The sequence below is a fragment of the Cetorhinus maximus genome, chromosome 18 (genome assembly GCF_964194155.1).
Source record: "Cetorhinus maximus chromosome 18, sCetMax3.hap1.1, whole genome shotgun sequence".
NCBI classification, from domain to species: Eukaryota; Metazoa; Chordata; class Chondrichthyes; order Lamniformes; family Cetorhinidae; genus Cetorhinus; species Cetorhinus maximus.
In genome coordinates, this window is record NC_135896.1 from 1113798 (window position 1) to 1185689 (window position 71892).

Below are 71892 nucleotides of genomic sequence, written 5' to 3' on the forward strand. Positions count from 1 at the left end.
GTACAGTCCGTCTACACACTCCCCTTTATCCACTGGGTATGTTACTCCTTCAAAAAACTCCAGTAAGTTGGTTAAACACAACTTTCCTTTCACAAAACCATGCTGACTCTTTCCAATTGCCTTGAACTCTTCTAAGTGCCCAGCTATAACCTCTTTAATGATCGATTCTAATAACTTCCCCACGACAGACGTCAAGCTAACTGGTCTATAGTTTCCTGTTTTCTGACTCCCTCCCTTCTTGAATAGAGGGGTTATATTTGCTACTTTCCAGTCTGATGGAACCTTTCCAGTATCTAGGGAATTTTGGAAAATTAACACCAACGCATCTACTGCCTCATTAGCCACTTCTTTTAAGACCCTAGGATGTAATCCATCGGGACCCGGAGAATTGTCAGCCTGCAGCTCCATCAATTTGCTCAGTACCATTTCCCTAGTGATTTCAATTTCACCAAGTTCCTCTCTCCCTTTCACCTCCTGATTTGCAACTATTACTGGAATGTATTTTGTATCCTCTATAGTGAAGACAGAAGCAAAATATTTGTTCATTTCTTCCACCATTTCCTTATTATCTACTATTAACTCCCCACTGTCACTCTCTAGAGGACCAACGTTCACTCTACTTACTCTTTTCCTGTTTAAATACCTGTAGAAACTCTTGCTATCTGTTTTTACATTTCTAGCTAGCTTCCTCTCATACTCTAATTTATTTCCCCTGATTAACCTTTTAGCCATTTTCTGCTGTTCTTTATATTCTGACCAATCAGCTGTCCTGCCACTCATATTTGAGGAGTTGTATGCTTTTTCCTTAAGTTTGATGCTTTCCTTAACTTCTTTAGTTAACCACGGATGGTGGTTCCTCCCCTTAGAATTTTTCTTTATAATATGAATATACTTATTCTGAATACTCTGAAATATCCCCTTAAATATCCACCACTGCTTCTCTATTGATCTATCCTCTAGCCTAGTTTCCCAGTTCATTTCAGCTAGCTCAGCTTTCATCCCCACACAGTTGCCCTTATTTAAGTTTAAGATACTTGTCTTAGACCCACTCTTCTCCCTTTCATACTGGATGTAAAATTCAATCATATTGTGGGCTGCTACCTAGGGGTGCCTTTACTCTGAAGTCAATAATTAATCCTGTCATATTACACAATACCAAGTCTAATATAACCAGCTCTCTGGTTGGTTCCAGAACACGCTGCTCTAAGAAACTATCTCAAAAGCATTCTAAGAACTCCTCATCCAGGATACTACTGCCAATCTGATTTTTCCAGTTTATGTGTAGATTAAAATCACCCATGATTATTGCTGTTCCTTTATCACAAGCACACAATATTTTCTCTTGAATACTTTGTCCTACACTGTGGCTACTGTTAGGGGCCTGTAGACCACTCCCACTAATTACTATTTCCCCAACTATTCCTCATCTCCACCCAAACTGATTCTACATCCTGATCTCCTGAACCAAGGTCATCTCTAACTATTGCACCAATGCCCTCTTTGATTAACAGTGCTACCCCTCCACCTTTACCTAGCTTCCTATTCTTCTTGAATGTCATGTACCCTCAATATTCAGGATCCAGTCTTTGTCGTCCTGCAGCCATGTCTCTGTAATTGCTATCAGATCATATTTATTTACTTCAATGTGGGCCATCAATTCATTTACTTTGTTATGAATGCTATGTGCATTCAGATAGAGAGCCTTCAGTTTAGTCTTTTTGTTACCTTTGTAACATCTAGTCTTGATTTTGATGTATCCTTAGTTTTTTTCTCTCTGTCCGTTCCTGCCATTCTCTGACCCTCATTTCTCACATTACTATTTTACTCTCCTGTCTTGACTCTACACCTTGAATCGCTACCCAAGCTTGATCCCTCACCCTTCTTGTTTAGTTTAAAGCCCTCTCTACTTCCCTAGTTGTGCGATTTGCGAGGACACGCGCCCCAGCACAGTTCAGGTGTAGACTGCCCCAAAGGTACAGCCCCCACTTTCCCCAGAACTGGTGCCAGTGCCCCACAAACCGGAACCCACTTTTCCCACACCAGTCTTTGAGCCACGCATTCACCTCTCTAAAGTTATTTGCCCTATGTCAATTTGCACGTAGCTCAGGTAATAATCCAGAGATTATTACATTTGAGGTTCTGCTTCTTAATTTGGTACCTAGCTCCTCATACTGACTTTGCAGAACCTCTTTCCTAGTTCCACCTATGTCATTGGTACCTACATGGACCACGACAACTGGATCCTCCCCCTCCCACTGCAAGTTCCTTCCAGACCTGAGCAGATGTCCCGAACCCTGGCGCCAGACAGGCAACACAGCCATCTGGACTCTCGCATTTTGCTGCAGAGAACAGTGTCAATCCCCTTCACTATACTATCCCCTACAACCACTACATTTCTTTTTGCTGCCTCTGCTTGAACAGCTTCCTGTACCACAGTGCCATGACCAATCAGCTCATCCACCTTGCAGACCTCACTTTCATCCACACAGGTTGTGAGCACCTGAAACCTGTTTGACAATTGCAAAGCCTGAGGCTCCTCCACTACTGTCTGCTCGTCCCATTGCCTGCCTCACTGACAGTCACAATCTCCTGTCCCTCACTGCTGACCAAAACAGATGACCCTCTTCTAAGAGGTGTGGCTGTCTGCTGGAACAAAGTATCCAGGTATTTCTCCCCTTCCCATATGTTGCGCAGTGTCTGCATTTCAGCTTTCAGATCAATAATCCTGATCCGGAATTCCTGAAGCTGCTTCCACTTCCTGCAGACGTGTTTGTCCTGGATCGCCTGATGTCCAAAAGCTCCCACATCTCACATTCCTGTAAAAAGTTAAAGTCATGGCCCATATTTGGGCAGAAAAGACCATGTGTATATTACACTGTGTGACTGTTAAAAATATATGTCACCAGGAAATGCCTCAGCTGGAACTCTGCTGAAATAGTGTCATTAATATTCAACTGCTTTCTATGATTAAAGAGCATCGAGCTCCCACTGAAGGATTGCACAGGATCCTAATCAGGAACTTTCAATACTCTCGACATTACTACACCAGCACTGAGCGAGACAGCTCCTCACTACAAAACCCCAGAAACAGAACCAGTCTGAGAGGGAAAAAAGAGGCTGCAACTGCCTGTTGGCTATCTGTTATTCTATACATAAACCCCCCGAACCCCTCGATTAGATTCCAGTCTATAACTCACTCCCGGGTATCTGTTATTCTATATATAAACCCCCCAAACTCCTCGATTAGATTCCAGTCTGTAACTCACTCCCGGGTATCTGTTATTCTATATATAAACCCCCAAACCCCTCGATTAGATTCCAGTCTGTAACTCACTCCCGGGTATCTGTTATTCTATATATAAACCCCCCAAATCCCTCGATTAGATTCCAGTCTGTAACTCACTCCCGGGTATCTGTTATTCTATATATAAACCCCCGAACCTCTCGATTAGATTCCAGTCTGTAACTCACTCCCGGGTATCTGTTATTCTATATATAAACCCCCCCAAACCCCTCGATTAGATTCCAGTCTGTAACTCACTCCTGGGCATCTGTTATTCTATATATAAACCACCCAAATCCCTAGACTACATTCCAGTCTGTAACTCACTCCCGGGTATCTGTTATTCTATATATAAACCACCCCAAACCCCTCGATTAGATTCCAGTCTGTAGCTCACTCCCGGGTATCTGTTATTCTATATATAAATCCCCCCCAAACCCCTTGATTAGATTCCAGTCTGTAACTCACTCCCGGGTATCTGTTATTCTATATATAAACCCCCAAACCCCTTGATTAGATTCCAGTCTGTAACTCACTCCCGGGTATCTGTTACTCTATATATAAACCCCCCCAAACCCCTCGATTAGATTCCAGTCTGTAAGTCACTCCCGGGTATCTGTTATTCTATATATAAACCACCCCGAACCCCTCGATTAGATTCCAGTCTGTAACTCACTCCCGGGTATCTGTTATTCTATATATAAATCCCCCCCAAACCCCTCGATTAGATTCCAGTCTGTAACTCACTCATGGTATCTGTTATTCTATATATAAACCACCCTGAGCCCCTCGATTAGATTCCAGTCTGTAACCCACTCCCGGGTATCTGTTATTCTATATATAAACCCCCCCGAACCCCTCGATTAGATTCCAGTCTGTAACTCACTCCCGGGTATCTGTTATTCTATATATAAACCACCCTAACCCCTCAATTAGATTCCAGCCTGTAACTCACTCCCAGGTATCTGTTATTCTATATATAAACCCCCCCGAACCCCTCGATTAGATTCCAGTCTGTAACTCACTCCCAGGTATCTGTTATTCTATATATAAACCCCCCCGAACCCCTCGATTAGATTCCAGTCTGTAACTCACTCCCAGGTATCTGTTATTCTATATATTAACCACCCCGAACCCCTCGATTAGATTCCAGTCTGTAACTCACTCCCGGGTATCTGTTATTCTATATATAAACCACCCTAACCCCTCAATTAGATTCCAGCCTGTAACTCACTCCCAGGTATCTGTTATTCTATATATAAACCCCCCCGAACCCCTCGATTAGATTCCAGTCTGTAACTCACTCCCAGGTATCTGTTATTCTATATATAAACCCCCCCGAACCCCTCGATTAGATTCCAGTCTGTAACTCACTCCCAGGTATCTGTTATTCTATATATTAACCACCCCGAACCCCTCGATTAGATTCCAGTCTGTAACTCACTCCCGGGTATCTGTTATTCTATATATTAACCACCCCGAACCCCTCGATTAGATTCCAGTCTGTAACTCACTCCAGGGTATCTGTTATTCTATATATAAACCACCTGAACCCCTCGATTAGATTCCACTCACAGATATTTCTTCCTGTAAGCTGTTGAGTAACAGTTTTGAATGTTGTATTCAATGGACTGACATTGTTAATATTCTCAGTTATTCCTGCACAATAAACACAGAGTTATATTCATTCCTTTGAGTACCTGATAAATTAATCTTTCCAATTTTAATACTGAGGTTTGTGGAATTTGACAGTAAGGGAATGTTGATTCAAACTGGAAACTAGCAGATCTATGGTTTGATTGCTGTTTATCTCTTTGGGGTCTGTAGAGAGCCACCAGCCTGTTGATAAGAACTGAAATTACAGCATTAAACAGATATCTCAGATTGAGAAGAAACTGATGATGCTGATTAACTTCATAACAGCAAGTGTGGCCTGCAGTGAGTAACAGAGAGTGACCCACCCCGAGTGACCCTCCCCAAGTGACCCACCCTGAGTGACCCTCCCCGTCACAGTGACCCACCCTGAGTGACCCTCCCCGTCACAGTGACCCACCCTGAGTGACCCTCCCCGTCTTAGTGACCCTCCCCGAGTGACCCTCCCCGTCACAGTGACCCTCCCCGAGTGACCCTCCCCGTCACAGTGACCCACCCTGAGTGACCCTCCCCGTCTTAGTGACCCTCCCCGAGTGACCCTCCCCGTCACAGTGACCCTCCTCGAGTGCCCCTCCTCGAGTGACCCTCCCCGAGTGACCCTCCTCAAGTGACCTTCCCCGAGTGACCCTCCTCGAGTGACCTTCCTCGAGTGACCCTCCCCGAGTGACCCTCCCCGAGTGACCCTCTTCGAGTGACCCTCCCCATCACAGTGACCCTCCTCGAGTGACCCTCCCCATCAGTGACCTTCCCCCATTCAGCAAGTGTCCCTCCCCATCACAGTGACCCTCCTCTGGCACTGAATGACCATCTGTCATCCACAAACAACTGTCTGTCATCTACAAGCGACCATCACAATCACACCGCCCATCCCATTACCAAGTCCTGTTCCCCATTCACAGAGTGCCACTCCCCCATCCCCGAGTGCCCCTCCCCCACCCCGGAGTGCCCCTCCACCATCGCCGAGTGCCCCTCCCCCATCCCCGAGTGCCCCTCCCCCAACCCCGAATGCCCCTCCCCATCCCCGAGTGCCCCTCCCCCAACCCCGAGTGCTCCTCCCCATTACCGAATGCCCCTCCCCATCCCCGAGTGCCCCTCCCCCATCCCTGAGTGCCCCTCCCCCACCCCCGAGTGCCCCTCCCCCACCCTGAGTGCCCCGCCCCCATCCCCAAGTGCCCCTCCCCCATCCCCGAGTGCCCCTCCCCCATTACCGAGTGCCCCTCCCCCACCCCCGAGTGCCCCTCCCCATTACCGAGTGCCCCTCCCCCATTACCGAGTGCCCCTCCCCCATTACCGAGTGCCCCTCCCCCATTACCGAGTGCCCCTCCCCATTACCGAGTGCCCCTCCTCCATTACCGAGTGCCCCTCCCCCATCCCCGAGTGCCCCTCCCCCATCCCTGAGTGCCCCTCCCCCACCCCCGAGTGCCCCTCCCCCATCCCCGAGTGCCCCTTCCTCATTACCGAGTGACTCTCCCTCTTACAGAGACCCCCATCCTATCACTGACATCTCTCCCATCCTAGAATGCGCCCACCCCCAATCTCCCCTCTATCACCCCCCACTAATTACAGAGAACTAAAACCTGCATTTCTATAGCAACATTCACAAACTCAGAACATCCTTAAATATCGCAAATCAATGAAGATCTTTTTGAAGTGAAATCACTCTTTGTAATGTAGAGAACCAGGTGTCACTTTACACACAGATAGATCCGACAAACAGAACGGACCAGGTCACCAGTGTGTGATTCAGGGATAAATATTCTATGGTACACAACCCGCCTGGTCTCCAAAATAGTGTCATGAGTTTTTTACACCCACCTGAGAGGAAAAGATGGCACCTCCAACAGTGCAGCACTCCCGCAGTACTGACCCTCCAACAGTGCAGCACTCCCTCAGTACTGACCCTCCGACAGTGTGGCGCTCCCTCAGTACTGACCCTCCGACAGTGCAGCACTCCCTCAGTACTGACCCTCTGACAGTGCGGCACTCCCTCAGTACTGACCCTCCAACAGTGCAGCACTCCCTCAGTACTGACCCTCTGACAGTGCAGCACTCCCTCAGTACTGACCCTCTGACAGTGCAGCACTCCCTCAGCATTGACCCTCTGACAGTGCAACACTCCCTCAGTACTGACCCTCCGACAGTGCAGCACTCCCTCAGTACTGACCCTCTGACAGTGCAGCACTCCCTCAGTACTGACCCTCTGACAGTGCAGCACTCCCTCAGCATTGACCCTCTGACAGTGCAGCACTCCCTCAGTACTGATCCTCTGACAGTGCAGCACTCCCTCAGTACTGACCCTCCGACAGTGCAGCACTTCCTCAGTACTGACCTTCCGACAGTGCAGCACTCCCTCAGTACTGACCCTCCGACAGTGCAGCACTCCCTCAGTACTGACCTTCCAACAGTGCAGCACCATCTCAGTACTGACCCTCCGACAGTGCAGCACTCCCTCAGTACTGACCCTCCGACAGTGCAGCACTCATCAATGCTGTCCCTCTGACAGTGCAGCACTCCCTCTGTATTCACCCTTCAACCGTGCAGTATTCCCTCACTGCTGACCCTCCGACAGTGCGGCACTCCCTCAGTACTGACCCTCCGATAATGCGGCGCTCCCTCAGTACTGACCCTCCGATAATGCGGCGCTCCCTCAGTACTGACCCTCCGATAATGCGGCACTCCCTCAGTACTGCACTGGGAGCATGTGTTCAAATCTTTGGATTCAGTCTCGAACACACAACCATGTGAGTCGGAGGTTTGAGCCCCGGTTGATATGGAAAACTCCTGTTCAGCCTGTGCCCCTCTGGACGCTAAAGGGATGCTTACAGATAAGGGGTTAATATTGAAGTCACTTTACACCATCAACAAGATACACTCTTCAGTCTGCATCAGACTGTCGTTATTCCTGTATTGTAATCTGACCTCTTATTGTGAATGGTCTTTGGGAAACACTGGCACCTTCCGCACAGCAATATGGGAATCTCTTCTGATAGATTCTCCCAACCTTGATTTCTGCTTCAGGGTGAAATGCAGAGTAGAGGAGAGCCAGTTATTCAGAGAGGGATGCAGAGAGGCGAGAGGGATGCAGAGAGAAGACAGCGAGATATAGGGACGGAGGGCAAGGAATAGCAAAAGAAAGCACAAAGAAAATCAGGGAGAGGTGGGGAAAAGAGAGAGATGGAGAGAGAGAGACAGGGAGAGAGACAGGGAGAGGGAGATGTAGAGAAGCTGAGAGAGAAGGATAGAAAGTAATGGAGATGGAGAGAGGGAGAAATAGAGAAAGACAGAGGGATATAAAGCAACAGTGAGGGAAAAAGAGAAATAGAGTTGGAGAGAGTGAGACGGAGGGATAGAAAGAGGGAGATATAAAGAAACAGAGAGAGGGACGGAGAGAAATTGAGAAAATAAAGTCGAGAAACATTGAGGTTGCAGGACAGGGAGAGGTAGGGGTGAAGATGACACGGATGTCCTGTTCTGACACGGATATTTCTAATTCATTGTTGGAAAAAAAGTAAATGTGTGGCATAAATTCTGCTCTAATTCCAAATAATTCTGGTTTATATGGAAGAGCAGTTTTCAATCAGTGAGATAATCAAAATGATATATTGCAAGATAATTGGTCCAAGCATTCGATGTAAATATTGTATCGTTCTATTAATCTCAGAGAATGAGCTGTCAAGGTGTCACTCATTTATCAATCTGCATTAAGGATAAAAAGTGAGCGTTTGTAAATGCAGAATGCCAAGTAGCAGAGCCAATGGTCACCTTAACAAACCCTCAGCAATGTAAATAAACAGCTCATTAGGATACACTGAGGCCTAGCACTTTAATGATATTAGCCAACTGACAGATTAATACAGCAAGCTTGTTGGATTCGTTTAAGAAGTTAATAGGGACATGATTATATCAGGGAGTGAAACCAAGTACTGACCCCATGTTATACAAGCAGAGATAGCTGAACGGAGAAGCAAATAAGTGAGAGAGAGTTATAACATGAGAGACAGAAAAAGACAGAGAGAGACAGGCAGAAAGAAAGACAGAGAGAGATTGAAATACAGAGAGAGGCAGAGAGAAAGACAGACAGAAAGTGAGAGAGACAGACAGAAAGTGAGACAGACAGAAAGAGAGAGTCAGAAAGATAGAAACAGCGATAGACAGAGAGAGATAGAGAGATGGAATGAGAGAGAGAGAGAAAGAGAGAGAGAAAGTCAGAGACAGGAAGAGAGAGAGAGACACAGCAAGGGACAGAAAGAGAGAGAAAGAGTGACAGAGCGGGTGAGAGGTACAGTGAGATCACAGAGAGAGAGGTAGAATGAGAGAGAAAGATTTACAGGTTGTGCTGAAGTTACTGCAGAGAGAGAGAGTTATTGTTGGACAGCCTCCTTTCAGAATGTATATCAGCAGCAGAGACAGAGAAACATATCGGCAAGTTAAAACATGCAATTTCATAATAATTACTTAAACAGCAAGATTTTTTTATTCATTCTTGGGATGTGGGTGTCGTTGGCTAGGCCAGCATTTGTTGCCCATCCCTAATTGCCCTTGTTCAGAGGGCATTTAAGAGTCAACCACGTTGCTGTGGGTCTGGAGTCACATGTAGGCCAGACCGGGTAAGAATGACAGATTTCCTTCCCTAAAGGGCATCAGTGAACCAGATGGGTTTTTACAACAATTGACAATGGTTTCATTGTCATTTTTATTCAATTCAAATTCCACCATCTGCAGCGGCACAATCTGTGCCCTGGGTCTCTGGGTTACCAGCCCAGTGACAATACCACCTTGCCACCCACCTCCCCTTAAAATACTTAACAGTAAAACTGGATTTTACCAACAATTTAAAAATGGTATCTTATTAATAATAAACTGAAACAAACATTTAAAACATCAAACTCAATAATAAACAGATAGGGAATTTTCTCCCTTAGAAGGAACTTTACTCTGTATCTTATCCATACTGAGGTGGATGTGAGCATTACAGGGACAGGGAGGGAGAGAGTGTTGGGGAGGGAGTGCACAGTGAGGAGGGAGGGAGGGAGAAAGGGAGGGAGGGAGAGAGGGAGGGAGGGAGAGAGGGAGGGAGAGAGGGAGGGAGGGAGAGAGGGAGGGAGAGAGGGAGGGAGGAAGTGCACGGTGAGGAGAGAGGGAGGGAGGGAGGGAGTGCACAGTGAGGAGGGAGGGAGTGCACAGTGAGGAGGGAGGGAGGGAGAGAGGGAGGGAGGGAGAGAGAGAGGGAGGGAGAGAGAGAGGGAGGGAGAGAGGGAGGGAGGGAGGGAGAAAGGGAGGGGGTGAACAGTGAGGAGGGAGCGAGGGAGAGAGGGAGGGAGGGAGGAGAGAGGGAGGGGGGAGAGAGGGAGGGAGGGAGAGAGGGAGGGAGGGAGAGAGTGAGGAGGTGCTTGGTGCTGTGCAGATGACCCTCTGTGAGGACATGTACATTGTGATTGTGTGGGCCTCCCACTTGCTCTTAGAGAGTTAATACTCTCTGAATAATCCTCCACACTGAAAATTCCTCCACTCTCCATAACCCGGAGAGAGGTTAAAGCTGGTGCAAGGTACAGATCAAAACTTAAGGAGCAGGCTTGTGGAGTGACTCCATACCAATCAGCACTTGCTCCACATGTATTTGCTCCCTACATGATCCAGATGCCTTATCTAGTAATGAAATGAATGCCTCTTGGTTTAAAGACCTGGTGTGTTCCTTTCAGTGTATGAAGCATAAATAACGAGGGCCTGAAAGATCATTTCATCAGCTTCCTCAGGAGTAGAGTGGCTGGAACAATAAACTGGGGCTGTTTGGAGACATCGCTGAGGAGTCTCCCCAGCCTCAAGTCATACAGATGGTGGGTGAAAGATTTCACCTGCAATGTCTCTTTATGCAAATCACCTTGACGTCAGGCTTCTCATGTGCCTGTAGGCCGCAGCCTGCTCCATGCCCTCACTTTGTTCTGTTCTATCACAAAAAGCTGTGTCACTCTTTTTCTGCCGTTATATCCTTGCATTTTCCCAAGGCCATCCCACTGGCTGACAGTCTTGGAGGGGATGTGATGAAAGGACTGTTTTCAGGCAAGGCAGGCTGAACAGAGGCCTGTGTTAGGCCCCAGTTAGAACAAGTTTGCGCACAGTCTCTTGTCACAGGGAGGCCATGGCTGTTATCAGTCATTTCTATCGCACTGTGAGATATCCAAGCAGAACAAACTCAAATCAAAACAAAACCCCCAGCGCATTAAACATCCCAGCAGCTTGGAAATCTCCCACTCCCACTCCCCCCCTCCTAATTTTCATACCTCATTGTTCAAAGATCCCTCTGACACCACCCCCCCCACCAAAACATCCCGCTCCCCAAGTTACCATCTCAGCCCTGAGGGCAGGTATTGCAAAATATTCAGCTATGGAGGCATCGCAGACTCCCATCTACAGGCAGCTCCTCATGGGTGAGCTCAGTCAACCTGGTCTCAAAGGCTGTGGGTTTTTGACTTGGGGTCAGGGTTCATAAGATCATATGAAATAGGAGGAGGCCATTTGACCCCTCGAGCCTGCTCCGCCAATCAGATGGATCATGGCTGATCTGACCGTGTCCTTATAGCCACTTTCTTGCCTTCTTCCCATAACCCTTGACTCCCTTGTCGATGAAAAATCTGTCTAACTCAGCCTTGAATATAATTCAGTGACCCAGCCTCCACTGCTCTCTGGGGAAGAGAATTCCAAAGATTAATGGCCCTCTGAGAGAGGAAAATCCTCATCTTGCTTTTAAAGGGGAGACCCCTTACTTTGAAACGGTGCCCCCTAGTTCTAGATTCCCCGATGAGGGGAAACATCCCCTCAGCATCAACCCTGTCAAAGCCCCTCAGGGGATCTTTCATGTTTCAGTAAGATCACCTTTTATTCTTCTGAATTTCGATAAGGCCCAGGCTATTCAGCCTTTCCTCATAGATAACTGCTTCATCCCAGAGGGCAGTCCAGCGCCGTGGCTTCTCTCTCAACTGCAATTCCTGGTTGAACAGCTTTGTCCCCAGGATTGAGAATAAATTCGACTGGATATCAATGGGGAGCTCATGTCCCTCAGCCAACTTTCCTCCCTTCCTCATCAAGGGTCAGTGAGAATCGGCACCTTCAGGAGAGGAGGGGACCCCTACCCCAGTGAGAGTCAGCACCTTCAGGAGAGGAGGGGACCTGTACCCCAGTGAGAGTCAGCACCTTCAGGAGAGGAGGGGACCTGTACCCCAGTGAGAGTCAGCACCTTCAGGAGAGGAGGGGACCTGTACCCCAGTGAGAGTCAGCACCTTCAGGAGAGGAGGGGACCTGTACCCCAGTGAGAGTCAGCACCTTCAGGAGAGGAGGGGACCTGTACCCCAGTGAGAGTCAGCACCTTCAGGAGAGGAGGGGACCTGTACCCCAGTGAGAGTCAGCACCTTCAGGAGAGGAGGGGACCTGTACCCCAGTGAGAGTCAGCACCTTCAGGAGAGGAGGGGGACCCGTACCCCAGTGAGAGTCAGCACCTTCAGGAGAGGAGGGGACCTGTACCCCAGTGAGAGTCAGCACCTTCAGGAGAGGAGGGGACCCTGTACCCCAGTGAGAGTCAGCACCTTCAGGAGAGGATGGGACCTGTACCCCAGTGAGAGTCAGCACCTTCAGGAGAGGAGGGGACCCCTACCCCAGTGAGAGTCAGCACCTTCAGGAGAGGAGGGGACCCTGTACCCCAGTGAGAGTCAGCACCTTCAGGAGAGGAGGGGACCTGTACCCCAGTGAGAGTCAGCACCTTCAGGAGAGGTAGGGGACCCCGTACCCCAGTGAGAGTCAGCACCTTCAGGAGAGGAGGGGACCTGTACCCCAGTGAGAGTCAGCACCTTCAGGAGAGGAGGGGACCCCGTACCCCAGTGAGAGTCAGCACCTTCAGGAGAGGAGGGGACCTGTACCCCAGTGAGAGTCAGCACCTTCAGGAGAGGAGGGGACCTGTACCCCAGTGAGAGTCAGCACCTTCAGGAGAGGAGGGGACCCCTACCCCAGTGAGAGTCAGCACCTTCAGGAGAGGAGGGGACCCTGTACCCCAGTGAGAGTCAGCACCTTCAGGAAAGGAGGGGACCCCTACCTCAGTGAGAGTCAGCACCTTCAGGAGAGGAGGGGACCTGTACCCCAGTGAGAGTCAGCACCTTCAGGAGAGGAGGGGGTCCCGTACCCCAGTGAGAGTCAGCACCTTCAGGAGAGGAGGGGGACCTGTACCCCAGTGAGAGTCAGCAACTTCAGGAGAGGAGGGGACCTGTACCCCAGTGAGAGTCAGCACCTTCAGGAGAGGAGGGGGTCCCGTACCCCAGTGAGAGTCAGCACCTTCAGGAGAGGAGGGGATCTGTACCCCAGTGAGAGTCAGCACCTTCAGGAGAGGAGGGGACCTGTAGCCCAGTGAGAGTCAGTATCTTCTGGTCAGGAATGTACATTGTTTGAAAAAAAGCAGTAAATTCTGGACATAGTCAGTTGATCTGACAGTGTCTGTCGAGAGGGTGACTGAGTTAACTTTTCAGACTGATGACCATTAATCAGAACTCTTTCTATTTCAGATTTACAGCATCTGTGGTATTTTGCTTTTGTATTAATGTACATTGTGAAGTGTGTAGAACAATGTCCTTGTATTCAGAGAGTTAATATTCTCTGAATAATTCTCCTCACAGAAACCACTTCATGAAGGATTAAGACTGAGTGACTAATTCTCCTCGCTGGTGAGCTGTGCAGCAGACCTAACAAATCGCATCATTTCTTGTCTAAAATGCATCAGTGCTTCAGTGGGATGAAAGACTCAATCGCAGGTTGGCTGCAGATTGTGAGTGAAAGGCTTGTCATGTTTAGCAGGGAGATGTACAGTCACTAGCAGAGACACAAGGCCATTGCACTGCCTCTCATCACTCATTTCCAGGCCACTGTACTCCCAACACACACACTCTTAAAGGGAAATTGGATTTGATGGAAAAACATTGTTAACCTTTCCAACATGGGTCAGGCCTTCAGAATAAATTAGTCCTGAAGGGCAGAGGGCCCACATCCCGAAATCTCAGAGCTCAGGTTGAGTGACAAACCTAGGTGCTGACTCACACTGGGATACAGGGTCCCCCTCCTCTCCTGAAGGTGCTGACTCTCACTGGGATACAGGGTCCCCCTCCTCTCCTGAAGGTGCTGACTCTCACTGGGGTACAGGTCCCCTCCTCTCCTGAAGGTACTGACTCTCACTGGGGTACAGGTCCCCCTCCTCTCCTGAAGGTGCTGACTCTCACTGGGGTACGTGTCCCCCTCCTCTCCTGAAGGTGCTGACACTCACTGGGGTACAGGTCCCCTCCTCTCCTGAAGGTGCTGACTCTCACTGGGGTAGGGGTCCCCTCCTCTCCTGAAGGTGCTCTCACTGGGGTACAGGGTCCCCCTCCTCTCCTGAAGGTGCTGACTCTCACTGGGGTACAGGTCCCCTCCTCTCCTGAAGGTGCTGACTCTCACTGGGGTACAGGTCCCCTCCTCTCCTGAAGGTGCTGACTCTCACTGGGGTAGGGGTCCCCTCCTCTCCTGAAGGTGCTGACTCTCACTGGGGTAGGGGTCCCCTCCTCTCCTGAAGGTGCTGACTCTCACTGGGGTACAGGGTCCCCCTCCTCTCCTGAAGGTGCTGACTCTCACTGGGGTACAGGTCCCCCTCCTCTCCTGAAGGTGCTGACTCTCACTGGGGTAGGGGTCCCCTCCTCTCCTGAAGGTGCTGACTCTCACTGGGCTACGGGTCCCCTCCTCTCCTGAAGGTGCTGACTCTCACTGGGCTACGGGTCCCCTCCTCTCCTGAAGGTGCTGACTCTCACTGGGGTAGGGGTCCCCTCCTCTCCTGAAGGTGCTGACTCTCACTGGGGTACAGGTCCCCTCCTCTCCTGAAGGTGCTGACTCTCACTGGGGTACAGGTCCCCTCCTCTCCTGAAGGTGCTGACTCTCACTGGGGTAGGGGTCCCCCTCCTCTCCTGAAGGTGCTGACTCTCACTGGGGTACAGGTCCCCCTCCTCTCCTGAAGGTGCTGACTCTCACTGGGGTACAGGTCCCCCTCCTCTCCTGAAGGTGCTGACCCTCACTGGGGTACAGGTCCCCCTCCTCTCCTGAAGGTGCTGACTCTCACTGGGGTACAGGTCCCCTCCTCTCCTGGAGGTGCTGACTCTCACTGGGGTACAGGTCCCCCTCCTCTCCTGAAGGTGCTGACTCTCACTGGGGTACGGGTCCCCCTCCTCTCCTGAAGGTGCTGACTCTCACTGGGGTACAGGTCCCCCTCCTCTCCTGAAGGTGCTAACCAATGCTGTTGGAATGAATTTCCTGAATTTCTAGCAGTGTCTGGGCAATGGTCAGGCAAAAATTTTTTATGAGAAGTTAATATTGGAAGTTAAATATTTGAAAAAGTTGGTGTATGTGGATGAGAAAAATTATATTTATCGTACAATTGTAGTAGCTTTTGGTTTCTCTACACATTACAAAGTATGACCATTTATTTAGAGCACAGAAACAGCACCTTCAGATCACAGCTCCATCTGGGTCATTATGTTTCAAATGAGCCTGATCTCATCCTAGTTCATCTAATTCGATGAACCTGTTCCTGTTCCTTTCTCCCAATTGTGTCTACCTAACATCCCCTTAGATGCATCTATTGTATTTGCCAGGACTCTGTGAACTCCTCTGCCTAGCCCTGAACTCACGCCTTTCGAGTTTCTTTTTATTTGTTTATGGGGTGTGGGCTTCACCAGCTAGGCCAGCATTTATTGCCCATCCCTTATTGCCCTTGAGAAGGTGGTGGTGAGCTGCCTTCTTGAACCGCTGCAGTCCCTGTGGTGTAGGTACACCCACAGTGCTGTTAGGGTGGGAGTTCCAGGGTTTTGATCCAGCGACAGTGAAGGAATGGCGATATATTTCCAAGTCAGGATGGTGAGTGGCTTGGAGGGGAATTTCCAGGTGGTGGTGTTCCCATCTATCTGCTGCCCTTGTCCTTCTAGATAGTAGTGACCATGAGTTTGGAAGGTGCTGTCTAAGGAGGTTTGGTGAGTTCCTGCAGTGCTGTTACTGTACATCGGTGGTGGAGGGAGTGAATGTTTGTGGATGTGATGCCGATCAAGCGGGGCTGCTTTGTCCTGGATGGTGTCGGGCTTCTTGAGTGTTGTGGGAGCTGCACTCATCCAGGCAAGTGGGGAATATTCCATCACACTCCTGACTTATGCCTTGTAGATGGTGGACAGGCTTTGGGGAGTCAGGAGGTGAGTTACCTGCTGCAGGATTCCTAGCCTCTGGCCTGCTCTTGTAGTCACACAGTATTTATATGGCTAGTCCAGTTCAGTTTCTGGTCAATGGTGACCCCCAGGATGTTGATAGTAGGGGATTCAGCAATGGTAATACCATTGAATGTCAAGGGACAATGGTTAGATTCTCTCTTGTTGGAGAATGTCATTGCCTGACACTTGTGTGGCGTGAATGTTACTTGCCACTTGTCAGCCCAAGCCTGGATATTGTCCAGGTCTTGCTGCATTTGGACATGGACTGCTTCAGTATCTGAGGAGTCGTGAATGGTGCTGAACATTGTGCAATCATCAGTGACTTCTGACCTTATGATGGAAGGAAGGTCATTGATGAAGCAGCTGAAGATGGTTGGGCCGAGGACACTACCCTGAGGAACTCCTGCAGTGATGTCCTGGAACTGAGATGATTGACCTCCAACAACCACAACCATCTTCCTTTGTGCTAGGCATGACTCCAACCAGCGGAGAGTTTTCCCTCTGATTCCCATTGACTCCAGTTTTGCTAGGGCTCTGTGATGCCACACTTGGTCAAATGCTGCCTTAATGTCAAGGGCAGTCACTCTCACCTCACCTCGGGAGTTCAACTTTATTGTCCATGTTTGAACCAAGACCGAGGTCAGCAGCTGAGTGGCTCTGGTGGAACCCAAACTGCGCACCAGTGAGCAGGTTATTGCTAATCCACTGCCATTCGATAGAACGTTGGTGACCCCTTCCATCAATTCACTGATGATCGAGAGTAGACTAATGGGGCAGTAATTGGCCGGGTTGGATTTGTGCTGCTTTTTGTGTACAGGACATACCTGGGCAATTTTCCACATAGCCAGGTAGATGCCAGTGTTGTAGCTGTACTGGAACAGCTTGGCTAGGGGCATGGCCAGTGCAGGAGAACAAGTCTTCAGCACTATTGCTGGAATATTGTCAGGGCCCATAGCCTTTGCAGTATCCAGTGCCTTCAGTTGTTTCTGGATATCACATGGAGTGAATCGAATTGGCTAAAGACTGGCACCTGTGATACTGGGGACGTCTGGAGGAGGCCAAGATGGATCATCCACTTCTAGCTGAAGATTGTAGTAAATGCTTCAGCTTCATCTTTCGCATGTGGAGAGAAACTCCTCTGTCCCTAGATGCCCCCCCCACCGAACTCATCTTCTCTAAGAGACCCACTTCTTGCTTTCTTGGCCGTATTTCTTCTTAACAGCTGAGCACCCAACTTGCCCTCAGTGATCCCCATGTTAGCTGTTCTCTGTCACTCGTCCTTCTCACCTTCAAATCTGCTGTTATCACCCAGCCCTCAAAATTCCACCATAAGGGTGTTATATCAAAGCAAGTTGTTGTAGAAAAGGAAACAGGAAGAGTGACTTATCTCATTCTAAGCTGATTTTTTTTAAATCAAGTGAAAACCGAGATGTGGGAATGCAGAGGAAAGACTGAGGTTGCTCAGTAAAAATTTTAATGAAAGCATTAAAAGACCACTCAATGGTACATTTTTTCATATGGTTGTGAAATATCTAAATATTTGCACTTAAAATTTTTGTTTAAAACTTATTTGAGATGTTAGAAATTTCACTGAGAGGGGAAAATGGTGCACGGACATTTTTCAGAAAGCATTTTGAGTAATTTGGGAGAAAATGATTTGTGTAACACAAGGTGACAAGGAGCCAATTCAGAAATAGACACAACATTAATATAACTCCCTAGTGGAGCACAAATTACTGACATCACAGAGAAACATAATAGGCAAGTGGGCGAACTTCAGAACCGGCAGAGAACTTTCACAACAGACTTTCAATGAAGAGCAGCTGCACAAGAATGTTAATGCATTAAGGGCAAGATAAGGCATGGCGCGTTATCAATTATATAATAAACTGTGCGTTACTAGGTATAACACTGTATATATTATATAACACACTGTGTGCTACTGGGTATAACACTCGTGATGGATTCTCCCTTTGCTTCAACTGGTGAGTGTCTAGCGAGGAGATCAGCTGCTCACCGTCTAGGTCGCTGTCATTTCATATGTGGCGTTAAACCAAATCTTGACATATATCGTCTTGATATATAATCTCGCGTATATATTATATATAACACACCAAGTGTTACACTCGAGTATATGAAGCACATCATGTGTTACTGAGTGTAACACTCTTGGGGAGCTGAGTGTGGCAGGGAAGAGGCCAAAATCTTGGGATTCATTCAGAGCCCTATCCAAATCTCAGCTCTGGTTTTATGCCATGTTTTACAAATCACTCCTGTACACTTGGCATCCTACAGGGGCCCCTCCTTTATTCATACCCATCATTCAGAGTAACATCCTTGAATCCTGCCACTTCACTGTGCTGGGATTGGGTCCAGTTGGTGTTGTTGGTCTGAAGCAAGGGGGTGTTTAAGCCTTTCTTGTCACACTGCCCACCGAGAATGGATTCCGTTCCAGTCATTCTCACTCCAAGTGCAGTCAGAGTCTATGTGCAGGAGCATCACTGCGAGATGTCGGGGAGAGGGGGAATTAAAGTTGCTGTACCTTTGCACAGTCGCTCGTTTCATAATGAGGTCCCCATTAATCCTCAGAGCTTTATCCTGATGCTGCCGACACCAGCAGTTCAGTCAGTGAGTCTGTCCCATCTCTGGGGGCTTGTCATAGCCGGGCTGGTCCTGCAGGAGAGTGTGGAACCAGCTGCTCCACACGGTCCAGGGAGCCTGGTTTCTCTGCTCCCGATCCGGTTTGGGTTTGCCCCTCCACCCAGTCCATGCTTGCTGAGCTCTTGCTGCTCCCAGCATCCTCTGGACTCAGGTCTACATTGTCTCCGTGGTGACAGGTTACAGCTGCAAGAAAAGATGGAGGTTTTTCATTGATTTGGTTTACTCCCCGGGGAGCACAGAGTGTATCTCCCCCCTGCCCTAAGATAACCTCCACACTGAGTGAGAGAGGGAGCTCCAGCTCCCAATGGTTCTCAGGCACAGGGTCTGGAGCTGCAGCAGCTTCCGGAGCCTTATCCATATCTTTCATCTGCACAGAGGTGGCCGACAGTGAGCTGGGCAGGTCTAGAAATTATGTCCCCACTGACCCCTCGCCCAATACACTGGACTGGAAAAGTTATTCAAAGATCCAGAAGTTTTTTTGCCCATTCGTTTGTGGAATGTGGGTGTCACTGGCAAAGCCAGACCAGGTAAGGATGTCAAATTTCCTTCCATTAAGGGCTTTATGGAACCAGGTGAGTTTTTACAACAATCCGATTTACCAGTAATGGGTAGTTTTTCATTCCAAATTTATTTAATTAGTTGAGTTTAAATTCTCCAGCTGCCAGAGTGGGATTTGAACTCTTGTCTCCAGAGCATTAGACGAGGCCTCTGGATTAATAGTCCAGTAACGTAACCACTGCACTATAATCCTCAAATTACAAGGGAGGCGGTGGTGGGTATGAAGAGGGAAAGGAAAAGAGAGACAGAGTGAGGGGGTGGGGGTGAGGTCAGGACAGGACAGGAAGTTTCTCATTGCAGGTCACACCAGGCAACTGCCTATGCCTGACCCTATAAGCCGACACCTCACCCATCTCCCTGGGTCCACAGCAGCCCTCTTGTGACACTGGGTCTGAGTTGCAGAAAGTAGTCAGCGCCTGTCAAGCTTGGGCAGGTCTGGTGGGTTGGACACTGTCACTACAACTAATCACTGAACGCAGCACCATCAGTCTCCTGCTACCTAGCTCTCCTCCTCTGCCTTCAAGATAGCGAGGGGAGGGCAGGCCTGCCCAGAGATAACAGAGAGCCAGGGGCCAGGGTTATTCGTCAATGCTCCAATCAGCACCCAGGCTCAACCAAGTGAGAAAAACAATAAATGCACAGCGCCTGGAAAATGCAAGGATTGTTACATCCAAGAGTCAAACACTGACCCCAGCACACAACCACCCAGCATTCTATGAAAGTCTTGTGTCAAAGCCCCTGAAAGGTAGAGGCCATATAGTGCACAGTAAGACCCCATTAATACCAGTTGCTCTGCTTTGTCTGCTGATGTTTCATTTTCCTTTTATTTAATTCTTAGGACGTGGGCATTGCAGGCAAGACCAGCATGTATTGCAAATCCCAGACTGCCCTTGAGAAGGTGGTGGTGAGCTGCCTTCTTGAATCATTGCTATCCGTGTGTTGAAGGCACACGTACAATATTGTTAAGGAATCATGTTTTCCACATATCCCCAAATCGATCCCAAACCAATCCCACTGTCCCACTCCCTCGCATAGCCCTGTATCAATCCCCAAATTAATTCCACTGCCCCGCTCTCTCCCCATAACCCTGTATCAATCCCCAAACTAATCCCACTGCCCCGCTCTCTCCCCATAACCCTGTATCAATCCCCAAACTAATCCCACTGCCCCACTCTCTCCCCATAGCCCTGTATCAATCCCAAACTAATCCCACTGCCCCGCTCTCTCCCCATAGCCCTGTATCAATCCCCAAATTAATCCCACTGCACTGTGTTCTGATGAAGTCATATGGACTCAAAACGTTAACTGTGTTCCTCTCCGAAGATGCTGTCAGAACTGCTGAGTTTTTCCAGCTATTTTTTGTTTTTGTTTCAGATTTCCAGCATCTGCAGTATTTTGCTTTTATCCAAATTAATCCCAATGCCCTGTGCGCTCCCCATTGCCATCTCAATCCCAAACTAATCCCACTGCCCCACTCTCCACATAGCCCGGTATCAATCCCAAACAAGATCCAGGCAATGACCATCTCCAACAAGACAGGATCTAACCATCTCCCCATAACTTTCAATGGCATTCCCATCACTGAATCCCCCACTATCAACATCCTGGAGGTTACCAATGACCAGGAACTGAACGGGACTAGCCATATAAATACTGTGGCTACAAGAGCAGGTCAGAGACTAGGAATCCTGCGGAGAGTAACTCATCTCCTGACTCCCCAAAGCCTGTCCACCATTTACAAGGCACAAGTCAGGAGTGTGATGGAATGCTCCCCACTTGCCTGGATGAGTGCAGCTCCCAAAACACTCAAGAAGCTTGTCACTGTCCAGGACAAAGCAACCCACTCGATTGACACCACATCCACAAACACTCACTCCCTAGTGTAGCAGCAGTGTGTACCATCTACAAGATGCACTGCAGGAATTCACCAAGGCTCCTTAGACAGCACCTTCTAAACCAGTGACCTCTACTACCAAGAAGGACAAGGGCAGCAGATACATGGGAACACCACCACCTGGAAATTCCCCTCCAAGACACGCACCATCCTAATTTGGAAATATATCGCCGTTCCTTCACTGTCACTGGGTCAAAATCTTGGAACTCCCTCCCTAACAGCACTGTGGGTGTACCTGCACCACAGGGACTGCAGCGGCTCAAGAAGGCAGCTCACCACGACCTTCTCAAGGGCAACTAGGGATGGGCAATAAATGCTGCCCCAGCCAGTGACACCCACATCCCATGAAAAGAATTTTAAAAGCTAATTGCCCTGTCCTGCAGTGTGTGGTGTGGGCCGCACAGCAGTGACAGCTGGAACCAGGTAGGTACAGAGCCCAGTTGATGGTGATGCAGGGACAGTGGGAGGTGTGAGGAGTGACACTGATCATCACCTGAGGCAGGGCTGGTTACAGTTGCAGTTTTGCGCCTTCTTTTCACATCGCCAGTACACAGCGAGCCAAGGTGGACACTGGTCTGCCTGCTGGGAAAAATGGACAGCCAGAATTAACAGGTTTCTCAGCAACTCCATCTAAACTGTTTAACACAGCAAATATCCAACAATGTCAACACCAGGAACAATGCAGAACACCACAAGGTGGAGGTTTGGGGGGACATTTTGACATCGAGTGAGGATTGGGCAGGTGTGAGGTCTTTGGATAATTCACCCCTTCCTACTGATCCCAGGGTCACTGGACAGTGATCAGGAGCAGGAACCCTGGCTAATTTCCCCTCTCTCTCTCTCTCTCTCTCTCTCTAACCCAGGAATCACTGGACAGTGATCAGGAGCAGGAACCCTGGCTAATTTCCTCTCTCTCTCTCTCTCTCTCTAACCCAGGAATCACTGGACAGTGATCAGGAGCAGGAACCCTGGCTAATTTCCCCTCTCTCTCTCTCTCTCTCTCTCTCTAACCCAGGAATCACTGGACAGTGATCAGGAGCAGGAACCCTGGCTAATTTCCCCTCTCTCTCTCTCTCTCTCTAACCCAGGGATCACTGGACAGTGATCAGGAGCAGGAACCCTGGCTAATTTCCCCTCTCTCTAACCCAGGGATCACTGGACAGTGATCAGGAGCAGGAACCCTGGCTGATTTCCCCTCTCTCTAACCCCCAGGGTCACTGGACAGTGATCAGGAGCAGGAACCCTGGCTGATATCCCCTCTCTCTAACCCAGGGATCACTGGAGTGATCAGGAGCAGGAACCCTGGCTGATTTCCCCTCTCTCTAACCCCCAAGGTCACTGGACAGTGATCAGGAGCAGGAACCCTGGCTGATTTCCCCTCTCTCTAACCCAGGGATCACTGGAGTGATCAGGAGCAGGAACCCTGGCTGATTTCCCCTCTCTCTAACCCCCAAGGTCACTGGACAGTGATCAGGAGCAGGAACCCTGGCTGATTTCCCCTCTCTCTAACCCAGGGATCACTGGAGTGATCAGGAGCAGGAACGCTGGCTGATTTCCCCTCTCTCTAACCCCCAAGGTCACTGGACAGTGATCAGGAGCAGGAACCCTGGCTGATTTCCTCTCTCTCTAACCCAGGGATCACTGGACAGTGATCAGGAGCAGGAACCCTGGCTGATTTCCCCTCTCTAACCCAGGGAAGTGCAAGTGAAATGCTGCTTCACTTGAAAGGAGTGTTTGGGGCCTTGGACGGTGAGGAGGGAGGAGGTAAAGAGGCAGGTGTTGCACCTTCTGCGATTGCATGGGAAGGTGCCGTGGGAGGGAGATGAGGTGTTGGGGGTGAAGGAGGAGTGGACCAGGGTGTCCCAGAGGGAATGAGCCTTACAGAATGTGACGGGGGCGGGGGGGTGAAGGGAAGATGTGTTTGGTGGTGGCATCATGCTGGAGTTGGCGGAAATGGCGGAGGATGATACTTTGAATGCGGAGGCTGGTGGGGTGATAAGTGAGGACAAGGGGGACCCTATCATGGTTCTGGGAGGGAGGAGAAGGTGTGAGGGCAGAGGTGCAGGAGATGGGTCGGACACGGTTGAGGGCCCTGTCAATGACCGTGGTAGGGGGAACCTCAGTTAAGGAAATAGGGAGACGTATCAAGTTATGTCAAGGAGCAGGAACCCTGGCTGATTTCCTCTCTCTCTAACCCCCAGGGTCACTGGACAGTGATCAGGAGCAGGAACCCTGGCTGATTTCCCCTCTCTCTCTAACCCAGGGATCACTGGACAGTGATCAGGAGCGGGAACCCTGGCTGATTTCCCCTCTCTCTCTAACCCAGGGATCACTGGACAGTGATCAGGAGCAGGAACCCTGGCTGATTTCCTCTCTCTCTAACCCAGGGATCACTGGACAGTGATCAGGAGCAGGAACCCTGGCTGATTTCCTCTCTCTCTCTCTAACCCAGGGATCACTGGACAGTGATCAGGAGCAGGAACCCTGGCTGATTTCCTCTCTCTCTCTAACCCCCAGGGTCACTGGACAGTGATCAGGAGCAGGAGCCCTGGCTGATTTCCCCCTTCTCTCTCTAACCCAGGGATCACTGGACAGTGATCGGGAGCAGGAACCCTGGCTGATTTCCCCTCTCTCTCTCTCTCTATAACCCAGGGGTCACTGGACAGTGATCAGGAGCAGGAACCCTGGCTGATTTCCCCTCTCTCTCTCTAACCCAGGGATCACTGGACAGTGATCAGGAGTAGGAACCCTGGCTGATTTCCCCTCTGTCTCTCTAACCCAGGGATCACTGGACAGTGATCAGGAGCAGGAACCCTGGCTGATTTCCCCTCTCTCTCTCTAACCCAGGGATCACTGGACAGTGATCAGGAGCAGGAACCCTGGCTGATTTCCTCTCTCTCTCTCTAACCCAGGGATCACTGGACAGTGATCAGGAGCAGGAACCCTGGCTGATATCCCCTCTCTCTCTAACCCAGGGATCACTGGACAGTGATCAGGAGCAGGAACCCTGGCTGATATCCCCTCTCTCTAACCCAGGGAACACTGGACAGTGATCAGGAGCAGGAACCCTGGCTGATTTCCTCTCTCTCTAACCCCCAGGGTCACTGGACAGTGATCAGGAGCAGGAACCCTGGCTGATTTCCCCTCTCTTTCTAACCCAGGGATCACTGGACAGAGATCAGGAGCGGGAACCCTGGCTGATTTCCTCTCTCTCTAACCCCCAGGGTCACTGGACAGTGATCAGGAGCAGGAACCCTGGCTGATTTCCCCTCTCTCTCTAACCCAGGGATCACTGGACAGTGATCAGGAGCAGGAACCCTGGCTGATTTCCCCTCTCTCTCTCTAACCCAGGGTCACTGGACAGTGATCAGGAGCAGGAACCCTGGCTGATTTCCTCTCTCTCTAACCCAGGGATCACTGGACAGTGATCAGGAGCAGGAACCCTGGCTGATTTCCTCTCTCTCTAACCCAGGGATCACTGGACAGTGATCAGGAGCAGGAACCCTGGCTGATTTCCCCTCTCTCTAACCCAGGGACCACTGGACAGAGATCAGGAGCAGGAACCCTGGCTGATTTCCTCTCTCTCTAACCCAGGGAACACTGGACAGTGATCAGGAGCAGGAACCCTGGCTGATTTCCCCCCTCTCTCTCTCTAACGCAGGGGTCACTGGACAGTGATCAGGAGCAGGAACCCTGGCTGATTTCCTCTCTCTCTCTCTAACCCAGGGACCACTGGACAGAGATCAGGAGCAGGAACCCTGGCTGATTTCCTCTCTCTCTATAACCCAGGGATCACTGGACAGTGATCAGGAGCAGGAACCCTGGCTGATTTCCCCTCTCTGTTCCTAACCCAGGGATCACTGGACAGTGATCAGGAGCAGGAACCCTGGCTGATTTCCTCTCTCTCTAACCCAGGGGTCACTGCACAGTGATCAGGAGCAGGAACCCTGGCTGATTTCCTCTCTCTCTAACCCCCAGGGATCACTGGACAGTGATCAGGAGCAGGAACCCTGGCTGATTTCCCCCCTCTCTCTCTCTAACCCGGGGATCACTGGACAGTGATCAGGAGCAGGAATCCTTTATCTTTGGCCCACCCCGGACAGCGCTGAGACTCGTTCTGTTTTAAATGCTGTGCTCTGTGATGTTGCTGCACCCATAGCTGAGACTTACCTGGATTTGTGCTGAAGGGTGGAGCACTTCCTGTGAGAGCTGTCAGTTAGAACCTCCAGTGGGTACAGAGGTACCAAAGGGTTAAACTGCAAAGCAAAGATGGCAAAACAACATTACAGCAAGACAGGACCTGTGGGGAGTTTGCATTTTTTAAGCAGGCAAGGATCCTGAAACTTTGCTGCAATGGGTGTTAGAATCAGATCTCTGAGACTGAGGTTTTCTTTCACAAATTGGAAGGGTTTGGCCTGATCTGGATAAAAGCAAAAAACTGCGGATGCTGGAAATCTAAAACAAAAACAAAACTACTTGGAAGAACTCAGCCGGTCTGACAGCATCTGCGGAGAGGGATACAGTTGATGTTTTGAGTCCGTGTGACCTTTCATCAGATGAAGGGTCATTCAGACTCGAAACGTTAACTGTGTCCCTCTCCGCAGATGCTGTCAGACCTGCTGAGTTTTTCCAGGTAGTTTTGTTTTTGGCCTGATCTGGACATGTGGATGCCAACCTGGGATTCTTGGGAACTGTAAACAAGCAGACCTCATCCAAGAACTCACCGGATCTATAGGGGACTTGAGAAGGAGTTGTTTGTTTGTGATGAACTGTGAAGCATTTTAATTAATGAAGCCCCAGGAGACAGAAAGGCAATCACACAGGAGAGAGAAGAAACGGAAGTTGAGAAGCTGCTGGTTTTGAAGGCAGTCTTGTTGGGGAACAGGCTGAGGAAGGAAGGGTACCCTAACTGGCTCTCTCTCACTACCCTGCCTGCAATTGTGCGTGGCTTTCAATGTATAGCCAGAGTACCTCATCTGAGTGTAACTGGTCTGAATTTGGACCTGCAAAGCCGAGACCAGTCGGTGAGAACTTCCAGGCGTCCACCAGGACCAGCAGCCCATCTTCACACGAGGGAACTCCAGGTGCAGTGTGTGTGGTGTGGTGTGTGTGATGTGTGTGTGTGTGTGTGTGTGTGTGTGGTGTGTGTGATGTGTGTGTGTGTGTGGTGTGTGTGGTGTGTGTGTGTGTGTGTGTGTGTGTGGTGTGTGTGTGTGGTGTGTGTGTGATGTGTGGTGTGTGGTGTGTGTGATGTGTGGCATGTGTGATGTGTGTGTGTGTGTGATGTGTGTGTGTGTGTGTGGGGTGTAGGGTGTGTGTGTGTGTGATGTGTGTGGTGTGTGTGATGTGTGTGATGTGTGGCATGTGTGATGTGTGTGTGTGTGGTGTGTGTGTGTGTGTGTGGGGTGTAGGGTGTGTGTGTGTGTGTGTGTGTGTGTGAGATGTGTGTGGTGTGTGTGATGTGTGTGATGTGTGGCATGTGTGATGTGTGTGTGTGTGGTGTGTGTGTGTGATGTGTTTGGTGTGTGTGGTGTGTGTGATGTGTGTGATGTGTGGCATGTGTGACGTGTGTGTGTGTGGTGTGTGTGTGTGATGTGTGTGGTGTGTGTGATGTGTGTGATGTGTGGCATGTGTGATGTGTGTGTGTGTGGTGTGTGTGTGTGTGTGGGGTGTAGGGTGTGTGTGTGTGTGTGTGTGTGTGATGTGAGTGGTGTGTGGTGTGTGTGGTGTGTGTGATGTGTGGCATGTGTGTGTGTGGTGTGTGTGTGTGATGTGTGTGATGTGTGTGTGTCTTGTGTGTGTGTGTGTGTGGGGTGTATGTGTGTGTGTGTGTGATGTGAGTGGTGTGTGTGGTGTGTGTGATGTGTGTGATGTGTGGCATGTGTGATGTGTGTGGTGTGTGTGGTGTGTGGTGTGTGTGATGTGTGTGATGTGTGTGTGGCGTGTGTGTGTGTGTGTGTGGGGTGTAGGGTGTGTGTGTGGTGTGTGTGTGTGTGGTGTGTGTGTGTGTGGTGTGTGTGTGTGTGTGATGTGTGTGTGTGGGGTGTAGGGTGTGTGTGTGGTGTGTGTGTGTGTGTGTGATGTGTGTGTGTGTGTGGGGTGTAGGGTGTGTGTGTGTGTGATATAGGGTGTGTGTGTGTGTGTGTGGGGTGTAGGGTGTGTGTGTGTGTGGGGTGTAGGGTGTGTGTGGGGTGTGTGTGTGTGTGTGGGGTGTGGGGTGTAGGGTGTGTGTGTGTGTGTGTGTGTGTGTGTGGGGTGTAGGGTGTGTGTGGGGTGTGTGTGTGTGTGTGGGGTGTAGGGTGTGTGTGTGTGTGTGTGTGTGGGGTGTAGGGTGTGTGGGGTGTGTGTGGTGTGTGTGTGTGTGTGTGTGTGGTGTGTGGTGTGTGTGTGTGTGTGTGATGTGTGTGTGTGGGGTGTAGGGTGTGGGTGTGTGTGTGTGTGTGTGTGTGTGATGTAGGGTGTGTGTGTGTGTGTGATGTAGGGTGTGTGTGTGTGTGTGTGGGGTGTAGGGTGTGTGTGTGTGTGTGGGGTGTAGGGTGCGTGTGGGGTGTGTGTGTGTGTGTGTGTGGGGTGTAGGGTGTGTGTGGTGTGTGTGTGTGTGGTGTGTGTGTGGGGTGTAGGGTGTGTGGGGTGTGTGGAGTGTGTGGGGTGTGTGTGTGTGTGTGTGTGTGTGTGTGTGTGGTGTGTGTGTGGGGTGTAGGGTGTGTGGGGTGTGTGTGGTGTGTGTGTGTGTGTGTTGTGTTTTTGTTTTTGTGTGTGTGTGTGTGGTGTTTGTGGTGTGTGTGTGTGTGGTGTGTGTGTGGTGTTTGTGGTGTGTGTGTGTGTGTGTGTGTGGTGTTTGTGGTGTGTGTGAGTGTGTGTGCGCTGGGGGAATTCTTTGGGAAGAGATGATAGTTATACTTCCCCATTACAATTGGGTGTTAACCAGGACTTGCAACTTGTTAAACGGAAGCTTTGATAAAAATAAATGAGTCATTCTGAGTGTTTGAAAGAAGCCGGGTCAGAGTCTCTTTTCTTCTGGGTATGAGAGGTTTCGGTAAATAATTGGCTATCCTGGTGAGAAAATGAAACATTTAAATGAAAGGGACAGCCCTGCAGAGTAGTGGGGCTGGATAATTCACACACTCCTCCCATCCCGGCCGTAACATGGGGACCGGGAGAAACCTGACCCCCACCCCCACCCCCCGGGGCAGAGAGACTCCCGCACGGTGATGCACCCTAATATCACCGCAATATCAATTCCCCCCGCCCGCCACCCACCACCACCAGGACATGGGGGGGTCCTCATGAAGCCGCCACTGTGCCAAACAACAGCCACAGCGGCTACAGAGTCCACCAAGCCAGGCTGGAGCAGGGGGAGGAAACATCCTAACCCACCAACAGACCAAGATCTCTGTGTCTATGTCTCTGGACAGGACCAGGTACTGCAGCGGGTTAAAAGCAGTCCTTTCACTTACAGGGGAACATGTTTATACTCTCTCATGTTGCACATGTACTAGAATATTCTATAACATTGAGTCTAGAAGATTAAGGGGTGATCTGATTAAATGTTTAAGATGATCAAAGGGTTTGACAGGGTAGATAGAGGGAAGCTATTTCTGCTGGTGGGGGTTTGGGGAGAGGAGTCCCAAACAAACCTAAAATTCAAGTCAGGCCACTCAGGGGTGATGTCAGGAAGCACTTCTTCCAAGGAGAGTAAATGGAGTTGAGATGCAAATCAACGAATCCACTTCTTCAATGGGGGACAGGCATCATAACAAGATCAAGAGGGGCTGAATGGCCTCCTCCTGTTCCTGTGTAACAGGCTCAAGGGGCTGAATGGAGCAAGGGGATGCACGGAGAGGAGACTATGCCGGAGTGAGACATGGACAGTGTGTGTAGTTGGTAGTTTGATTCAGGCGGGAATTCGGTGCAGTGAGGCAGAGAGGTTCTCCCGTCTCTACTTTCTTTCAGCCTCCAGCGGCTGGTGAGTTTCATCCCCTTTGTCTCCACCAAAAACGTCGATAAAAAGGAAAAGAAATAGAATGAGGCTAAACTAACCAAAATTATAAAACAGATTGTAAGGCCTTTAATAAGTATATAAAAAGGAAGAGAGTAGCTATTGTTATGACCAATGCAGTTGGTAAAGCGGAGTTATTTAAAAATCCCAGAGGGAAACTTTAAACAACTGTCATAACCTATTATTTTAAGTGATTATGTTTGAGATGCAACTCTAAATTCAGGAATCAGACCACCAGTTCTCGAGGTTTTATATTTAACTAAATGAAACATTTTATTAATTTACACAGGTTAAAATATGTATATTCATGGCTACAAATTATTACTATCATAACTTTTCACAAATTCCCAAACTAATCTCCATTAAGGCAACAGCAATCCATAGACTTAACCAAACACCAGGCAAAGCATTTTCACCTTACAAATTCAAAATGAGGTTCTTTTCACTTTGGTTCCTGTGGAGACAGCTGGAGGTTTACAGCTACCTTTTGATCTCACATTGCCTCTGCTCTGCACAACCGAAAACTACTGAAGTTATACCTACCACCCCCATTGAATGTAAATACTCATTGTATCAACAACCTCTTCTGACAATAAAACTCCTCTCATAGCACCAATTTTATTAGTAATATAAACATATTGCTTGGTATCGGCTAGAAAGGTGTCAGTTTTCACCCCACTTCTTGAATGCTCTATTCAAAAAATACAAATGCACTCTACCTCTCTTACATATCAAAACTAGTACACATCAGAGCACCCAGACTAACTGGCTTTAAACCAATTAAGACACACCCACAGACTAAACCTCTATTTTAAAAGAAAAATATTTTCCAATATTATATACATTAATAGCTTCATGACACTAAAGTAAACTTTGTCCCTTAGAAGCGGAGAATGGAGAGAAATCATCAAGGGGAATGAGGAAATGGCAGAGGCATTGAACAAATATTGTGTCCGTCTTCACAGTAGAAGACACGAGTTTCATTCCAGAAGCAGAGGGTACCCTAGGGGCCATCAAGAGTGAGGAAATTAAGGAAATTAATATCAGCAGAAAAAAAGTATTGGAGAAACTTAAGGGACTAAAATATGACAAATCCCTGGGACCTGCTGGCTTGTACCTCGGGTGCAAAGAGACTTCAAGGAGATTTAGACAGGCTAAGTGAGTGGGCAAGAACATGACAGATGAAATATTATATGGAAAAATGTAAAGTTATCCACTTTGGTAAGAAAAACAGAAATGCAGAGCATTTCTTAAATGGTGAGAGATTGGGAAGTGTTGATGTCCAAAGGGACCTGGGTGTCCTTGTTCATGAGTCACTGAGAGCTAACATGCAGGTGCTACAAGCAATTAGGAAGGGGTGTGTTGGCCTTTATTGCAAGAAGATTTGAGTACAGGAGCAAGGAGGTCTTGCTGCTATTGTATAGAGCCTTGGTGAGACCACACCTGGAGTATTGTGTACAGTTTTTGTCTCTGTATCTAAGGAAGGATATATTGGCCAGAGAGGGAGTGCAACGAAGGTTCAGCAGACTGATTCCTGGGATGGCGGGATTGTCGTATGAGGGAAGATTGAGGAGATTGAGGAGACTGGGCCTGTAATCTCTAAAGTTTAGAAGAATGAGAGGTGACCTCATTGAAGCGTACAGAATTCTTACAGGGCTCGACAAGGTAGATGCAACAAGGATATTGCCTCTGGTTGGGGGGGTCTAAAACCAGGGGACACAGTCTCACAATAAGGGATAGGCCAATTAGGACCTAGATGGGGAATTTCTTCAGTCAGTGGATGGTGAATCTTTGGAATTCTCTACCCCAGAGGGCGCGGAGGCTCAGCCATTGAGTATGTTCAAAGCAGAGGTCAATAGAGTTCTAGACACCGATGACATCAAGGAATACAAGGATTGTGTGGGAAGATGACATTGAGGTAGAAGGTCAGCTATGTTCTAGTTAAAAGGCAGAGCAGGCTCGAGGGGCCGAATGGCCTATTCCTGCTCCTATGTTTTGATGTTCTAAAAGGGATAGCGACAGAGATAGTGGATGTGCTGGCCACGATTTCCCAAAATTTCTCAGATTCAGGAACGGTCCCATCAGATTGGAAGTTGGAAACTTTTCAAGAAAGAAGGGAGAGAGAAAACAATGAACTAGAGGCCAGTTAGCCTAATATCAGTTGTTGGGAAAATGCTGGAATCTATTATTAAGGAAGACTTAACAATGCACTTAGAATAGCATAGTATAATTAGGACAAGTCAACTTTATTTTACTAAAAGGAAATCCTGTTTAACAAATTTATTAGAGATTATTGAGGATATAAGTAGTAGGGTAGCTAAAGGGGAACCAGTAGATGTAGTATATCTGGATTTCCAAAAGGGATTTGATGAGGTGCCACACAAAGATTAATAGGCAAGATAAGGGCTCATGGAGTTGGGGGTAATATATTAGCATAGGTAGAGGATTGGTTAATGGATAGAAAACAGAATGTGGGCATAAACAGGGCTTTTTCAAGTTGACAGGCAGTGAATAGTGGAGTGTCACAAGGATCAGTGTTGAGGCCTCAGCTATTTACAATCTATATTCATGCCTTAGACAAAGAGATGGAGAGTAATGTGTCTGAGTTTGCTGATGATACCAAGCTAGGTGGGAAGGTAAGCTGTGGGGAGGACACAGAGAGGCTGCAAAGAGAAATAGACAGGTTAGGTGTGTGGGCAACAAGATGGCAGATGGAGTATAATGTGGGGAAGTGTAAATTATTCACTTTGGTCGCCAGAATAGAAAAATAGAATATTTTTTAAAAGGTGAGAAACTTGTAAGTGTTGATGTTCAAAGAGATTTGGATGTGCTGGTACAAGGAACGCAGAAAGTCAGCTTTGGTGAGACACATCTGGAATACTGTGTGCAGTTTTGGTCTCCACATTTAAGAAAGGATATACTTGCATTGGGGGTGGTACACCAAAGGTTCACTAGATTGGACCCTGGGATGAGGGGGTTGTCCTCAGAGGCTGAGTAAATTGGGTCTATATTCTCTGGAATTTCAAAGAATGAGAGGTGATCTCATTGAAACCTACAAGATTCTGAAGGGGCTCGATAGAGGAGACGCTGAGAGATTGTTTCCACTGGTCGGTGAATCTAAAACACAGGGACACAGTCACAGGATAAGGCGCCGATCATTTAGGGCCGGGATGAGGAGAAATTACTTCACTCAAAGGGCTGTGAATCTTTGGAATTCTCTACCCCAGAGGGTTGTGGATGCTGCTTCACTGAATAAATTTAAAGCTGGGAAAGACTGATTGATGTCTCACAGGAAATCAAGGGATATGGGAAGCGGACAGGAAAGTGGAGTTAAAGCCTAAGATCAGTCAAGATTGTACTGAATGGTGGAGCTGGCTGGACAGGCCATATGGTCGACTCCAGCTCCTGTTTCTTGTGTTCTTGGGAATGGCCCCATCCTATTCCTGTGTAACAGGCTCGAGAAGGGCTGAGTGGCCTCCTCCTGTCCCTGTGTAACAGGCTCGAGAGGGGCCGAGTGGCCTCCTCCTGTCCCTGTGTAACAGGCTCAAGAGGGGCCGAGTGGCCTCCTGCTGTTCCTGTGTAACAGGCTCAAGAGGGGCCGAGTGGCCTCCTCCTGTTCCTGCATTCCCAAACCTCACAGATAATGGTCTCTCTAGCCAACCCTCTCTGCCTTCTGCAAGCTTTTTCTAAAGGGTGTTTCCTCATCAAATTTACAACAGCCAAGAATCCAAACCAGAACTTCTAATAATTCAAGAAGAATTTCAGTACCGGGGTAAGCAGGAGAAAAACAGAGCGTTCAACTTACCCCTCGCAGGGATTGAAGCCGGTTCAGTACACTCCACTCTCGGTACTGACCCCGCACACAGAAGTTTCTCCGCAATCTACAACAGGGAAGAGAATCATCTGAACACACCCACATTCATGGAGCACTCAGAAAGACAGACACAGCTCGTGGCAGGGTCCCCACCTCCCCTGGACCCTGTCTCCTTTCCTGGCTGAAGCAGGGAAAGTCGGCCAGAGATCAGTCCAGGCATTGAGCAAAACCCCCCACATCCACCCAGAGTAACTGAGGGAGTGAGAAGCTCAGGCTGCAGCAGGTCAGGTTGGTAACCTCATCGAGAGGTTCAGCTGCCTTATACACAACAACAGATACCACTCCCATTTTGGACACAGCAAAATCAATGAGCTGAAGGGAGGGGTACATGGGGTAAAGGTGTGTCAGCATCTTCAAGTCACAGGGCTGAGTGTCTCAGTTTTCACAGCTTCCCACACCAATGGGGTATTAAAGGCTCCCTTGAATGTTTGAATATTGCCACTTACTCCTTCTGATAGGGGTCCTGCCCAAAGTGACTCACTCTCTCATTCGGGATCGCACCTACAGGGCCCTCCTGCTAGAACAGATACAGACACAAATTACTTCACAGAGTCAAAGCTCACAGAAGGTAGCCATTTGGCCCATCGCACCCATGCTACCTCTTTGAAAGAGCTATCCAATTACCCCCACTCTCCTCCTCTTTTCCTATTCTTGTACAGTCCTTATTCACTACCTCCAGCTAGAAAAGGTACGATTTGTAAATCCAACTGGGAATCTGTAATGAGGGGTCAGTGTGTGATATGAGAAGAGCCAGTGACTGCAGGGGTCAACTCCAACCCCTCTCTCTCCCTCTCTCCTCCCAGCTTTCTCTCCCTGTCTACCTCTCCTTTCCCTGCCCCATACTTCCTCTGCATCCCTCTCTCCCCTGTCCCCTCACACCCCTCTTCCTCCTCCTCCCCACTTCCTTCCTTCTTCCCCATCCCCCTACACCTTCCACCCATTCCCATCTCTCTGTCTCTTTCTCCCTCCTCTCCTTCTTTTCCTGATCGTTCTATCCATCTCTTTTCTGTGGGATCTTGCTGTATATCAGGTTTCCCTTTATTACAACAGTGACCGCACTTCACGAATTCTTCATTGCTTGAGGTTGTGAAAGGGACTGCATAAAGGGACTGCATAAAGGGACTGCATAAAGGGTCTGCATAAAGGGACTGCATAAAGGGACTGCATAAAGGGTCTGCATAAAGGGACTGCATAAATGCAAGCTCATTGTTTTAGGGTCAGTACTGAGAGTGTTAACACGATGACTATAAAATTCACCCTGGATTTAATTGTTGATTTCTAAAATGAGACATTCTGTCAATCAGTTTGGAGATTACTCACAGACAAGACTCGCTGGAACTAAACAGAAGCCAATGTCTTCAAATTATCAGCTAATAACTCACCATCGACATGCTAACTGTTTACATTTCAATTATTCTTGATTACTCAGTAATAGAAGAGTTTGTCTCCACTCATTCACATTGAGCAGCCTCATTATTTATCAGTTCAATTATATGGCCCTGAAAACAGCTCACAATCCCAAAATAACCAACTCCCAGCTCACTGGAATCAGGAAGAATTAATGAGCAAAACATAGCTCACACGACCTGCCTGAGAGCTCAGAAAACCGACACGAGAGGCAGAGATCAGAGAGACAGGGGAGGGTGAGGGAGAAGGAGAGGCGGGAGAGTGAGTGAGGGCTGGTGGGCGAGAGAGGGCGCAAGAGAAATAAGTCATGAGGAGAGGAAGAGGAGGATGTTAAAAGCAATGGCAGCCCAGGGACGTGCTGAAGCCGCAGGCTGGGGCAGGTGTAACACAAACATGTGAAGGCAGGGGAGGCTGAGTAACACTCTGGACAACACGTTGGACATTGTCCCCCTCCCCCCCCACCACCCAGTCTCCCAGCGCTTCCCTCCCAGTCCCTCCCTAGCCCCCAGCTTGTCCCTCCCTAGCCCCCAGCTCCCGGTCCCTCCCTAGCCCCCAGCTCCCGGTCCCTCCCTAGCCCCCAGCTCCCGGTCCCTCCCTAGCCCCCAGCTCCCGGTCCCTCCCTAGCCCCCAGCTCCCGGTCCCTCCCTAACCCCCAGCTCCCGGTCCCTCCCTAGCCCCCAGCTCCCGGTCCCTCCCTGACCCCCAGCTCCCGGTCCCTCCCTGACCCCCAGCTCCCGGTCCCTCCCTAGCCCCCAGCTCCCGGTCCCTCCCTAGCCCCCAGCTCCCGGTCCCTCCCTAACCCCCAGCTCCCGGTCCCTCCCTAACCCCCAGCTCCCGGTCCCTCCCTAGCCCCCAGCTCGTCCCTCCCTAGCCCCCAGCTCCCGGTCCCTCCCTAACCCCCAGCTCCCGGTCCCTCCCTAACCCCCAGCTCCCAGTCCCTCCCTAGCCCCCAGCTCGTCCCTCCCTGCACCAACAGCATTACCTTGCCTGTCAGACGCCTTCGACCTTTCCGTATGCAGCGGGCTGCAATCCCTGGGAGACGGTTCAGCCGAGCGTGGTAACCTGAGGAAGCAGAAAACAAAACTGGCGTCTGTTACTAAACACAGCAAACCAGGGGACATACAGAGCAGGGCAGTGGGGACAGCAGGAGGGGAAGACAGTTGCAATAAGAGAGGTGGAGCGTGGGGGGAAGAATTGGATGTACATCATGTTCAGGGTTTGGTTCTGCACTCCCACTTCAGTCTCAGCTCTCCTCACCTCTCTGTGCTGGCCGAGAGGGCAGCAGGAATGCAGGTGAGGCATACTGTCCTACACCCTGGTCCTCGTCTGCCAGCGGCGCTTTGAGCTGCGTGTCACAGTGAGGGAGCAGCTTGGGGATACGGAACCCTTGTTCACATTCACCCTCGTAGAACCAGTCACTCTGCTCATCATCACCTGTGGACAAACAGTACAAACACGAGTCAGCAATCCATTTACTGTGCAAATCCAGATAATAAACCCCACCCAGGAGACGCAACCCTCACATACCCTGGGAACGAGGGCGGCCGGAACTGTCAGGAGCAGCAGTGGAGTTGAGTTTAGAAACGCCCAACGCCGCAAAGTATCAGACCTAGTTCCTCTTGTACATTACACCATTTTACCAGAAAGAATAAACTTGCATTTCCATAGCATCGTTTATTACCTCAGGTTTTTCCCAACGTGCTTTACAGCCAATGAAATACCTTTGAAGTGTAGTTCCCTCCCTAACAGCACTGTGGGTGTACCTACACCACACGGACAAAATCCTGGAACTCCCTCCCTAACAGCACTGTGGGTGTACCTACACCACATGGACTGCAGCGGTTCAAGAAGGCAGCTCACCACCACCTTCTCAAGGGCAATTAGGGATGGGCAATAAATGCTGGCCCAGCCGGTGAAGCCCACATCCACTGAACAAATGAAGAAAAATCTGTAATAGATTAACTGGCCCTAATCTATTTCTAGCGACTTGCTGTGTGTAAATTGGCTGCTGAGTTTCCTACATTATAACAGGGATGAAAGTTTGAATGAAAGAACTTTCTCTCCCCACAGATGCTGTCGGACCTGCTGAGTATTTCCAACAGTTTCTGTTTCTCTTTCAGGTTTTCAGCATCCACAGAACTTTGCTTGTCACAGTGACTATCCTATTTCATTGACCATAGAGGACCTCGGGCCAGCCACTGAAGCCAGTCTCCAATGCCTTCCAAAGAGAGACAATATTCAGAGAGACAGAATCAGCTCAGCACTTCTTACAGTTTAAGGAGACTTGGGGATGAGAAGTTCACGGTCTCTCCACCGAACTCCAAGCAGAAATACAGACTGACCATCTCCTATCCTCAGCCCTCAATCCGGCCATTCCTCTACTTCCCTCATTGCCTCCCCTCCCCCATTCCGAAGCACAACTCCCAATGCACAGGACTGTCACTCACCTCATCTCGCTGCTGCTGTAGACTTGTTCAGACAAAGTGTTCTGACAACTGTTAAATTTCTTGCCATTTCCAAAGCCAATGTGATTAGCAAACCTTTCACTCCTCATTAACTCAAACCGACAAGTTCTCATTAACACAGACACGCAGCTAACAACAGCAGCCCTGGGAAACCGTGTCCAGACGTGCCAGGCTACAGCTCTCTACCTTGTCTAAACTCACCCAGTGTCACTGTTTAAACTGTTTAACCCAATACACCCAGACCTCAGGGCACAGAGGGCACACCAAGGTTACCTGGGGAATCAGTTTGACTCAGTCACTGCTCCCTGCAGATGGATCTGTCCTGGGAGATCTGGGGATACCCCTGGGACAGGGGCTACAAAGATCCACAAAACCCTTTTCACTCCTACTGGGTAATTATTCCCTCCACACTGTCCGCGTCAAACATTCCCAGGACAGGTACAGCACGGGGTTAGATACAGAGTAAAGTTCCCTCTACACTGTCCCCGTCAAACACTCCCAGGGCAGGTGCAGCACAGGGTTAGATACAGAGTAAAGCTCCCTCTACGCTGTCCCCATCAAACACTCCCAGGACAGGTACAGCACGGGGTTAGATACAGAGTAAAGCTCCCTCTACGCTGTCCCCATCAAACACTCCCAGGACAGGTACAGCACGGGGTTAGATACAGAGTAAAGCTCCCTCTACACTGTCCCCATCAAACACTCCCAGGACAGGTACAGCACGGGGTTAGATACAGAGTAAAGCTCCCTCTACACTGTCCACATCAAACACTCCCAGGACAGGTACAGCACGGGGTTAGATACAGAGTAAAGCTCCCTCTACACTGTCCACATCAAACACTCCCAGGACAGGTACAGCACACGGTTACATACAGAGTAAAGCTCCCTCTACACCGTCCCCCATCAAACACTCCCAGGACAGGTACAGCACGGGGTTAGATACAGAGTAAAGCTCCCTCTACGCTGTCCCCATCAAACACTCCCAGGGCAGGTACAGCACGGGGTTAGATACAGAGTAAAGTTCTCTCTACACTGTCCCCATCAAACACTCCCAGGACAGGTACAGCACGGGGTTAGATGCAGAGTAATGCTCCCTTGTGCTCTATAGTTCAATGCCATGAGTTCCTCAGTTAATGTCAGTTCTTTCACTGTCTATTGAAGGGCTATTTCGGAATTGATTGTGGTGGGGTCTGGGACCAGCTGCAGCCATTGCAAAGTATTCACAATCAAACATGTTGGTGTTAATCCTCCACACAAGCCTCCTTCCACACTACTTCCTCTCACTCTGTCAACTTATGCTTCTAATTATTTCTCAATAATCTATGTTGCTTCCCTTTAAATACATTCAAGCTATTTGTCTCAACCACTTCCTGTGCCAGTGCATTACACATTCACACCACTCTCCAGGTGAAGAAGTTTCTCCTGCATTCCCAATCAGATTTATTAGTGACAACCTTGTATCAATAGCCCTAGTTTTTGTCTCACCCTCTCCATGCCACCCTATCAATCCCTGTCATACTCTTAAAGAGCTCTATCAGGCCACCCCTCAGCCTGCAGGAACCCCAGCCTGTTCCAATTTTCCTGATAGGTATAACCTCTCAGTTCTGGTAATAGGAGAGAACACGGAGCACCAAAGGGACATCCCCATTCCCCAGTGCAGCAAAGGGCTAAGTGGTATAGGATGAGAGGGAAAATGTCACTAAGCTAAGTTAATTTAAACTAACTATACCTTAAAGTAAATCAAGTAATTAATTTCAAAGCTTAGAAGAAAGTTAGCTTGATTAAAAAGATGAAGTTTAAATAAATAATTTAGACAGGGTTATCTAGGGATGTGATGTGCATAACTTTACCATGTGGGAGTCTAGAGAGCACAGTGATCCTGGACAATGCCCTGTGTGGCTTGAGAAAATTCAGCTCAGAGTTGCTGAGCTGCAGTCTGAGCTGCAGACATCGCAGAGGATCAGAAGGGGAGAGAATTACTCGGACACTTTGTTCCGGGAGGCAGTCACACTCCTTGGGTTAGGAAGTAGTACAGGTACAGGTACAGTCTATCTGTACGATGAATTAATCACATAGACAGGAATTAATAGATTTGATCTAACAGCCGTTTTGGAGACGTGGTTGCAGATTGACCAAAGTTCAGAATTAAATATTCCAGAATACTTGACCTTTAGATTACAATGGGAAAGAGGGAGTTGCCCTGATAATAAAAGATGGGATAAAAACAATAGAGAAAGAATTTTAGCTCAGAAAATCAAGATTTATAATCAGTTTGGACAGAGCTAAGAAACAAAAAGGTTAGAAAGCACATTGGGGGTAGTTTATAGGCCCCCTAATAGTAGTTGCTGCAGTGCACAGCAGTGTATACATCAGGAAATTAGAGGAGTGTTTCCCAACCCTCTATATGTCACGGTCCACACCTTTGTACTGTAAAACATTTTGAGGCACACCTCCTATTTCCTCCAATTGAACTGCCCTGTAGCAAAAGCTTTTTATCTCTAAAACCTCCTAACAACACGTCAAGCCACCATCTAATACAATTTTCATTCGTTTAAGATTACAGTGAAAGCCTTATCACCAGTTGCATGTCAAATACAATGTTTTTATTGAAAACGTACACAATTTAAAAGCCTTTCCCATTAAAGATTTTAATTGTTTTCCTTTTTACAAATCTAATTTCTCAATATGAAGGTGATGCTGTGAAGAGTAATCTTTCCGATAACGTTAGTGTGATACCTGGGCCTGCCTCTGGGGGCAGCCTCTCGATCCGGGGAGGGGCTACCTCTCAGGGCAACTCGCAGGTCTCGCTCCAACGACTGGTGCTCCCTCCTTCTGGTTTTTTTTACATCAGCCAGTGGTGAGAACGCCAACTCACACAGGTAGATTGTGGGAAACAGGGAGAGTACTGCTATAGCGCGATCTGAAAGAGTTGGAGATTCTTGCCCTGCAAACAACCAAAATGTGTCCCGAGGAATCTCTGCAAACTTCCGTTTCAGTGTACGATCCATCCTAAGCTCTTTCGGTTCCCCTTGTTCTTTTAACTACAACTTCTTTAACGATTCAAAGGAAAGAGAACTAAATAGATCATGTACCCCGTCAAAGTCTTCCATACTCGTGGAGGGTAGTAGCATTCAAATTTCTCATGCAGTGTTTTGAGATGTGTGGAGGTGATGTGCCATGACATATAGAGCATGGTTTTGCCAGCAGGTTTCGCCGATGCCAGTTTGAACATCTCAGTCGACCCACTTGCCATTTCTTCCTGTCGAAGGCCCCTTTTTGATCTGAAGCCTTGAAGTTTATCTGAGGCAGTCAGAATGTTCTCGTTTCCACCCCCCACCCTTGCATTTTAACATTCAGCTCATTCAGATGCCTGACTATATCTGAAAGATATACAAGCTTAGCACACCAAGAATCATCACCGATTAAATCTTTGTGGCAATTCACACAGAGCTCATAAATACAGGGAGAGGACCTTCCCCTGAGATAGAGTAAACCCTGGTACTCAACTCCCACCTCTTCACACAAAATAGTAAACAAGTGGGATTGTAAAGAACGTGATTTTACACGATAGCGATTTTCACTGTTTGGTCTAATACGCAGTGAACTTAGGAGGGGTTATTTGGCAACAGGGGCTTCACAGTGCAGGATACAGTGGCTGAGCTAGAGGTCAGGATTCTGTTCTTTACCTCACTCACAAATCCTTTGACTTTTTCCATTTTCGAAGCCTCTCCATCAGCGCAGATGCTATTAGACGTGGTCCAGTTACGATTGTTTTCCTCCAGATATTCAATTGTGACACAAAAGATTTCCTCTCTGGTCGCACGAAATTCTCTTTGATAGAATCCCCGTCAACATACCTGACATTGGCTAAGCGCTGGCAGTGTCCACTAACATCGGTGCAGTCATCAATCAGCAGGGAAAGGTTTCTACTCATTTCTACATCCTCTTGAAGCACCCATTCAATATCAGCTGACAGTTTGTCAATGTGCTGTTTGATTGCATTATCAGGAAGAGGAACTTTGTAGATTTCTTTAGCAGCATCAGCTCCCAACATTACTCCCCCAGTAGTTCTGCAGGCCGGCAGAGTTAGTGTCTTGGCAATGGTCTGCGGCTCCTTCAATGTTTCTACAAGCTCAGCCACCAGGTAACTCACCCCCTGCGCAGTATCTAAAATCCGCACACCCCACCATACGCTGATCCTGCTTCACGTTTTGTTCTCTCAGGCACTTGAAGTGCTGTATATCCTCACCAGAGAGTGAGCAGTGTTTTGTATTGAAACAACTTACTTGGTGCCATTTCAGCGTTTGAGAGCTTCTCCCTGCAAATTCAGCATTCTGGGACAGGGCAAGAGGCATCACCAGTCCACGAAAATCCAAAGACCAAGTAGCTGTCACTGTCTGTGTACGAATCTCACTTTTATCTCCTGAGGTTCTGTTCTATTGAATCAGAGCGGGATTCTTCACTTCTATTCAAGAACTTATCCATGGCATGATCATGGCAAGAACTTATCAATGACCAATCACACCAGACTACACAATAAACGCCCTCAAGCATCAACTTACAAGCACAATGTCAGCTCTTCAGCCACAGCAAGCAGAACACTAACTGCTCTAAAGGTGAACCTTTTGCCCCTGCAGCACAGACCTACCAACCTTCGGTTGCCTTCGCAGATCTTCGGGGCTTCTTCTGAGGTCACTTTGACTGCTGGGGCTTCTCCTGAGCCTACTTCACTTAAGATCTGCTCCTCACAGCCTTTTCTCTAATTGGAGCCTGTTTCTCTTGCACTTCGCTTTGTTGGTTCCTGTTTCTGACCTCTGTCTTCTTCCCTTACCGGGAGCTTTGTTTTTTTTTCTCTTCTCCCTGCCCTCTCTCCTGCTTTCTTGCCCTCTCCCTGTCTCCCTCGCTTCTCCCCGTCTCCCTCGCTTCTCCCCGTCTCCCTCGCTTCTCCCCGTCTCCCTCGCTTCTCCCCGTCTCCCTCGCTTCTCCCTGGGTTTTCGCACCCTTTTTGAGTGCTCACTTTTTGCGCAGGTGCACGGGGCCTTTGCCTTCCGCTCCGTGGTCGGCATCTGCAAATCCCAGGGAACCTCAAGCCTCCTGTGCTGCAGCAGACAGGAACAGGCCGCACCTACGTGGTTTGGATTCTTTACATCAGTGATCCAAACCGTGCACGTGCCGGCCGGGAAAGGGCCACACACGCGCAGTTTGGTTATTTAACGTTGGTCGGGCTGGGCTGGTGCATGTGCCTCCCACTCCTCGGGGCTTGGAGGTGTCGACCGTGGAGCTGACGGGGAAGGTTCATTTTATTTACGTGTATTTTGAATCTTATTTCGTGGCACACTAGGGGGTCCTCACAGCACAGCAGTGTGCTGCGGCACACCAGTTGGGAGCCACTGAATTAGAAGTGCATTTAACGAAAGTAATACAGTCAAATAAACAAAATACTGCAGTTGCTGTAAATCTGAAATAAAAACAGAAAATGCTGGAAATGCTCAGCAGATTTGGCAGCGTCTATGCAGAGAGAAACAGAGTTAACGTTTCAGGTCAATGACCTCTCATCAGATCATAAGTCAGTAGCTAGGAGAGACTTTAATCTTCATAAAGACCAAGCAAAACAAAATTTGCAAGAATAGCGGAGAGGATGAGTTCACGTTATGCATTCAAGATCGTTTTCTAGATCAGTATGTCACAGATCCTACTCAAGAACAGGCTATTTCAGATTTAGTTTTCTGCAATGAGAAAGGGTTATTTAATATCCTTGTAATAAAGGAGCTTCTGGGAATGAGTGATCACAACTGAACGTTACATCGAGTTTGAGAGTAATTTAGTTGAATCTAGAGTCTTAAATCCGGGCAAAGCAAATTACTTTAATAATTAGGAATGGGGGTCGATATGGTTAAGGTGGATTGGACACTACATTAAAACATGCGTTAGACAAGCAATAGCTCGCATCTACAGAATTAATTCATTTTTGCAATGATTGTACATCCCCTTTAAGAAGAAAAACACCACAGGAAGTGACCTAACCATCACTAACAAGAAAGTTAGATAATATTAAAGGAAGAGGTATATAAAGTTGCAGGAAGAGCAAACCTGAAGTTTGGGAGGATTATAAAATTAAGTGAAGGATAATAAAGAAACTGGTAAAGGAAACAGTATGAGATTGAATTAGCTGGAAATATAAAAGCACAATGAGTTTCTGCAGGTATGTGAGAAGGAAGAGATTAGTGGGAGTAAACATGAATTCCCTAGAAGCAGAGGCAGAACTTCTAACAGGGAACAAGGAAATGCTGGAGACATCAAACAAATATTTTGTACCTGTCATCAGAGAAGACGACACAAAAAACATTCCAAAAGTCATGGGCAAATTAGCGAAAACAAGGGACTTTAAGCTATTAGTATTGGTAAAGAAATAGTACAAAAATTAATGAGGCTAAAAGCCAACAAATCTCTTGGAGCTGATGGCCCAGCTGTTGGGTTTTGAAAGAGGTTGCCACAGAAATAGTAGATGCATTGTTTTTCATCTTCCAGAATTCCTTATATTCTAAAAGTCTCAGATAGGAAGGTGGCAAATGTAACCCCGCTATTCAAGTAAGGAGGAAGAGAGAAAAGAGGGGACCACAGGCCAGTTAGCCTGATATCAGTGGTAGGGAAATTGCTAGAATCTATTTATTAGGGATGTAATGACTAAGGAGTTTAAAAAATCATATGATTGGGCAGAGTTAATGTGGATTTATTGAAGGGAAATCATGTTTGACAAACCTGTTCAGAATTTTTGAGGGTGTAACTAGTAGTGTGGATCAGGGTGAACCGGTGTGTTAATTGTATGTTAATTTGGTATTAATTATATTCAAGTGGTGGGTGTTAATTGGGGGCCCTCCTGTGCTCAAATACATTGGAGCAGGTTGACCTCTGTTAATTTGATTGTTCTTACTCAAAAGAGTATATAGGAGCTGGTGGTGTAGTGGTAATGTCACAGGATGAGTAATCCAGAGGATCAGACTAATGCTGTGGGAACATGGGGTTAAATCCCACCACAGCAACTGGTGGACCTTAAATTCAATGAGTGGTACACTTGGGGCTTTCCGTGTCCGATGGGCACTTCTCCTTCTTCTTCTCGAAGAAGAGTCATACGGACTCGAAATGTTAACTCTGTTTCTCTCTCCACAGATGCTGTCAGACCTGCTGAGTTTTTCCAGCTATTTTTGTTTTTGTTTCAGATTTCCAGCATCTGCAGTATTTCGCTTTTATCTGTAAGAAGTGTAGTTGGTTGGAGGTTAATGCTCTGGGGACATGGGTTCCAATCGCATCATGGTAGCTGGTGGAATTTAAATTCAATTCATTGATTAAAGAAAAATCTGGAATTGAAAAGCTAGGCTCAGTAATGGTGACCATGAAACATTGTCGATTGTTGTAAAAACCCATCTGGGTCACTAATGTCCTTTAGGGAGGGAAATCTGCCGTCCTTACCTGGTCTGGCCTACATGTGACTCCAGACCCACAGCAATGAGAGGTGATCGCATTGAAACTTACAGGGCATGACGGGTGGATGCAGGAAGGATTTTTCCCCTGGCTGGTGAGTCTAGAACCAGGGGGCACAGTCTCAGAATAAAGGGCAGGCCATTTAGAGCTGAGATGAGGAGGAATTTCTTCACTCAGAGGGTGGTGAATCTTTGGAATTCTCTACCCCAGAGGCCGCGGAAGCTCAGTCATTGAGCATGTTCAAAGCAGAGATCGATAGATTTCTGGAGACTAATGACATCAAAGAGTTTGGGGATAGAGCGGGAAAGTGGTGTTGAGGTAGATGATCAGCCATGATCTAATTGAATGGCAGAGCAGGCTTGATGGGCCGAATGGCCTACTCCTGTTCCTATGTAGTTGACTCTTAACTTCCCTCTGAAATGGCCTAGCAAGCCACTCGGTTCAAGGGCAACTAGGGATGGGCAACAAATCCTGGTGCAGCAGCCCCCACATCCTGTGAACGAATAATAATAAAAATAGAGAGAGTGCAGGAAAGTGGGGCTGAAGTAGATCAGCCACGATCTCACTGAAAGACAGAATAGGCTCGATGGACTGGATGGTCTCCTCCTGCTCCTATTTCTTATTCTAGTAAATGTTTTTTGCACCTTTTCCACTCTCTCTTCTCAATATCTTTTTTATCATATGGAGGCCGGAATTAGTCACCGTGTTCACAATGTGAGCTAACCAAGATTCCACACAAGCCTCAATGTAACTTCTCTGATTTCCAAACCTATCGTTCCTGGAATGAGCCGTAGTGTCCTGTCTGCTTTTTGACTGCCCTTATTAACCCGTGTCACAATGTTTAGTGAGTTGTGAATTGTTACCTTGTCGTCCTTCGTCATTGGTGAAGAGACCATCACTGCTGCAAACGCTGCTCGCATCACTAGAAAACAGAGCACAGCATCAAGCACGAGTGACAATAAGATGCATCCAACCCCTCAGTGACACATCCCAGTCCCGTAACCCCCACCCATCATCCTGGGCCCCCACTGCTGACCATCACCAGTGTTCCTCAGACACTGACTGACCCCTCCTCCCCAAACCCCCTCCCCATGGCTGCATCCTCACTAATCCAGAGGGAAATTTTCCAGTAGAAGTGACTACATCATGATTGGGAGCAGGGACATGAGTTGATTCCACATCCCTCAATCCCAATGGCACAACCGTCACTCCCAAACCCATTCCCACAGCTGTAATCAGCACAGCCCAGAGACTGAACAAGACATCATGCCAGTCTCTATGTCTGAGTGACTTCCTGACCCAACCACTGAGTTTATGAGGGAGCTGACAGGAGATGGAGCTGGAGTATTTAGGCAGGAGGCGGAGACATAAGAACATAAGAAATAGGAGCAGGAGAAGGCCATTCGGCCCCTCAAGCCTGCCCCGCCATTCAATAAGATCATGGCTGATCTGCCTCAGCTCCTCTATTGTGCCAGCTCCTCATAGCCCTCAACTCCCTGATATTTCAAAAATCTATCTACCTCCTCTTTAAATACTTTCAGTGATCTAGCCTCCACAACTCTCTGAGGTAGAGAATTCCAGACATTCACTACCCTCTGAGAAAAGAAATTCCATTGCATCTCAGTTTTAAATGAGTGTCCCCTTATTCTGTAACTATGTCCCCTAGTTCGAGATTCCCCCATGAGTGGAAACATCTTCTCAACATCTACCCTGTCAAGCCCCCTCAGAATCTTGTATGTTTCAATAAGATCACCCCTCATTCTTCTAAACTCTAATAAATAAAGGTCTAACCTGTTTAGCTGTTCTTGATAAGTCAACCACTTCATCCCAAGAACCAGCCTAGTGAATCTCTTTTGAACTGCCTCCAATGCCAGTATGTCCTTTCTTAAATACAGAGACCAAAACTGTACATAGCACTCCAGGTGCGGCCTCACCAACACCCTGTACAGTTGTAACAAGACTTCCCTATTTTTAAACTCCAGCCCCCTAGCAATACAGGCCAAAATCCCATTTGCCTTCTTAATTACTTGCTGCACCTGCAAGCTAACATTATATGGTTCATGCACAAGAAACCCAGGTCCCTCTGTGCTGCACTTTTTTGGAGTCTCTCTCCATTTAAATAATAATCTGCCTTTTGATTTTTCCCATCAAAGTGCATGACCTCACACATTTCCTACATTAAACTCCATCTGCCAAGTTTTTGCCCATTCACTCAACCTATCTATATCCCCTTACAGATTCCTTATGTCCTCATCACAACATGCCCTCCCACCTATTTTTGTATTGTTAGCAAGCTTGGATACATTACACTCTGCCCCCTCCTCCAAGTCATTAATGTAGATAGTAAATAATCGAGGCCCTAGGACTGATCCTTGTGGCACTCTACTAGTTACATCTTTCCAACCTGAAAAAGACCCATTAATCCCGACTCCCTGTCTTCTGTGTTAACCAATCCTCAATCTATGCTAATACATTACCCCAATACTGTGAGCTCCTATCTTGTGCAATAACCTTTTATGTGGCACCTTATCGAATGCCTTCCGGAAATCCAAATACACATTTACTGGTTCCCCTTTATCAACTCTGCTTGTTATATCCTCAAAGAACTCTAGCAAATTTGTCAAACGTGATTTCCCCTTCACAAAACCATGTTGGCTCTGTTCAATTGCGTTCTTTTCTAAATGTCCTGCTATTTCTTCCTTAATAATGGACTCTAGCATTTTCCCAATGACAGATATGAGCGGCCTATAGTTTCCAGCTTTTTGTCTCCCTCCCTTCTTGAACAGGGGTGTCACATTAGCAGTTTTCCAATCTGCTGGGACCCTCCTGGAATCCAGTGAGTTGTGGAATATTTCCACCAATGCCTCCACTATCTCTGCCGCCACTTCCTTTAAAACCCTTGGATGCAGGACATCAGGTCCTGGCGACTGGTCTGCCTTTAGTCCCATTAGTTTCTCAAATGCTTTGTCCCTCATGATAGAGGCGGTTACATTACTGTTCCTCCCATTAGCTCCTTTCTTATTTGATATCTTTGGGATGTTTATAGTGTCCTCCACTGTGAAGTCCAATGCAAAACATTGGTTTAAATGATCTGCCATTTCCCTGTTCCCCATTATCAATTCTCCAGTCGCATCCTCCAAGGGTCCCATACTCACTTTAGCTACTCTCTCTCTTTTTATGCACCTGTAGAAGTTCTTGTTTGTTTTTATATTTCTTGCCAATTTACTTTCATAATCAATTTTCTTCCTCTTTATTAGCTTTTTAGTCATTGCTGCTGGTTCCTAAAAAATTCCTAATCCTCTGGCCTACCACTAGTTTTTGCTGCTTTGTATGCCTTAGTTTTTGATTGGATAGTTTCCTTAACCACCTTTGTTAACCATGGGCGGTTCATCCTTCTCATCGAGTCCGGGATACATTTTTGCTGAGCGTTATGAAATATCTGCTTGAATGTCCACCACGGCTCATTCACTGACCTTCCCTTTAGTCTAGTTTCCCAGCCTGCTTTAGACAACTCTTTCTTCATACCTCTGTAAATGTCCTTATTTAAGTTGAGGACACTGGTTTAAAACCCGAGTTGCTCACCCTCAAACTGAATTTGAAATTCTACCATGTGATCACTACCCCCTAGAGGATCCTTAACTACGGTATATCTTATTAATCCTACCTCATTCCACATTACTAGATCTAAAATAGTCTGTTCCCAGGTAGGTTCTGCAATGTATTGCTCTAAGAAACAATCCCTGATGCACTCTACAAATTCGTCTTCCAAGTTACCCCTGCCAATCTGATTTGTCCAGTCAATTACAGATTAAAATCACCCATGACAATTGCAGCACCCTTCTTACATGCCTCCATTATTTCCCAATTTATACTTTGTCCTACAGTGAGGCAACTCTTCGGGGGCCTATAGATGACTCCCACCCATGACTTCTTCCCCTTGCAGTTCCTTATTTTCACCAGAACTGGTTCCACATCATAATCTACTGCACTTATATCCTACTCACAATGGCACTGATACCTTCCCTTATATGAACAAAGCTATCCCATCTCCTTCTTCTTTTTGCTATTTTTCCAGAATGTCGAATACCCTTGAACATTGAGTTTCCAGTCTTGGTCACCCTGCGACCACGTCTTTGTAATAGCTATCAAGTCATATCCATTTATTTCTATTTGTGCCGTCAACCCATTTATCTTGTTACAAATGCTGTGTGCATTCAGATAAAGCACCTTAAGCTTTGACTTTTTACCATTATTACTCATTCTGCTTCTAATTTCTGTTGCACTCTTCTGCTTATATTTTCTGTCCCTTCCTGTCACATTTTGATTATCATTCACCTCTTCACTATCCTGCACCTCTACTCTCTCATTTCTTTTCGATTTTTAAAATTTCCCTTCAATTGAACTTTCCCTCCACACTCCGCTAATTAGTTTGAAGTCCTATCTATAACCCTGGTTATACGATTCGCCAGGACACTGGTCCCAGCATGGTTCAAATGAAGCCCGTCCCAACGGAACAGCTCTCCCCTACCTCAGTACTAGTGCCAGCACCCCATGAATCAGAACCCATTTCTCCCACACCAATCTTTGAGCCACGCATTTACCTTTCTAATCTTATTTATTCTACACCAATTTGCACATGGCTCAGGTAGTAATCCGGAGATTATTACCTTTGTGGTTCTGCTTTTCAATTTAGCCCCGAGCTGCTCGTGGTCCCTCAGCAGTACCTCTTTCCTAGTCTTACCTATGTCGTTGGTACCTACGTGGATCACGACAACTGGATCCTTCCCCCCCCCACTCCAAGTTCCTCTCCAGCCCAGAAAAGATGTCCTTAACCTTGGCACCAGGTAGGCAACAGTGTCTTTGGGACTCTCTGTCTTTGCTGCAGAGAACAGTATCTATTCCCCTAACTATGCTGTCTCCTATTGCTACTACATTTCTCTTCTCTCCCCTACTTGAATGGCGCTCTGTACTACAGTGCTGAAATCAGTTCGCTCATCCTCCCAGCAGTCTGTGCCCTCGTCCACACCGGAAGCAAGAACCTCGTACCGACTGGATAAGGTCACTGGCTGAGGCTCCTCCAAAGCTAAATTCTGGGTCACCGTACCTGCCTCACTCGCAGTTACACCCTCCTGTCCCTGACCAAGGTCCAAATTTGATGTAATTAATCTAAGGAATGTAATTATCTCCTGAAACACAGTGTCCAGGTAACTCTCCCCCTCCCTGACGTGTTGCAGTGTCTGCAGCTCAGAGTCCAGCTCATCAGTTCTGAGCCGAAGTTCCTCAATCAGCCAACGCTTGCTGCAGATATGGTCACCGTGGATCACACCGGCATCCACCAGATCCCACATTCTACAGCTGCAACACACCACCTGCCCAGCCATCTCTATTCTATTTAATTAATTTGGATGTTAAATAATTTAAAAGTGAATTTCTTAACTGTATTCTTCAGCTGGGAGCGAGAGAATGTGCAAGAAAGGCACTGATCCTTAAACAGTAAAAAGGGGTTCCACTGGTTAATGTACTGAAACAACCCAACCCGCTCTGTAATATCCACTATAACTAACTGCAATTAGTGTCAGTTAAAGGAAGAAAAAACTTTCACAACCTCAGTAGCTCCCAACACTCTTCATAAACAATGAAGGATTTTGTAAAGTGCGCTCATGTTGTAATTCAGGAAACATGGCAGCCAATTTACACACAGCAAGATCCCACAAACAGCAATGGGTTGATGACCAGCTTATCTCTTTCAGTGGCGTTGGTTACAGGATAAATATTGGCCAGGATGTCAGGGAGAACTCCACTGTTCCTCTTTAGCGCCAAACGGACTTTTACATCCACCTGAGGGAGAAGGCATGGTCTCGGTTCAATATCAAAGGACAGCACCTCTGACAGTGCAGCGCTCCCTCAGTACTGAACCTCGGACAGTGCAGCACTCTCTCAGTACTGACCCTCGGACAGTGCAGCGCTCCCTCAATACTGACCCTTGGACAGTGCATCGGTCCCTCAGTAGTGACCTTCCGACAGTGCGGCACTCCCTCAGTACTGACCCTCCGACAGTGCAGCACTCCCTCAGTACTGACCCTCCGACAGTGCAGCACTCTCTCAGTACTGACCCTCGGACAGTGCAGCGCTCCCTCAATACTGACCCTTGGACAGTGCATCGGTCCCTCAGTAGTGACCTTCCGACAGTGCGGCACTCCCTCAGTACTGACCCTCCGACAGTGCAGCACTCCCTCAGTACTGACCCTCCGACAGTGCAGCACTCCCTCAGTACTGACCCTCTGACAGTGCAGCACTCCCTCAGTACTGACCCTCCGACAGTGCAGCACTCCCTCAGGACTGACAGTGCGGCACTCCCTCAGTAGTGACCCTCAGACAGTGCAGCACTCCCTCAGTAGTGACCCTCAGACAGTGCAGCACTCCCTCAGTACTGACCCTCTGACAGAATTCCTCTATTTTATTCCATTATTTTGTGTGTGTGTTTGTTTGTGAGAGTTAGGGTATTTAGAAAGATTAATTATTATACCTTCCTATTTCATCCTGTATGTTAATAAGCTTTGAGTTTCTGGTTTTATAATTAACTAATAATTTCATTATTTACTGAACAAGCCTCGGCACTGCCTGGTCATCCTGAGATTCATACATAAAGGGGCTGGTGGAGGTGCAATAATCTGATTACCTGTCAGTCATGTTCTCGTCTGAAGCTTTATGTTCCTCAGTCTCACAATCCATCCCTTCCTTACGGGCTTCCTCCAGACGGAGGCTCGGGTCAATGGACAGCGCCTCGGGGATCAGCCAGGACTCTGCAGAGGGCGCCTTGCACAGGCGCTGCTTCTTGTGTTGGCAGGGGCCTTTCAGGGAACAGGAAGGGGGCTGGGACCCCGGCCTGGGCTCTGACACCTTCAGCTTCTTCTGCAGCGTAGCGCTAACGTCGCCCGCACCCCCTGAGGTCACGCGTTTGACTTTACGCCGTCGGCGCAGTGGCTGCCCAGGTGTGTTCTCGGTGAAGGAGTCTGACTCATGCCAGGTGTGGTACTTCCCCTTTAGTGTGACATTGAGGGAAGAGAGTCTCTTCACCACTGCTCGGTCATCGTCAGAATCACTGGCCCCTCCCCCGCCCGCGATTCCTCCCCCACCCCCCACCTCGTCCTGACTGGACTCCGAGGCCTCGCTGTAGCAGCGGGCATAGTCCAGCGAGTGGTTGGAGTTCGAGCGCCGCTTCCGGCCTCTCCGTTTCCGAGCCTGTCTTCTCTGCTGCTGCCGCGGGCACAGGACCGGCCCATCCCAGATCTCCTCGTCCAAACGGTTCTGTTCAGACGTCTCGTCCAGCGCAGATGCCAGGTCATGAGCCAGTTCATCCATTGCACAGCGTCTGGGAAAGATCAGTGGAGAGAACAGGAATTAGATAGCCAGTGATACTAGGATCAATAGAATAGGAATTAGATAGCCAGTGATACTGGGATCAATAGAACAGGGATTAGATAGCCAGTGATACTGGGATCAATAGAACAGGAATTAGATAGCCAGTGATACTAGGATCAATAGAACAGGAATTAGATAGCCAGTGATACAAGGATCAATAGAACAGGAATTAGATAGCCAGTGATACTGGGATCAATAGAACAGGGATTAGATAGCCAGTGATACTAGGATCAATAGAACAGGAATTAGATAGCCAGTGATACTGGGATCAATAGAACAGGGATTAGATAGCCAGTGATACTGGGATCAATAGAACAGGGATTAGATAGCCAGTGATACTGGGATCAATAGAACAGGAATTAGATAGCCAGTGACACTGGGATCAATAGAACAGGAATTAGATAGCCAGTGACACTGGGATCAATAGAACAGGAATTAGATAGCCAGTGATACTATGATCAATAGAACAGGAATTAGATAGCCAGTGATACTGGGATCAATAGAACAGGGATTAGATAGCCAGTGATACTGGGATCAATAGAACAGGGATTAGATAGCCAGTGATACTGGGATCAATAGAACAGGAATTTGATAGCCAGTGACACTGGGATCAATAGAACAGGAATTAGATAGCCAGTGACACTGGGATCAATAGAACAGGAATTAGATAGCCAGTGATACTATGATCAATAGAACAGGAATTAGATAGCCAGTGATACTGGGATCAATAGAACAGGAATTAGATAGCCAGTGATACTGGGATCAATAGAACAGGAATTAGATAGCCAGTGATGCTGGGATCAATAGAACAGGAATTAGATAGCCAGTGATACTGGGATCAATAGAACAGGAATTAGATAGCCAGTGATACTGGGATCAATAGAACAGGAATTAGATAGCCAGTGATGCTGGGATCAATAGAACAGGAATTAGATAGCCAGTGATACTGGGATCAATAGAATAGCTGAATACAGAAGTTGGCGATTTGACCATTGTGTCTGTGCCAGTTCATTGCAAGATAATATGCGATTATTTCCAGTCCCTTGCTCTTCCCCATATCATTGCAAAATATTCCCCCAACACCCTTTTGGAAGTTCTCACTAAATCCGTTCTCCCCGATCTTTCAGACTGCACATTCCAGACACAACAACTCACTGCAAAAAAAATCCTCCCTCAACCTCCTCTGCTCCACGTAGAACGAATCCCAGCTTCTCCTTGTAACTGAAGTCTCTCACCACTGGTCCCATTCTGGTAATATCTCCTCCACACCCTGTCCAAGGCCCTGACATCCTTCCTAAAGTGTAGTGACCAGAATTGAACACAATATCATAGTTACAGCCTAATCAGTTATTTATAAGTTTTAGCATTACTTAATTGCTTTTGGATTCTGTTAATAAAGCCACGGATCCCAAAAAAGGGGACAACCTTCTCAACTGGTCCTGACCCTTCAATCCCATACTTCAATTTTGAAAGTAAAATTACGCGTTACTTTGCCAAATGCTTTTTGAAAGTTCATATCCACATCAAGGGCTCTACCCTCATCCAGCCTCTCCATTAATTCAAAGAACAATCAAGTTAGTTAAACATGAATCACTTTTACAAATCCACACTGCCTTTCATTTATTAACCTACAAATTTCCAAGTGGCAATTAATTTTGTTCCTGATTATTGCTTCTTTAAGTGTCTCCATCACAGACATTAGACTAACTGCTCTGTAGTTGTTGGGTTTACTCCTCTCCCCTTTTTGAAACACTTGATTGAAACCTTTAAGATCCTGAGGGGTCTTGACAGGGTGGATGTGGAGAGGATGTTTCCTCTTGTGGGAGAATCTAGAACTAGGGGTCACTGTTTAAAAATAAGGGGTCGCCCATTTAAAATGGAGATGAGACAAAATGTTTTCTCTCAGAGGGTTGTGAGTCTTTGGAACTCTCCTCGGTGGAAGCAGAGTCTTTGAATACTTTTAAGGCAGAGGTGGATGGATTCTTGGTCAGCAAGGGGGTGATAGGTTATCGGGGGGTAGGCGGAATGCAGATTTGAGGTTACTATCAGGTCAACTATGATCTTATTAAATGGCAGAGCAAGCTCGAGGGGCCGAATGGCCTCCTCCGGCTCCTTGTTCATACGTTCGTAAACAGGGGATAATATTGGCAACTCTCCCATCCTCCAGCACCACCCCTGTATCTAAGGAGGATTGGAAAGTTGTGGTCCGAGCCTCCACAGTTTCCACCTTTACTCCCCTCAGTAACCCAACAAACATCCCTCCTGGACTGGGTAACTTTTCTACTTTCGGCATTGCCAAACTTTTAAATACCTCCTCTTTATCACTTTTTATTCTATCCAATATCAATACTGCCTCCTCCTTCACTGCTAGATTAGCAACAACCCCTTCTCTAGTGAAGACAGATGCAGAATTCTCACTAATACCTTGGCCATGTCCTCTGCCTCTATTTGGTCCTTAATCAGCCCCAACCTTTCTTTCACTCTCCTTTTACTACTCATGTGTTTATACTAATCTATTCTCATACTCTCTCTTCCCTTTTCAAATCTCCTCTGCATTTTCTGTATTGAGTTTAGTTCTACACTGTAGTAAGAACCTGACGGCCATAAGCCCCTTTTCCTCTTTAGTTTTAATCCAGATATCTTTAGCCAGTCAGAGAGCTCCAGTTTTGCTCTTACAGGGCTGTGCAGGCATGAGACTACACCTGAGAGAGACATAGATTGAGTGAGGAGTTAGGAATTTGGTTCAGGCAGGAATTCAGTGCCGAGGGGCAAAGAGGTGCCCCTGTCTCTACTTTCTTTCAGCCTCCAGTGGTTGGTGAGTTTCCTTCCTTGTTTCCAAGCTAGGGAAACTCAGCTTTCTATTACTTTATCTGTGTAAATTATTAACTAATTCACTAATTAAATAAATAAGGCTGGACAGAAATGGCAGGGCTGGTGGTGTGCTGTGACTGCAGCACATGGGAATCTGGAACGCGCTGAATCCCGAACAGCCATATCTGCAGAAAGTGTCTGCAGCTTAGGCTCTGAGTTGCTGACATCACAGAGCATCGGGGAGGGGGAGAGTTATCTGGACACTTTGTTCCAGGAGGCAGTCAATCCCCTTCAGTTTGGCAGATCTTTAGAGTTGGTCAATGATCAGGGACAGGAGGGTGTGACTGCGAGTCAGGCAGGTAAGGGGACCCAGCATGAGGTGATCGAGGAGCCTCAGTCCCTGACTTTCTCCAACAGGATACGAGGCACTTGCTGCCTGTGTGGGTGAGGAGAAGGACTGCAAGGTGGATGAGCGGAGTGACAATGGCACCGTGGTGAAGGATGACATTCAAGTGGGGGGAGTGAAGAGGAATGTGGTAGTGACAGGAGACAGTATCGTCAGGGCGATAGATACTATTCTCCGTGGACGAGTGTGAGAGTCAGACGACTGTGTTGCCTGCCCGGTGCCAGGGTTTGGGATGTTTGCTCAGGGCTGAAGAGGAACTTGCAGTGGGAGGGGGAGGATTTAGTTGTCGTGGTCCATGTAGGTACCAATGACATAGGTAGAACTGGGAAGGAGGTTCTGTGTAGAGAGTATGAGGAGCCAGGCACTAAATTAAAAAGCAGAACCTTTAAAGCAAAATCAATAAACCAGAGAGACACGTGCAAATTCCCAGGGTGTTTATTCCCAGGGGTTTATTCCTGGTGTTAATTCCTGAGGTTTATTCTAGTGGGTTTATTGATAGGTGTTTAATTTCCTGCAGCTTATTTTCCCGGGGTTTATTCCTGGGTGTTTTATCGCCCCTGGGTTTCTTTCAGGAGTTTATACCAATGGTATTTCCATAGATTTATTCCCAGGTGTTTATTTCTCCAGGGTTTATTTTCCCAGCTTTAACCTGGGGGTTTATTCCTGGGTGTTTATTTTCCCCAGATCTTTTCCTGGGGGTTTATACCCGGGTTTTGTTGAGGAGTTTATACCCGTGGTATTCCCCAATTACTCCCAGGTTTTCATTTTTCCCAGATTTATTCCCAGGTGTTTATTTTCCCATCTTTATCCCCTTTCCTGGGTTTATTCCCGGGTCTTTATGCTCCCGGGTTTATTCATGGGTCTTTATCTCCCCGGGTGTTTATTCTCCCGGGTTTATCCCGGGTGTTTATTCTCCCGGGTGTTTATTCTCCCGGGTTTACCCCCGGGTTTATCCCCGGGTGTTTACCCTCCCGGGTTTATCCCGGGTGTTTATTTTCCCGCCGCTCTCTCACCTTCTCTCCGTTCCGTCCCGGTCCCTGTCGAATATGTCACTTCCGCCCCGCAGAGGACAACGCGCTTCCGCCCCTCCAAACCCGTCATTTCCTGTTTTCTCAGCGACATCCGCAGGCAGGTGAGGGCGGGATCACCGTTCGGCAGCGGCCGCCCCCTCCCCAGGCTCCGCCCCCTCCCCAGGCTCCGCCCCTCTTTAGGCCCCACCTATTTTTTCGCTTCCGTCCCATTTCCAGGCTGAGCCCGTCCCCTCCGCGCTGACCACGCCCCCTCCGCGCTGACCACGCCCCTTCTGCGCTCACCACGCCCCCTCCGTGATGACCACGCCCTCTCAATTCTTAATTAGCACTTTTCTTAGATAATATCACCACCTTCAACACCTCTTTGATCCTTTTGTCTGTGACATCTTTTGATTATCTGCTCCTATCACTGCTTGCTTATCTCCACAATCACCACACCCTCAACTTCTCTCTCCCCCTCCACCTTAAACCAGCTTATATTTCTCCCCTCTCCTAACTATACTCAGTTCTGTTGAAGGATCATGTTGGACTCGAAACGTCGACTCTTTTCTTCTCCACCGATGCTGCCAGACCTGCTGAGTTTTTCCAGGTAATTCTGTTTTTGTTTACGCCCTCTCAGGGCTGACCCCTCCCCCTCCAGACTGACCCCTTTCCCTCCAGACTGACCCCTCTCCCTCCAGGCTGACCCCTCCCCCTCTGGGTTGACCCCTCCCCCTCTGGGTTGACTCCTCCCCCTCCAGGTTGGCCCCTCCCCCTCCGAGCTGACCCCTCTCCCTCCAGGCTGACCCCTCCCCCTCCGGGCTGTCCCCTCTCCCTCTGGGTTGACCCCTCCCCTTCTGGGTTGACTCCTCCCCCTCTGGGTTGGCCCCTCCCCCTCCGAGCTGACCCCTCTCCCTCTGGGTTGACCCCTCCCCTTCTGGGTTGACTCCTCCCCCTCCGGGTTGACCCCTCTCCCTCCAGGCTGACCCCTCTCCCTCCGAGCTGACCCCTCCCCCTCTGGGCTGACCCCTCCCCCTCTGGGCTGACCCCTCCCCCTCCGGGCTGACTCCTCCAGTGGTAAATCTGGAATTGAAAAGCTGGTCTCAGTAACTGTAACCATGAAACCATCGTCAATTGTTGTAAAGAGCGGATCTGGTCCCCTGGGTGTCAACTTTCTGGGAAGTACCGAGGATCAGAGGGGCCTCGGTGTACATGTCCACCGGTCCCTGAGGGTAGTGGGACAGGTAGATAAGGTGGTTATGAAGTCATATGGGATACTTGCCTTTATTAGCCAAGGCATAGAATATAAGGGCAGGGAGGTTATGCTGGAACTGAATAAAATATTGGTGAGGCCACAGCTGAAGTACTGTGTGCAGTTCTGGAATCCGCATTATAGGAAGGATGTGATTGCACTAGAGAAGGTGCATAGATTTAAGGTAAGGGGCAGGAGGTTTAGAGGGGATTTGAGGAAAAAAAATTTCACCCAGAGGGTGGTTGGAATCTGCCTGAGGGGGTGGTAGAGGCAGAAACCCTCACAACATTTAAGAAGTATTTAGATGAGCACTTCAAACACTAAAGCATAGAGGGCTACGGGCCAAGTGCTGGAAAGTGGGATTAGAATAGATAGGTACTTGATGGCCAGCACGGCCACGATGGGCCAAAGGGCCTGTTTCTGTGCTGTATAACTCTATGACTCTGTGACCTTATCTGGCCTACATGTGACTCCAGATTCACAGCAATACCCTCTGAAATGGTCTAGCAAGCTACCCAGTTATATCAAACTGCTGTAAAGTCTATAAGGAATGAAACAGGACGGACCACTTGGCATTGACTTGGTAACATCTGGGACCTAGTGCACAAATTGGGAGAGCGGCCTCACAGACCAGAATCACAGTGCAGAAGAGGCCCTTAGGCCCATTGAGTCTGCACCGACACATGAGAAATACCTGACCTACCTACCAAATCCCATTTACCAGCACTTGGCTCATAGCCTTGAATGTTATGACGTGCAAAGTGCTCATCCAGGTACTTTTTAAAGGATGTGAGGCAACCCGCCTCCACCACCCTCCCAGGCAGTGCATTCCAGACCCTCACCACCCTCTGGGTAAAAAAGTTTTTCCTCACATCCCCCCTAAACCTCCTGCCCCTCACCTTGAACTTGTGTCCCCTTGTGACTGACCCTTCAACTAAGGGGAACAGCTGCTCCCTATCCACCCTGTCCATGTGCCTCATAATCTTGTACACCTCGATCAGGTCGCCCCTCAGTCTTCTCTGCTCCAACGAAAACAGCCCAAGTCTACCCAAAGATAAAAGCAAAAAACTGCAGGTGCTGGAAATCCAAAACAAAAACAAAAATACCTGGAAAAACTCAGCAGGTCTGACAGCATCTGCGGAGAGGAACAGTTAATGTTTCGAGTCCGTATGATTCTTCATCAGAACTAAGGAAAAATAGAAAAGAGGTGAAATATAAGCTGGTTTAAGGGAGGGTGGGACAAGTAGAGCTGGATAGAGGGCCAGTGATAGGTGGAGATAACCAAAAGCTGTCATAGACAAAAGGACAAAGAGGTGTTGAAGCTGGTGATTTTATCTAAGGAATGTGATAATAAAGGTACAGACAGCCCTAGTGGGGCTGGGGTTGGGGGAAGGGAGCGAAAAAGGCTAAAGGGTAGAGATAAAACAATGGATGGAAATACATTTAAAAATAATGGAAATAGGTGGGAAAAGAAAAATATATATAAATTATTGGAAAAAGGGGGGGATCGGAAAGGGGGTGGGGATGGAGGAGAGAGTTCATGATCTCAAATTGTTGAACTCAATATTCAGTCCGGAAGGCTGTAAAGTGCCTAGTCGGAAGATGAGGTGCTGTTCCTTCCGTTTGCGTTGAGCTTCACTGGAACAATGCAGCAGGCCAAGGATGAACATGTGGGCAAGAGAGCAGGGTGGAGTGTTGAAATGGCAAGCGACAGGGAGGTCTGGGTAATGCTTGCGGTCAGACCGAAGGTGTTCCGCAAAGTGGTCACCCAGTCTGCGTTTGGTCTCTCCAATGTAGAGGAAACTGCTTTGGGAGCAGCGAATGCAGTAGACTAAGTTGGGGGAAATGCAGGTGGAATGCTGCTTCACTTGAAAAGAGTGTTTGGGCCCTTGGACGGCCCAAGTCTATCCAACCTCTCTTCACAACTTAAATGTTTCATCCCTCATCAAACCTTTTCTCCAAGTGGAGATAAATACTCTCCTTCAGAACTTTCTCCAATTGTTTCCCTACCACTGACGTGAGACTCACTGGTCTGTAGTTCCCTGGCTTATCTCTACAACCCTTCTTAAATAGCGGAACCACATTAGCTGTTCTCCAGTCCTCTGGCACCTCCCCCATGGCCAGAGAGGAATTAAAAGTTTGGGTCAGAGCCCCTGCGATCTCCTCCCTTCCCTCCCTCAGCAGTCTGGGACACAAATCATCTGGACCTGGAGATTTATCCACTTTTAAGCCTACCAACACCTCCAATACCTTGTCACTCCCTATATCAATTTGCTTAAGAACCTCGCAGTCTCTCTCCCCAAGTTCGATACCTTTATCCTCATTCTCTTGGGTGAAGACGGATGTGAAGTATTCATTCAACACTCTAGCGATGTCCTCTGGCTCCACCCATAGATTGCCCCCTTGGTCCCTTATGGGCCCTACTCTTCCCCTGGTTATCCTCCTCCCATTGATATACTTATAGAATATCTTGGGATTTTCCCTACTTTTACCAGCCAGAGCTTTCTCATATCCCCTCTTTGCTCTCCTAACGCTTTCTTAAGCTCCACCCTGCACTTTCTGTACTCCACTAAAGCCTCTGCTGATTTGCTCCCCTTGTAACTGCTAAAAGCCTCTCTTTTCCTTCTCATCGTAACCTGAACTAGTCAAGCAACAGGGAATCATACATTATAGACAATGTCCCACACACCACCAACCCAGCAAATGAAGGTGGCATACCGATTACAGTTGAGCTGTAGGTGAAGTGTCATGAGTTTTCATTATTACAATTGGGGAATTCCAGCAGTGCATCCAAGATCCTTTTCCCAATGACAAAACCGACTCTGTGGACACGGGGGTTGTTGTCAGCCTTTCCTTCCTAATAGGTGTAGCCTCGTTTGTCCCTTCAGCTGCTCCTTCAATATTCAGTGAGCCAGCCTCCACTGCTCTCTGGGGAAGAGAATTCCACAGACTAACAACTCTCTGAGAAAAGAAATTTCTCCTCATCTTCATCTTAAATGGGAGACCACTTATTTTTAAACTGTGTCCCCTAGTTCTAGATTCCCCCAAAAGGGGAGACCCTCTCTCAGTATCCACCCTGCCAATTCCCCTCAGGATCCAAATCACCTCTCGTACTTCTGAACTCCAGTGGGTATAGGCCCAACCTGCTCAACCTTTCCTCATAAGACAACTCATTCATCACAGGAATCCACCTAGAAAACCTTCTCTGAACAGCTTCCAATCTCCTCTTAAGGAAGGAGAACAAACCAGTACACAATACTTGAGGTGTGGCCTCACCTCATTTGTACAGTTGTAATGACACTTCACAAAATCACCCAATTGTTACAGTACAGAAGGAGGCCATTTGTCCCATCATGTCTGTGCTGGCTCTCGGTAAAGAAATTCATCCAGTGCCACTCCCCTGCCTTCTTCCTGTAACCCTGCACATTCTTCCTTTCCATATAACAATCCAATTCCCTTTCAAATGCCTCAATTGACCCTGCCTCCCACAATCTCAGATTGCGCATTCCAGGTCCTAACCACTCGCTGGGCAAAAAAGTTTTTCCTCATGTCACCATTGCTTCTTTTGCCAATTACCTTAAATCTGGGCCCTCTGGTTCTCAATCCTTCCACCAATGGGAACAGTTTCTCCCCATCTGCTGTGTCCAGACCCCTCATGATTTTGAATACCTCTGTCAAATCTCTTCTCAACCTTCTCTTCTCCAAGGAGAACAGTCCCAACTTTTCCAATCTATCTTCATAACTGAAGGTTGGACAGAACTGTACACAATACTCTGACTGAGGCCAAACCAGTGTCTTAATCATGTTTAACCTCCTTGCTCTTACACTTTATGCCCCTATTAATAAAGCCCAGGATACTGTATGTTATTAACCACTCTCTCAACCGGTCCTGCCACCTTCAATGACTTATGCACATATACACCCAGGTCCCTCTGCCCCTGCACCCCTTTTAGGATTGTACCCTTTATTTTATATTACCTTTCCGCGTTTTTCCTTCCAAAATGAATCACTTTACACTTCGCTGCATCTGCCACTTGTCTACCCATTCCACCAACTTATCTATGTCCTTTTGAAGTTCTACTCTATCCTCCTCACAGTTTACAATCTGCCGCAAATTTTGAAATTGTGCCCTGTACACCAAGGTCTAGGTCATTAATATATATCAGGAAGAGCAGGGATCCCAATACTGACCCCTGGGGAACTCCACTACAAACCTTCCTCATCCCGAAAAACACCCATTAACCACTACACTCTGTTTCCTATCACTCAACCAATTCTGTATCCAACTTCCTACTTCCCTCTACTTCCCGACTTTAATACTCCATCCCATAAAATGCCAACATTCCATTTGCCTTCCTGATCACTTGCTGTACCTGCACACTAACTTTTTGTGATTCATGTACCAGGACACCCAGATCCCTCTGCACTGCAGCATCTGTAATCTTCTGCTTTTTGATTCTTCCTACCAAAGTGGACAACCTCACATTTTTTCACATTATGCTCCATCTGACAAATTTTTTCCCACTCATTTTTAAAAATGTTTTTCATGGGATGTGGGCGTCGCTGGCAAGGCCAATATTTGTTGCCCATCCCTAATTGCCCTTGAACTGAAGGCTGTTAAAAGTCAACCAGGTTGCTGTGGGTCTGGAGATACATGTAGGCCAGATCAGGTAAGGACAGCAGATTTCCTTCCCTAAAGGCCATTAATGAACCAGATGGGTTTTTACAACAATCAATGAGAACTTCATGATCACAATTACTGATCTAGCTTTATATTCCAGATTTATTAATTGAATTTAAATTCCAACATGGTGGGAATTGAACCCATGTCCACAGAGCATTAGGCTGGGCCTCTGGATTACTAGCTCTAGTGACATTACCACTAAGCCGCCATCTTCCCCAAATCTATCTTAGTCTATCTGTATCCCTTTGCAGACTCTTTGTATCCTCCTCCTCACAAATTGCTTTCCTACCTATCTTTGTATCATCAGCAAATTTGGCTACAATATATTCAGTCCCTTTATCCAAGTTATTAATATAAATTGTAAAAAGTTGGAGTCCTGTCATGTTTTTATAATGATATAAAAGCACCAATCACTCATGAGGCATTGTGTAAACACACTGTTGGTTCATTTATTGAGATGAGGCACATGGGAACATGTATACATGGATATAAAGCTTGAAGACATCAGAGCTGCAGAGCTGTGTGTGTGTGCTCTGCTGAAAAGCAAAAGTGAAACTAAGACTGGATCGCTTGACACACTTCCTTTCTAGTGATGTCGTGCTTCTATCCCTTAAAGGCAAATTACAATAGGCCCCGACACTGATCTCTTACTCGTTACAGTTTGCGTAGTAATTATGGTTCTATTCAGTGTGTAATATACCTTTAAGAATTATGCTTGTTAAGGAAGATCACGTGATCTATAGTAGCCAATAGGAGAGTAGCGCGGGCTACCTCAGTAGTTAGTAGTATTGAGATAGAGTTGGAGTTGAAAGCACACGTGTACAAGATGCTGAGTACCTTGTAAATAAACTTAAAGTTTCCACCCAAGAAGTATCTGCAGAATAACTCTATCAGTAGTACCAGCCCGGCCACCACACACAACAGTTTGCCAACCTGAAAATGGCCCATTTTTCCTGACTCTGTTTCCTGTACCAAAGGCTTGAGTAGAAAGAAGAATGAGGTCCTACAGGCAGAGTTTAGGGAGCTGAGGAAGAAATTAAAAAGCAGACCCTCAAAAATAGTCATCTGCAAATTGCACCTCACCAGCACTGAGACTGGTATTGTAACAGGGAATTTGTCTATGGTGCTGAGTAGGGTTTAAGCTAGCTTGGCAGGGGGATTGGAAACCGACTGTAGATTCAGAAGAGAGGGAACCAAAGCTGCAAATAGAATTAATGAGCAAGTATGGAAGGCAGAGGAAATAAAGGCTCGAAAATAGACAACAAAAGAATTTGGCAGCTCTAAATGGGGTCTCCCTCAGTGCACGGAGTCCAGTGAATAAAGCAGATGAGCTGTGGACACAGATAGACACTTGAAAGTATACCATAGCTATTACTGAAACCTGGCTTGCAGAAGAGCAGGAATAACCACTCAATACCAGCTGTTTGTTGTAATTCAGTGTCGGAGCAGAGGGAGGTATTCAAGGAGGACATAGACGGATCTCAGGACAAATATGTTCACACTAAGAAGAAAGATGGGACTCCCAGAACTAAACTACCCGCCACCCTCCCTCCCCTCCTGTGATGGTAAACAGCAGAAGGTGTAGGATGACACAAAGGAAGGAAAGCTTGTGTCAGAATCCTAGATCTCAATACTGCAGAAATCCACACTCTCTCTGTAATTACAGCCAGGATTGTACATTACTGAAGCCACAGAGCCAGTGATGAACAAAGAGCCAAGGACTTGGCTCCAAGTACAAATGTGAGCTCCCAAAACTCTCCACAGGACTGGGGTGACTGAAAAGCACATACAGATCACACTGAGGGAGGATGCTAAACCTGTGTGCCTATTCAAACCATGTAAGATCCCCCACCCACTCATGAAGCAGGTGCAGTAGTGGCTGGGACAAGATGACAAACATGGGAGTCGTCTCCCCAGTCACACAGCCAACTGCCTGGTGTTCCGGGATGGTCCCAGTCCCGAAAGCAAACAAGTCCATCGGTACCTGCGTAGGCCTGACACAGCTCGATAAAGCCGTAGCCAGGGAAGTACATCCCATGTCCTCACTGGTCGAAAGCCTGACTAAACCCCCGAGGAGCTCAGTGCTTTCAAGACCAGACACAAACAGTAGCTTTTGGCAACTCCATCTTGATAAAGAGTCCAGGCTACCGACAACATTTATTAACGTTTTCGGCAGATTCTGCTTTCACCACCTGCCATTCAGAATCTTGTCTGCGCCAGAAATATTCCAATGTAGGATGTCGGCCATTTTTCAGGGCCTACTGGAGGTCATTTTCCCCGTGGATGATGTATTGGTTCATGGTGCAATGTTAGAGAGACTCACAGCAGGTCTCAATGCGCCTGCAGGAAGCAGGGCAGACGCTGAACAACAAATGGGAGTTTTCCAAAACATCAGTTTGATCCCTGGGCCATATCAGCAGCAATAAGGACATCACAACAGAGCCACAAAAAACCAAGGCTCACAGTGAGTTCCCAAACCCTCCTCAATTCCAGACCCTCCAGCGTTTCTTGAGAATGGTGAATCAGCTAGCAAAATGTTTACCAAATTAAGCACAGATCACAGAACCCTCGAGGCATCCACTTAAAAAAGAGCTAACATAGTGCTGGGACTCACATCAATAGAAAGCTCTCACTTGTATCAAGGTGATGCTGCTCTCCACTGATATTCTGGCTCACTGTGACCCAGCGCTGCCCAACACCAGAGCAGCAGATGCCTCATCCACAGGCCTGGGAGCAGTCCTGTCCCAGGAACAGCTAGATGGCACTCGCTGAGATCTGTACTATGCATCCAGAGGGCTGTTGGACATGAAGACGAGATACGCTGTCATGGAAAAGGAAGCCCTCAAGGTCACGTGGGCACGTGAGGAGTTTTCAGGCTGTATCATTGGCCTCAGGATTACAATCAAAACAGGCCACTAGTCTCCTTATTGGATGAGAAGGAGCAAAGATGCCCAAGGTTTTGCCTGTGACTCCTGAGGTTTGCCTACGAGACAGTGTAGGTCCAAGGTAAAAACCAGGCAACAGCAGACACACTTCCAATGGTCACCGTGGGCCTCCCGACAAATCAGGATGTCAATCCCATCGAATAACTGGAAGTGTACTCCCAATTGACAAGGAGACACCTGCCAGCGACCACAAGTAAACTCCAATATATCCTCAGGAACAAATGCACGATAAGGGGAGTGCTTTCCTCCACGGATACTGCCAACAAGGCTGGCCCCAGCAGAGACCAAACGGAGAGACCAGGAAAATGTGGTTCAAGCAACAAGAACACTTTACGATTATGGATGACCTCCTGGTGCAGGATGAGCAGCTGATCATCCCAGTCTCCCTGCAGCCAGAGATCCTTCAAACAATCCCCCAGGGCCACGTGGCCATCACTCAGTGCAGAGCTTGGCCCAATCCGCTGTCTGGTGGCCAGGCATCTCCAAGGCGGTTGAGGACACCATTGCAAATTGCCGGTTGTGTGCATTGCACAGGCAGGACCAAGGAGAGTCCCTCATCCCCACACAATTCCCGACTGTGGGAGAGGCTGGCTGTGGACCTGTTCGTCTGCAACAGCAAGTCCTTCCTTATAGTGGTGGACCACTTCTCCAGATGGATTGAGGTGAAGCGATTATATAAAACTACCACAGAGGCAGTAATTAAGGCAGTAAAAGAGATGTTCGCGAGCCATGGAATTCCGGACAAGATCATGTCTGTTAACGGCCCACAATTTTCCAGAGAATACTCTGCACACTTCACCACCACACCCAGCTTCTGCTACTGTCCCAGCTCCCCGAGATACCCACAGTGAAATGGAGAAGCTGAGAGAGGGATCTGTACAGTAACAGCCCTCCTGATAAAGGATAAGGACTTTCCCACATCGCTGCTCACAGACACGTCCACCCCTTTACATTGTGGCCTGTCCCCAACCAAACTCCTGATGGATAGAAAACTTGACACACAACTTCCAATCTTGTCATTCCAGGGTTGGTGACCAAGGGTTACCAGGACACCCAAGCAAGAGAGCAGTTGTCCAGACAGAAGCAAGCTTCCGCCTACAACAGAAGGTACCGCACTAGACACTCGCCATGATAACAGCAAGGTGACAAGGTCTGGATTAAAGACCTCGAGAGAGAGAAGATACCGTCATTAGAAAGAGCAAGGACCAACCTCACTCCTACCTGGTTGGCACCACAATGGGCCCAGTCAGGAGAATCAGGAGGAGTCTCCTCCTCATCCCTAGACTGCCCATCGCCACTGTGCAATAGAGAGACATCGAGGGACATACCCAGATATCAGAACAACCTCCAAACCAACAGCAACAGAGCCTACCGCTCCTCCGACAGTAGTGTGAACAGGATATGGAAGGTTTATCAGGCCTCCAGATCGCCTGAACCTATGAATTCAAGGACTTGAAGGGGGAAGATGGGGTAGTGATACTGTAGTAATAGTGATAATGTGGTAATGATAGTGTTAATGTATGATAGTAAGAACAATGTAAGACAAAAGGTAAACCATAATCACTTAAAATACATTGGATAAAGACCTGAGGGGGGTGTAGTATAAGCTTCTGGCACATAAGGGTTAATATGGGACTGAGAATAGTACCATCCACATAGTAATGTAAGAGAGCACATGACCCACACCCAGGGTTAGTTGAGTATTAGTCAGAGCCGTGTGTACCAGCAAAGCATGGAGACAACCTCTAGCTCTGTACCCTTTCCTGTATATGTGCTAACGGGTGATAAGCTGATCCTCCTTGGCAACTTCAATGCCAGAGTTGGGGAGGACACAGACCTCTGGGGAGATGTAATCGGCTGAGAAGGGATCCAACTCCAATGGTGCCCTGCTCCTGACAAAATGCCTAGAACACAGCCTTGTCATAACTAACACCTTGTTCTGTCAGAGAGACAAGTACAAGGCCTCAAGGCAACACCCTCACTCCAAGCACTGGCGCCGGCTCAACTACGTCATTGTCCGAGCGAGAGACCACGAGGATGTACCTATCACCTGAACCATAACAGGAGCCAATGACTGCTGGTCGGACCACCGCCTAATTCACTCTGTCATCACCATCAACATAGCCCCCAAAGCAGCAACAGCAACAGAAACAATGCTTCAGGAAAATAAACACTGAGGCATTCAAGGACCCTGCTAAGAGAGCCCTGTTCAGCCAGTGCCTCACTGCCAACCTGGACACTCCCGATGACCCAGACACGCAGTGTCCACAGCGCCTGGTCTGCCCTCGAGGCCTCCATCATCACCGGAGAGACGCTTGGTCACTTGACCAGGAAACACCAAGGCTGGTTCAATGAGAATGAACAGGAGATCCAGGAGCTGCTAAGCCGCAAGTGCAAGGCATTTCTGAATCTGAAACAGCACCTAACCCAAGAGCAAGTAAACAGCTCTACAGGGGGCTGAAGGCTGAAATCAAGCAAAAAAAACCACGACCTAAAAACAGATGGTGGGTGGAGAAAGTGTAGGAAATCTAACAGTCAACAGCCGTGACACGCAAGGTTTCTTTAGCGCTGTCAAGACCACCTATGGCCCAAACACCCAAGGCCCCACTCCACTGCTGGCCAGGAACGGAGAGGTGCTCATCATGGACAGAGGGGCAGCCAGCGCCCGCTGGAAGGAGCTTCTCCTCAACTCCATCCCGCAGCAGGATACCCACCACCATCTCAGCACAACCCCAACCCGGCACAAGGCAGAAAAGGCCATTCGACAGTTAAAGAGCAACAAGGCATCAGGAGTAGGTGGAATTCCCACTGAAGCACTAAAGCCTGGTGTCATCAGCCTCATCCCCTGTGGGTGGCTCTTGTCCCCCAGGGACCAACCCTGCAGCTTCTGTGGACCCTGGAAGATGTCAGGGATCTGAGACCTGCTAAGGATGTAGGAGTGGTGGACACTCCCTGGGAATCGTGCGCAGACCTGCAGGATGCGACTGGGGTGGTCACGCATCAGCTGAACATTCATGCGGTTGGCATGGTTGACTGCTTGTTGCCATGGAGATCTAAGCACCGTGTGAGTACAGTCGATGGCACCCTGCACCTGTGGAAAACCGGAGATCCGCGCACATCCCAGCGCTCTTGCTTTCTGGCTTTCCTGATCCCGGTTGAACTGCGTAAAGTTCTGTACCTTCGTGAAGACAGTGTCCATGACCTCCTGGATACATTTCTGGGTGGGCGCTTGTGAGATCCCACATGGCTCACCTGTAGAGCCCTGGAAGGAGCCACTGGTCTAAAAATTGAAAGCTGCAGTCACTTTCACAGCCACTGGATGCCCTCCATGTCCCCAAGGCGCCAAGTCCTGCAGCAAGTGGCATATATGATCCACCAGCTCCCTAGACATGTGCAGTCTTCGGCAACACTGGTTCTCAGTCAATGACTGGTTCTCATGACAAGTGTCGTCTCTACACCCTGGGCCTAGCAAAGTACCTACAAGCGACTCCTCGCTGTGGGTCTTCAGCTGCATGCGCATCAGACACGGCTGCCCCTTCATCGTGAGGGAGGTGCTTCTCCTTTGCTGAGCCTCTGCCGCTCTCTTCATCATCTCTGTAAGCCATGAGGCAGACCGCTAAATCACCAGGCACCATGGTCCTGATGTTCTCCTCCTGCAGGATCAGAGAGATGTGTGGGTTAGTATGGGTGTACTAAGAACCTCTCTTGGTTAAGTCTCAAGGCCCCTTCAAGCTTGCCGGAGAGTGTTGGCCACCACTTGGATGGCCAGTGTGTAGTGCGCTCATTGCCTGTCCGAAATCCCACCCACCTCCGCCCCACACCACCTGACCGATTGGCGGCAGCTTTAGCCATTGGACTGCATGCTGTGCTCTCAGCTCAGGCACAGACATTCCCCTATCCCGCACTACAAGGCTGCGCTGTTAGCTTGAACCATGGCAGAGACTGGTCCAAACCCTAATAAAGACATTGCAAGGAGCTGTGAGGGTCTCCACCTGTGACTGCGCCTTGCCTACCTTTCGCAAGGGGATTCTACAACTTGCCCGGTCAGCCAATCACCCACACCACAGCCCTTGCCCCAGCACCACACTGAGAGCCAGCCGGGTAAAAGTGACTTGGCTGTGACCCCCCACCGACCCCTGCACGCTGTTCTGAAGCCACACCAACGTGGACAGTAAATGTGACGTGGGGGGATGGTTCCAGCGAGCAGGGTTTATAATGAGATGCTAAAGTGTTGAAATTAGGTTCCTGGCGTGTGGCAATGGGTCACCGGGTCCACCACTGACGGATGGAGCGGACGATCGCAAACTGGATTCACAATGGCGTAAAATCAATCTTTGGCCACCTTGTTGTCCGCTCACGCCCGCCAAGACACCTACCAGCACCGGGACCGGATGATTCTGCCCTTAATCTCCATGATCTAACAGAGCAGTGCGATGGAGTCAAGGACCTCATCCTGTTCCTCATTACTGACTGGATTATGAGCTCAAGTCTCTGGAGTGGGGCTTGAAACCAAAGCCTTTTAAACCAGAGGTGAGCCCATGACTGCCCCAATAAGAGGTGGAGAATTCAAAACTCCATCCAGTAAACGGAAAACGAGCTTTGTCTGACCTGGAATTAACAAGAACTGGGTCTAATTTAGCAAAATTAAGGCATGAAGATTCGATGAAGGACACTGCCCTGCTCAACTCAACAAGTTCATCCTGATTCACCGATACAACGCCTGGCAATCGAGCATTAACCAGTGACTATTGATAATCGACCAGATGGTTAATGGACTGTGGTGTTAGTTAGAAAACCTGGCACCCAAGTTCCATGCGAAATCCCCTGGCCTGGTTAATCGCCAGAGTTTACCCATTGCACGATGCAGATATAACTGGTGAGGAAAGGTGGGCGAATGAACGGAGTTTTATTTTAAAACTCCTGGTTTTCGTTTTAGTTATTTCCAAACCTGGCAGGGGCCACACTGCAGGATAAGCACTGACCCAAACCTCTCTGGGCTCTGACCTGACCTTGTGACCTTCGGGACCCACATGTGTGTGAAGTCGCAGCAGAATTTTCTGCTTTCAAAGTGTTCCACACAGTAAAAGCAGCTTCCAGAGAAAAGTCAATTACAACTTCTTTTTATCTTGGACAGTCAATAAAAAGGGTAGAAAAAAAGGGAGGGATTTAATCTCATACATCTCTTTCATAAGAGCCACAAATTCCTCAGTATCCCCCGGGAGCAGGTCCCTTCTCTCTGACACCATCTTATCGCACTCTTTCACATTTCCAAATGGGCTTCAGTTCTGCTCAAAACCCTGCTCTCTTCCTAGTCCCCCAGAGGCTAACCAAGGCCTCTAGGTCCCAGTCCCCATTGTTATGTGTAAGGGAGGCAGCCAAGAGAGGGAATTAAAAACAAGGCAGGAGAAAGACTCACTGCTTCATTAGTGAATGGTGCTCAGAACGGAGCCTATCGGGAACACTTCTTTCAAAGACATAATTAACAATTTGGTGCCTGTGTCCCTCGGGAAATCTTGCTCTGATTTACAAGTGGGAAACTTTCAAATCCTCCAAACTTAATATTCCTCGCTGATATTTTGTTTTTTTAATACGCTCACTCAGGGCTTTTTTGGAGGAGATAAGTAATTTATAATTCTGTATTTACTGGCGTCCTCCATAAAAGGGGAATTCAAAGATTGAAATTGATATTTTTCTAAGTGCTGGGCAGGCTGTGATGTGTCAGTGCTGGGAGGGTGTGCACGGTGATGGGACCTGATGTGCTATCTGCAGGAAGTTGACCCCTCTCTGCCTGTACCTGCTCCCAGGCTCCGTGGCCAGAAGTTTTAGGTTGGCGGGCGGGCATGATCGGCGGGCCTGGGGTCAGCCGGGCAACGGACCACCGACCTAGATCAGCCCCCGACCGCCATTTCACGCTGGCTGGCCAATTAACAGCATGAAGCACGCGCTGAAAAGCTCAGCGCTGCCGGGGTGGAGGCGGGAGAGGGGACAGGCAATGATGTCTCCGAGGGCACAGGCGGGCACTGAGAGAAAGCTCCCTGAAAGGCGGAGAGCTGCCTCAGGGAGCCGCAGACCCAAAAATGTCCCAGTAAAGTTTTAAAAAGCAGAAAAAAAAAATGTCTTGAGCATCACAATCAGGCGCCTGAAAATATAAACGATAAAAATGCCGCCCACAGATTTTTATTTCTATTTTATTACGGAACCCTCGTCCTGCCCTTAGGACAAGGCCTGGCTGATTCGCCCGTCCGCCAACTCTAAGGTTGTACAGACCACAAAAAAACGGAGACAGTTACCACTTTAGTTGCACTAATTGCCTCTTAATTGTCGACGGACGTGCTTCTGACTTTTGTGCTCGCCTGACAAGTGAGATATCGCGCAAGTGCGCGATGACGTCGGGACGCTCGCCCAACGTCATCTCAGGCGATTTCACACCCGATCAGGTCGGGCACACACCCACCTGATCAAGGTAAAGTTCAGCCCCATGTCTCTAACCCTCCAGCATCACCCTGGGGGGTACTCCAGGAATGAAAGATTAATCTCCCAAACACTGCTGGAATAAACAGGGCTGAAAAATCATCAGCCAATTATGAAAAGGAATATTTTTTCATCTTCTGTAAACACATTAGTTTAGAATCCTAGAAATGATAGAACACAAAGTGGGCCATTCAGCCCATCATGCCTATGCTGGCTCTTTGAAAGAGCTGTCCAATTAGGCGCCATAGCTCTGAAGTTTTATCCTTTTCAAGTATGTCTCGAACACCCTTTGTTGATTATAAAAGTTTTAGATGTTAGGAAAAGTACTATTGGACTGAATCATCCAATCAGAAGATGTAGAGTCTG

At 48.1% G+C, this 71892-nt stretch overlaps 1 protein-coding gene across 6 annotated transcripts; it reads right to left on the reverse strand.

Moving 5' to 3' along the window:
* Positions 1-17624: 17624 nt before the first annotated feature.
* Positions 17625-56247, reverse strand: LOC144692870 (G patch domain-containing protein 2-like). 6 transcript variants are annotated; one of them, XM_078561939.1, is made up of 10 exons: positions 56178-56247; positions 51205-51897; positions 45389-45447; positions 35839-36015; positions 35564-35643; positions 33621-33688; positions 33106-33181; positions 25472-25557; positions 21795-21883; positions 17625-19032 (listed from the first exon to the last, which is right to left on the reverse strand). In XM_078561939.1, exons 2-10 carry the CDS (start codon positions 51885-51887, stop codon positions 18845-18847), a joined length of 1506 nt encoding a protein of 501 aa, XP_078418065.1. In that variant the 5' UTR covers positions 51888-51897; positions 56178-56247; the 3' UTR covers positions 17625-18844. The 6 variants fall into 6 exon arrangements, 4 of the variants coding, with proteins under 4 accessions (XP_078418065.1, XP_078418066.1, XP_078418064.1 ...); XM_078561940.1 differs by having other exon boundaries at positions 21795-21880; positions 33621-33691; XM_078561938.1 differs by having other exon boundaries at positions 33621-33691.
* Positions 56248-71892: the final 15645 nt, after the last annotated feature.

Bases quoted from the DNA above. Each gene is read 5' to 3' on its own strand.
- LOC144692870 (XM_078561938.1), bottom strand. From the start codon at position 51,887: ATGGATGAACTGGCTCATGACCTGGCATCTGCGCTGGACGAGACGTCT. The intron at 45,448-51,204 runs GTAATCAGATTA...TCTGTTTTCTAG, and splicing joins GACGAGAACATGACTGACAG to TGATGCGAGCAGCGTTTGCA. The intron at 33,182-33,620 runs GTAAGTGGCAAT...TCCCTGTTGTAG, and splicing joins CAGGACCCCTATCAGAAGGA to ATTGCGGAGAAACTTCTGTG.